This window comes from Silene latifolia, chromosome 1 (assembly GCF_048544455.1).
Source record: "Silene latifolia isolate original U9 population chromosome 1, ASM4854445v1, whole genome shotgun sequence".
In the NCBI taxonomy this organism is placed as follows: domain Eukaryota; kingdom Viridiplantae; phylum Streptophyta; class Magnoliopsida; order Caryophyllales; family Caryophyllaceae; genus Silene; species Silene latifolia.
Window position 1 is genome coordinate 59,163,814 of NC_133526.1, and position 72,089 is coordinate 59,235,902.

Here is a 72,089-nt window from a genome sequence, read left to right on the forward strand (position 1 = left end):
AGGATTTAATGGTACTAGTTCACCACCCTGTGACCTGCGCATAAGAGGAAACTACAAAAAGAATATAAGAAAAGTTTAAGGAACGGAAGTCCCTTAAACTAAAGAAAGACTAAATAAAAACAACTAAAAATTAGAACAATTGCCTCCCCGGCAACGGCGCCAAAATTTGATACCCGTCGTGAGGTGTCAAAAATAATATTTATAAACTCCAACTACAACTATAGCTAGCGGCAGTCGGGTCGAACCACAGAGAGGCAGACGTAATTTCTAGTTGTTTAAATTCGGTCTAAGGTAACAATAAGGTGGGGGTTTGATTGGATTTGGTCTACAACTAATGAGTAATAAAATAAAGTGAACTAAGCAAATGGATGAAATCAAGTATAAAAAGAGGTACTAGGATGGTCGGTTCGTAATAGTTTCGGCGGCAGCATACTAAACAGGTCCAAATCGAACACATGTGAGGCGGGAAACAAGAGGTCCTCTCGGTCCACTCTTAACAGATAGCATCTTTCGATCTCGCTATAGGTCCCTAATATCACTAATACTGACTCTCGTCCTGAAAAGTGACTAATAATCTAAACTTTACCTATCTTTCGATCTCAGCGCAGGTTAGTCATTTCAATTGGCGATCTAACAACTTTCCCTATCTTTCGATCTAATGGGTCAGTCATAAATTAAGCATCTAACTGGTCGCATGCATTCGATTCGTTAAATACAACATTAAAATCAATTAAAACGAAAGGTAACCTCACGTGGTCAGTCGATCGACCAGGTATGGCAGTCGATCGACTGACACGCGATTTCAGTCCAAATTAATACTACGCCGCCTACGCTATAATTCCCCTACATCCTAGCACAATTGATTTAGCTACTCATGGCTATGGTTAAAATAACAATAATATTGACGATAAAGACTACTGAATTCATGCTAAAAATAGTAGAACAAACAATTAACATAAACGATAATTGGCTTAGATTCTAACTAACAATTCTATATCTAACAACGCAATAAAGATGAACTGAAAGTAGAACAGAAGGAATACCGAAAATTGCAGAAGAATAGTAACGGAATGATTAGAAGTATGAATGAAAATCCGATGCAACCAATATTCCAAACCCTAACTATGATATTCTAAAGCTGAATGTGAAACTTAGATCAAAACTGGGATCAAAACTCGATGCCTTTATCTGATGTTCTAGGTTACGTTATATAGCAAACATACGTAACAACTTATTATCAAAACCTAAACATAATGGGCTTGCTTTCCTCGATCTTTTAATTCTCGTCTGAGTAGCGGGGTGGTCGATCGACTGCTATGCAGTGTACAATAGTTTCTGGAACCCGCATGTTGGTCGATCGACTGCTTTAGCTGCTACTTGACTTCTATAATCTCGTGGATTTGTCTTTTGGGCTTTGAAATGCGCACCAAGCTCATTCCTCGAGTCAATACTTCACGTCAATTGCAATGTAGGATAGTCGGGGACGGATTTAGCTCAATTTCCGTTGAATTCTTCACATTTCTGCAATAATGTACAAAAATACGGAAGTAGACGGAAATAGGGAGAAATGTAGCATAAACTACATGAATGAGCTCTGAAATGCGTGTAAAATGGGATGTAAAACATCATATAAAAGACACGCATCAGCTTGTTCACAAGCTTTTGATCTCTTGTTAAGAGCCTTGAGCTCTATGGACAAGAATTTCTACAAATTCAACTAGTTTGGTGGAGTCCTATCTCAAACCACCATTTGTATGATATTTCTTGGACTCTTTACTTTGTATAATATTGTACATTCTTGCATTTGCATTTGATTTCTTGCATGAGAGTAGTGAGAGAGAGAGTCATCTTACATTTTTATTGAGCAAATTTCAGAAAAAGATAAGGAGGAATAGCAAATCGATGAAAGGGCATGATTGTGAAAGGAAAAAGAAAGAAGAAGAAGAAGAAGAAGAAAATAAGCTGAAGACGGCCGTCCCGAGGCCTGGACGCCCGTCCAGGGCCCTCGACAAAAAACCTGGTTGGCACTGTCTCAGAATCCGGGCGGATTCAGAACAAGACGCCCGTCCTGAGAGAAGACGCTCGTATTCTCCACGGGACGCCCGTCCTGAATGTCATCTGAAATAAGATTTTGAGACTGCAAGGAAAACCGAGCGGATTCCTGAAAATCCGCCCGTCCCGAACAAGATGCCCGTCTCCAAGCAGAAGCCACCCATCTTCTCCTGGCTCCCAAAATTGTTGAACCCATGTCTTAGAATCCGCGCGGATTTGAATGAAGACGCTCGTCTTCTACAGGGACGAGACGCCCGTCCCGCATGAAAACCGCCCGTATTGTTGCCTTTTTCTCGAATAATCCGGCCGGGTCCCACCCTTATCCGCTCGGATTCCCCCTTCTTCTATAAAATCACCCCCTTTCTCCCTCATTTCTTCACCTTATCAAACCCTAAAACACTCATCTCCTTCCTCAAAAACACTCCCCTCACATCAAAAGCCAATAAAACCTCCACTTCCTCAACTTCAAGATGATGAACCTTAAGGGCAAGGCTAAGAAGTTGGTTGAATCCACCGGGAGGAGCGCAAGGGATCATCCTCATCAACTCCACGAGAGGTAGCACTACCAAGGGACTTTCGCCCCATAATGAGAGGAGGAATTGAACAACTTGAGTACTTCCAAGAGGTGCTTTTTGAATCCGATGACCACCGCAAGAACTTTGTCAAATTGCTAGGTAAGAACTATGAACCCACTCAATTCATAGATACTAGGGTGTTGGAAACCCTTAGGATAAGGTACCCTACCGAGATGTTCTTTGATGGCCTTGGGATTGGGAAACTTTTCCATGCCCTTGAGGAGACGTACCTTAGTCTCACCCTTGCGTTTTTTAGTAGCCTTCGCATTGTAACGAATACTCGAACAACTGTGGGCATGGAGTTTAGGTTGTGCAACCTAGACCATAGTATTTCACTTGATCAATTTGCCTACATTTTCGGTCTTGAAGTGCCCACCAACTATACCGATAAACCCGATAATTTCGATGTGGACCATCTTTGGAGGGCTATTTCCGGGAGAAATTTTACCGGTTTAAAGCAATGCTATACCTTCGCCATTCAACATCCGGTGATTCGAATCACCGAGCGCTTTGTGGCCGGTACCATCAATGGGAGGTACGAACAAGATAGGTGTACTCTTATCGATTTAACTTTTCTTGAGTCCTATTTGAATGTTCGGGGGACGAGGCGCTATAACTTCAACACACCCCTTGAGATACTTACTAGGTTTCATGATTTTGCTTAAGGGACCTCCAAACTCAAGACCTTCGTAATGGGAGGTCTAATTACTATTTTGGCCAACAACCATTGCCCCGGGTTCAACGCCTGTGGGATCTATACTCCTCTTGAGGGGAGGACTTTGATTGATGAGCGCACCGTCTTCACCCATCACCGGTGGTGTAACTACACTAAAGACGGGAGTGTCGAGTGGTACACCAAAGGATGAACCTCAATCATCCTTGAGGGTTGGAAGATACCGGGCATTTGACCCAATATTGAGCCCATATTCGCCTCCACCAAGCTACCTCCTTGACATCCAAATTCTCGACAATCCCCCTCAAACGGAAGAGCCACCCCGCCAACAACAAGTACCTCGTGGGGTACCAGGAAGGCCTATTCGCCCACCTTCCTATGTGCCTATCCCACCATACCCTATCCCTCATACCAAATTTGAACCCGAAATCCCCAATACCCCGGGCATTAATGATTTGATGTCACTCATGAATAGAGTGGACCTCGGGGTACATGAAGGGAGGGTCGACAACTACTTAGCCCTTTATCCCCAATACTATAACATGGCTCAACAAGGGTATGTTGACCCCAATGGCCCTTTGCCCAAATGGGCCCAACCACAACACTTGTTCCCTAATCAAGGGAACCATGCTTGGGATCGCGACGGCGGAGGGCATTCTAGCCAAGGTGGAGGGTACTCGGGTCAAGGAGGAGAATTTGACCAAGGAGGGTATTGGGGCCAAGCAAGAGGGTATGACCAAGCCGGGAGCTCTTACCAATATTGTTACCAAGATGAGGAGGATGACGAGTGAAAGAGGCCTACCTCACCACCTCCATTTGTATGATACCTCTCTCTCTCTCTCTCTCTCTCTTTTGTATATACATTGCATTTAGTGTAATTTTCGCATGCATTTGTATCATATTTCATTTGCATTAGTTAGTTCATATAGTATAGTTTTACATTGTAATATATCTCACATGATTCATGTTGATAGTTGCATATAGATTAGAATTCATGCATAGTTACTAATGGCCAAACCTATTCATTTCTACAATAGAAATAGTGTTTAAATCGGTTTGGGGAGGTTTGATCATAAGTAACCATAATATAAAACATGCATCATATAGTGTAGATTAGTTTGCATTCATTTGTTATATATGTCATATAGAATTGCATTTAGAGCATGCATTCATTCATATCATATCATTGCATTTGTACTTTATTTCAAAAAATCAAAAAATCAAAAACATGTATTTCCTTTTTATCCCTACTCCTACATGTACATTGAGGACAATGTCCATAATAAAGTGGGGGATGGGAATTTATATTCCAAAATGCATAAAAATTGAATATTTTCGAAAAATCACAAAAATATGTCTTTTAATTTCATAAAACAAAAATCCATAAAAATTTGAAAATTTCAAAAAACCAAAAACATGTTCTTTAATTTAGTAGTGTAGAATTGTATATACTTGTGCTTTTGTTCTCTTCTCACATAGATACAACACTACATTTGAGGCATTAGCAAGGGAAAATAAAGACCGCTTGGTATGATCGCTCTAATCTCTATTTCCCTTCCATTTCTTTTTCATTATTCATATGAGGAGGATGGGCTTACATGTCAAGGAGGATGTGGTGTATTTTATTGTTGCGGTTTATGTATCTATTTGTTGTTAGGAGTTGCATTTAGTATATATGGCATATAAGTTGGTAGAATCATATGCATTAGGATGTTTATATGCTAGTTGCATCATGGCATGTAGTTGCATGTTAGAAAATTTTGCGAAACCGTCTACTTGGGAAGCTTGACAAGTGTATATAGGCCCTAGTAGATGCTTTTTCTTCTTAAGACTTTGCTTGTTAGAATACTTGTAAAACATCCTAGGATGTGTCATGCTAGTATCCTTTGACCCATGGATTAAGGCCTAGTCAAGAGTACTTTGTGGTGTGATAACTCCTTGGCTACCGTTTATTCCAAGGTGACCCTTGAAACCATGCATCTATCCATCATCCATGTTCTACCACATTTTGTCAACAAAAAGGGAATGGGCACAAAAAGAAATCAATGTGAGTTCAATGAAATGAAAAGTGAAAGAAAGTTTGCAAAAATGCATCAAATGAAAAGAGGAGCAAAAATAGAACTCCTAAAGCTTCAAATATAAGCTACCCTCATTAAATATGGGGTGACTTTGAAAATGTTCAAAAGAAATGCAAAGAAAGTTGTCAAGTGTTGAAATGCCAAAAATCAAAAAGAAATGGCAAGAAAGTGTTCTCAAATGTTATGTGCCACAAGAAATTGGGGGGAAAAACAAAAATGAAAGCAAACTCCCAAAGTGAAACTCAAATATCTATTGATCCCTTTATCCATCGTATCCATTTTTGTGCATGGTAGAGAGGGGACGACCCTTCTTCTTGTCTAGGCAAGAGGGGGAATTCCGCGATCCTCCAGTGTTTCTAACACCATAGGGAGTCTATTCTTAACAAAAGCATTTAACGATTGAGGACAAAGGTACCCTAGCTTGACACAACTTGGAGGTGATTTATTGGTATCCTTCTAGGCTTAGTAGTTTGAAGAAATTGCATCTATAAAGGAGTGTGTACCCTTGAACTGTTTCCCTTGTAGATAATTTCCGCCACTTAGATGAGGAAAGTGGCTATTCTTTTGTAGATGCATCCATTACTTGATTTTGTGTGCTTAATGATTGGATGTGTCGCCATTTTGGCAAGACCCACCTTGCCTTGCAAGAAGGCATCCTACCTCATGGTTGTCTTGTTGTGAGTTGAAGGGGCGGAGTGAGACCCGCTAATTGTCTCATATCGGCTATGTTATTAGGATAGTTTAAATAAAGTTCTAGTTTTTGTCACCTCTGTACTCGGGACGAGTAAAGGTTCGGTTTGGGGATATTTGATGTGACCATTATTTGAGCATATTTAGTCCCCTAATTGAACCTATTTTGCATACTATTATAACATTCTATGGCCATTTTATCCATCAAAACCTTCCTATTTGCCTTTCTATCGCATTTCATATGATTTGTAGGAAAGAAGATAATAAGGCGGAAATTCCCGTCTTTCGTGCGTATTCGGAAGCTATTTGACGATGTTTGATGAACTAGTATGAAGAGGAAGCGAGAACTAAGGACCAATCCCACAAGAATAAAAAGGAAGTGAAGAAATAGGATGCTGCCACAGAAGACGAGCGGCTTACCCACAAGACGCCCGTCCTGAAGTGACAACCCGTGCGTCCCAGCCACAAAGACGCCCGGATTCCTCCGAAGAATCCGAGCGGATTTCCACGAAGACGGCCGTGCACCACCACAACAATCCGCCCGTCTTCCTCCTTGGACGCCCGGATTCTCTTACAGCAACTTTCGTCTTCTTCTTTCCCCATGAAAGATGCCCATCCTTCTAAAAAGACTAGCGTTTCCCTGCTCTAAACTAAAAAGTCTAATTACTAGTTTAGCCTTAGTTAACCTAATGAAATCCCTACTATAAATACCGCATTTGTAGTAATCAATTGGGGGGGATCTCTTAGCTAGAACAAATCTTTCTTCAGATTCAATTAGCAGTAGATTAGAATAGATTGCTCTTTAATCTATCCACAAATTACACATTAATCTCTCCTTAATTATTGTTCAAGTTCATCACTTTTGGGTAATTGAAGATTATTGGGTTATTATTGGAGGATTGACAACCCTTCATCAATCAATCAAGTTTCTTCTATTATTCTTTGCTTTATTATTTGGTTCATCTCAAGTTTGGTATAATTCCTTTACTCTTTACTCTTTATTGTTCACTTCTTCATTCTATAATCATGTTTATACTTGTTGTGATGATTGACACCATTAATAACATGTTTCCCATGATAATGAGTGAGTAGTTCTTTAGCTAGGATTAATGGTTAATTAGGGAAACCAACATGGGATTGATTCATGCTTAATCTAATATATTCACATGATTAAATTGCTTGCTTGTTGTGATGTCAACTTTATGCACATGTTATGTTTGATGAAATGCTAAGCCTATGAATCCTTGCATTTACAACCATCTCTTATCTACTCAACTTGACTTGTAAGATATAAACCAACTCGAGTCTTGTTAGACCATGCATAGAAGGTTAATAGGAGGAAAGTAAGTCGACTTGTAGGTGTTGTACAATCTAATCGATTCGGCTCCGGGACCCAACTCCTCCTATGAACCGTAAGACATAAACCAACTCGGTTCCTCCACAACATTAATTGCTTGCTTATAATAGTAAACATGTTTGTATGATCAACACCAGGAATCCCCTATGACTCCATGATATCCTAGCACTTTTAATAATTTGTTTACATCCTTCTTTTATTGCTTGGTTTACTATATTGCTTGCATTAGTCTTGACACAACTACAAACCCAAACAAATTGTGACACTAGCATAAATTGAGATAGATAGACTTAGAACCCAAAGCACACCGTCTCATGGATTGACCTCGACTTACCACTAACTAGTTGTTTGTTGAGTATTATAAATGTGTTTGATTGGATGAGTGACGACATCACCCCACATCACACCTCTTCAGGTGGAGACGTAGGCAGTCCCTCTTATGCCTGAGGGATACAACCACAAAACCCAATTCAAATTCACAAAACGTTTCGAACTACGATCATGGTTTGATTTCACCTCTTCGGGTGAATACGTAGGCAGTCCTTTCTTACACAAGAAGGATACAGTCATTCCCACAATCAAAAACAACCATCCCCACATACAAAAATCACTATCAAAAAAAGAGAAAAGGGAAAACCATTCCCTTTTCCACAAAAATACAAAAATGAGCCTTTCTCCCTTTCCACAAAATACCACTTTCCCAAGTGCAAACGTTTAGGACGATTCAAATTGAATTGCCTTCACCAAATGGAGGGAAGAAACAAGCGTTCACAATTTTTGACACAAGCAATCCTCTTATTTAATTAATAATGGGAGGGATTACAATTTCAACAACAAATAAAGCTCGACGAGTCTAAAACTTGTCAAAGCTAAGGTGTCAACTAACACACCTCAAATAATAAAACTAGCACAAAACACACAAAACATAGCTAGTACAACATAAAAACTCACAACAATAATACAACATAATAATAAAGTGGGTAATGGAGGTCTTCACTCTTCCATTCTACCCTTGCCTTTTCCCTCGGGGTACATCTTCCCCTTATTCTCCTTGTTGGCCCGCCTAGCATGGATTTCCTCCTCAGAATGGATCCTCAACGGATCTAAGACGGCGACGGCCTCCGGTCTAGCACAAGACCCCATATTCGACCCAAGACTAGCCAATGCACGGCCCACCATATTCTTGGGGCTGGAACTCCTCCTCTTCGGTGGTCTTATCACGTCGGGGGTAGCTCCATCAACATACTCCTCAAAGAAGGCGCGGTTGGCCTTGCCAGCCTCTCGGTACTTCAAGTCGACAACCTCGTCCTTACGGAATTTGGACCACTCTTCCAAGGACGAAGCACGTGACCACTTGACATAAGCGGGAGTCACCCATGTCGTGGCAACGGGGTTTGGTACCTCCCAAAGCGGCCGAGTGGCCCACCACCTTTCGAAGAACTCCACAAGCTTGGAGTTCCGGAAAACATTCTCTTGGACAAGAGTATCTTGAGCGGGCACCTTTTGTTGACGCCCCATTTGCCTCATGAGCCTTTCGGGATATATGAAGGAAACAACCTTCAAGCCCGCCACCATCAAAGAACGAGGACTAGCCCCCAAAGCGGGCAACCCCGTGAAGGACCCCAAGTCCCACCACGGCACCACCCAACGGATATGAGGACCACCCTCCTCCGCCAATCTTGCGGCCCAATAGGCCTCGGTGGAAGCGAAACTATCCGGGTACAACTTCTTCCTCATAGTAAGGTGACGGAAGGAGTAAGAAGAAGGATTAACCGGAGGCTCTACATACCTTAGCCTCTCCAATAGCCACACTTGAAGGATCCTAGGGGATCCGAAAGAGGGAGCTTCTCCACAAGAGCCTTCCTTGTCCAAAGCTTGGATATTCTCCCCAAGCACCAACCATGATGAATCTCTACCATGCTCCATTTGCTCAATCACATGGATAAGGGTCATGCTACCATGGAATCTTGGCCCCTCCTTCTTCAAGACATCAACAAAGAGGTACACATGGACAAGGCAAAATGCAAGAGCTCTTCTCCTAGCCACCTCCGAGACATTTAACATCTAATCGGTTTGAAAAGATGTTGATAAGAGCCAACATATCCACACCATGTGGCGCAAGAAGAAAGTTGATTTGGCTTGTTGATAAGCCCAACATGGAACGGAATTTCTCCTTGTAGCACAACCGAGTCGGAGGAAGCACCGGAGCACAACCCGGCCACCCACCAATGGCTCCAACTTCTTCGGCAAGAGGACAAAGCTCGCCTTTCGGGAAAAAGAAAACATGGTGTTTCGAATCCCAAAACCGAGAACATGCTACAAGAAACGAAGGTTGCACCTTGACTTGATGAAGCACCAACAATTGACCAACTCCCATGCAAGCGAGTTGATACTTTTCGGGAGGCGACAAATCCCGGCACCATTGTCGCAATGCGTTCTCAAAAGCATCCATGAAATATTTTTGTGGAAGAAGAAGAGGTTTTGGAGAGATGATTTTGTGTTTCGGATGATGAAACAATGAAGCGCAAACGTCCCTATTTATACAAATGATCAGCGCATTTTTTTTTTAGAAAAAGAGGAGAGCCGGCTTCCATCGCCGGGCTGCTCGCGCCTCTTTGAGGCTTCTCCAGGATTCCCGCTGTTGACTTGTCTCTTTCAACATGTGTTTTCTCCTGACACCTCAAACCTCCCGCCAGGAAGCTCGCGCCTCTTCGGGATGATCCAGGACATTTAGTGTTTCCTCACACTCACATTTCCTCGTTTTCGCGTTTTACGAAATCCGACACGGTTTCCATGACGCAGCTTTAAACATACGGATTTTTCTTTCTTTTTTTAAGGGGGGAAGGGCTAGTCGCCGCGATCCGCGATGGATCGTTTCCATGTCAGTCGAAATTCCGAAAATTTTTCGCTTTTTCGCAATTTGCCGGCAAAAATCAAAATCGAAGATTGATAACACAACATCAATTTTCCTCAAAAATTCAAGCACTCACAAATTCGAGTCTTGACCTCAAAAATCAAATATACTCGCAAAAGTCCTTTTCTAAAATTCTTTCCTGACGGTTTGAGTTTGAATTTTTCGAGTCAATTTCAATAATTTCGATGCAATTTAATTAACGACACGAGTTAATTGCTCAAATTTTCAAATCAATTCCTTTTGAATTCCGAACGGGAAGATTTGTCGAGGAATTTTCAAAATTTCAATTTTAACTTCAAGACATCTTGGTTAATTTTGGTTTTCAATCAAATGCTTCTACGTGTTTGCGTTTATGTATATATGCTATATGTTGCCTGTTTTCTACACTAACGATGCAGGAACTAGTGCAAAGCAAAAGGAGAATCAAACAGCCGACAGCGCTCCTCCGAAACACAACACAAAAAAGCCAAAATCACAAAATAAACCACAATCCAAAAAACACATATATACAAACCGCCTTACGCAAAATACATCGACACACGTTCGATACAAACAACTGACCGTACAAACAGGGTTCAGTACGAACCGTCCATCATACAGACACTGGCCTAAAACAATCGTCTATCATACAGACGCTGGCCTAAAACAACCGTCTATCATACAGACACTGGCCTAAAACAACCATCTATCATACAGACACTGGCCTAAAACAACCGTCTATCATACAGACACTGGCCTAAAACAAACGTCTATCATACAGACACTGGCCTAAAATAAACGTCTATCATACAGACACTGGCCTAAGAAAACGAACTGGGGGCTATCCGCCACCTACCGAACTAAGCACTCCCTACCCTTCCGATCAGAAAAGAAAGGGAGCAACATAGGGAACAAGGGAGCAACAACGGAAGCAGAGGTGATAACCATTATGGTAATACCCCGTTCTTGCTCCACGACAAAAAAGAAGACAGTGCCTTGCAGACTTTGGATGATGAGGGGGCCAAAACCATGATGCGATGCACCACTCCGATACTGAACCCCACTCATCAGCCACCCTGTCTATGAGCCACAACGAAAAGGACAAGTCGGCCATATTAGCCGCCTCTCCTCTTCTATGGAAGCATCCTCCACCACCGCCTCGAATACGGCAGCCTCCTCGGCCGCTACTGCCCCTCCAGGATCGACTTCCTCCTCCAAAGCCTCAATGATGGACCCCATAGGTCCCAGACGATACCCTCCGGTCAAAAAGCAACAACAAACAAAAAAACGTCAGCCGAAATTTCGGCATTACGACGGCATGAAATGGATAAATCCAAAAAAAACAACCTGCAATACAAAAACAAGGGCAATCCCGCCTGAAATCCAACCAAACCATTCACAAAAAAAACACAAAAACGACTCGCCCCTCTTTTCAAGCAAAAGACAAGTCAAAATCACAAAAACGACATTTCAAGACCCATACAAGGTCCGCCTACAAACCAAAATACATTCCCGACAAAATTGGGTATTTTTCTACGGCTCAAGAAGGCAATTCATACGCTAATTTGACCCCAAACCGGTCAAAATTTCAAAACGACCGCAAAAAGGCAAACGTGATTTTATCACGCCTCAAGGTGACCTAAATTACCAATAAGGTCCATATCAAGGCAAACTGACTCAATTCAAGCCCAAACAGGCGCTTATTTTGTCAGACGTAATACCGTCGCAAAGGGCAAAAATCCAATTTTGCCCACAAATATCCAACGAAGGTCCTTAAATGGCAAATACGGGTTTTCCCAACTACAATGCAACCTAGTGGGACCCATTACCCAAGCAAATAAACTTGGCATTGCAAAATGAGACGGTTTCTCGCCTCACTCACGTTTTTCGAGCATAGGGAGCGGGAACGGGGACCAAAATGCAAACTAAAAGCACCCCTATACTCCTAAACAGGTTTCTAACCTAATGCAAGCATCAATTTCACTCGAAATTGGCTCAATCAAAAACGCCCAATTCGATTTTTAGGGTAAAATTCGCCCTAATTCAATCAAGCTAAAGATCAACAAATTTGAACGGATTCAAGAGGAAATACTTACCTTGAGATGACATTGTTGATAGTGGCACGAGTAGAAGCTAGCAAAGGTCATTCAAATGGCGATTTTTGCGGGTTTTTGTGTCGAAAGGAAGAAGATGAAGTGAGGTTGATATGCGGACCAACCTTGCATCTTTTACAGAAAAATAGGGAAGCCCCTTTGGTTCGCCAGGTGGCTCGCGCCTAAACCAGGCCTCCCCTTTGCTCTTTCAGCGGATTTTGGGCTTTAGCCCAATTTCCCGTGATAAACTTCAAGATTTCATTCGACGATATATAAGGTCGTCATTTTTCTTGAAAACAAATAGTGAAAACTTAAATTCACTATTTTCGAAAGCTTTAAACGACGGCACATAAATCGTCCCTCCAATCGAATAGTGAAAATTTAAATTCGCTATTTTCGAAAAATTTCAAGCAAACGGCGATCAAAACCGCAAATTTCAAGAATAATGGTGAAATCAAATATCACCATTGCCCTTCAAAATTTCAAAAAATAATAATGGCGAAAATTCAAAAACCGCTATTTCTCCAAATTTTAAGCGACGACAATTAAAACCGTCATTTTCAAGATAATAGTTGGGAATTGAATTCCACTATTTCCATCAAATGTCAACGACGGCACATAAACCATCACTTCAATTAATAGTGAAGATTCCAAATTCACTATTTCCATCAAATGTCAACGGCGGCATATAAACCGTCACTTCAAAACGCAATAGCAAACTCAAATTTTCTATTTTCCTTCAAAATTAAAACAAACGGCGATCAAAACCGCCACTTCAAGTTCAAAGAAGAACGACGAATGGTGAAGATGTCAAATTCACTATTCTTTCAAATACTAGCAGGGGGCTTCCTCGCGGGACCCGCTCATTCCAAAAACAGTGATAGTGAAAATCCATAATCACTATTTCCCCAGCGACATCACGAGTTCGCTACTTTTAAGACAAGCCCATTTGACGCGGCTATTCTCATTCAAGTTCAATGGCGGCATCACGAGTTTGCTATGTTCAAAACAAGCCCATTTGACGCGGCTATTCCCATGGTCCATTAACCGACCGTATAATGGCTGGCGAGCCTTTGTCCGCAAGCATTCAAGGACACATCCCGAAGATGCCTCGGGTACATTTCCTTGTCATGGCTGGCGAGCCTTTGTCCGCAAGCTTTCAAGGACAGATCCCGAAGATGCCTCGGGTACATTTCCTTACCATTGGCTAGCGAGCCTTTGTCCGCAACCACTCAAGGACAGATCCCGAAGATGCCTCGGGTACATTTCCTTACCATTGGCTGGCGAGCCTTTATCCGCAAACCTTTCAAGGACAGATCCCGAAGATGTCTCAGGTACATTTCCTTATCACAGCTGGCGAGCCTTTGTCCGCAAATGTGCGAAGACATATCTGAAGATGCCTCAGGTATGACTCCTTATTATGGCTGGCGAGCCTTTGTACGTAGTCTAACGGACTTTAAACGACCCGCACGGACAGTCGACAGACTCTAAACTGTTCCCGACGACAGAACCTTGGCTCGTACCCTCGGGTCGCCTTGGCGTCGCCCTTCCCGACGGCTGGTCCTTGTCCCGAATCCTTTCGAGCCGCCTCGACCTCGCTTGGGTCTCCAGGTTGTAATCTTCGATTGACTTGGGGGCTCTACTGACTTTCGCCCGTCCAAGCCTCGGTCAAAGTGGGGGCTCAGAGATATCCGATCTCTGCCGAGACTCCAACAAACACCCGATGATTATCGGACTACAACATGTTTTGGAATCGCGGCGTTTGATCGACAGTTTGTGTACAACTTTACGTCGGAAAACTTAAAACGATTTCGAAAATAAAACATTTCAAAACATTTCAAAAATACCTGGAGTGTTTAATGCACAGCGACGGGGTCGCAATGACACTAGCTAGAGTCAAAACCGGCACCGGACAAAAAACCGACTCAAAAATTCAAATCCCGACTCCAACAACGAGTCAAACCGAGTCAACCACAAAAAACAAACATTTCAAACCTTATACCTTAAGTTTCCCGGATTCATGAATGGTCAAGTACAAAACATGTGACTACAAAACCTAGGATAGAACAAATCATGATTGCGTTTGTTGTGAAAGTGACAACACAACTCGAAGAACCGCGACGTGGCTCGCGCCTCTTTGAGCAGCCCAGATGGCCACGTCGCTCAAAACTCACACAACCACTCATTCTCTTATAAATACCCCTCAAATGCCACCCATTTGAGATTTACGCGAGTGTCCGCCCCCTCTTTTCTCCCTTAAAATTCTCGACTCGACTTCTTAAGTCACAATCCGACGCGTATTTACGACCTACCGATCGTAAACACGAGCCTTACACATTGTTTGGTACCGTCATCGTGCATTAAACCACTTGACCGACCATTCGACCACTACATCATCACTAAACTTTTAAAACACTCTTTTTACTCACCAAAACGGTTTTAAACCGAGTTTTTTCCGATCAAACGGGTTATTACACTTACGTCGGTCACTCGCCATAACCAAACATGTAAGTATGAGGGTGTAAAAATCCTCTTTTATTATGTTTTCATTTGTTTCATGACTCTAACATGCTAAAACATGGATAACATGAACCAAACCATGGAATAAACGGGCCAAAACTGATTTTTGGTCTGAGGCAGAAGCCCCTTAGGTCGCCAACTAGCTCGCGTCTAAATGGGGTATTCAGACCAGAAGTCAACCGTGTTTGTTCTCGTCATTTCCCTTAATCCATTTTTCATATTTGTAATCGGTTTTCACCATTTCAAGTATTTTCGAACCATTGTTATTTTATTTCACATGTTTTAACCATAAAACATTTTTCACCCTTGGTTCCTCATACCATGACGGTTAAATCCGTGTTTCGGTGATAATATTTGGTTAATGACATTTAGAAGGTATTTTAAAGCCTTTTATTTCATTTCTTTACATTTTCAAACAACCATATTAGTCACCAACACAAAGTCATCCTTGGTTCTACATACCACGCCGGATTTTAACCCGGGTACGATGACGAGTATCGACTAATAACATTGAAATGGACTTAAAACAATTAGTCCATAATCATTTTCAAAACTATTCATTTCAAGTTTGTCAAACCGAACCCGACACCGAATATTATCAAAACAATGATGATTATTCGAGTCTAGTTCTTCAAATCAACAAATGCGGTCTAAACGACCCCTTCAAATCAAACCGGGTTCAAATACCCATTTTCAACACGTTTTATAACGTTTTCTAAAAGGTCAGAACACGTCACATAAACTGTGGGCTAACCCGCGCCTAAACAGGCTCCCCATTTCTCATTTTCAAAACCAGAGGGAGGCCCCTTACACCGCCGGCTGGCTCGCGCCTCATATAGCCGTCTGGTACAGGGCCTGTTCCCTTCCAGCATTAGTCTAGGACGATCCCGACTCCGGTTAACCCGGATATAGGACGGATCAGATGACTATTCGATTATCCAAAACCATATTTGCAAAATGCCTTACTAAGACAAATGGATCATGTTATGCACCCCAAACCTAATACGGTAAATGGATGTTTAATTTCCGTCTTGCATGCAAATCAACCATTAATCCAACTCGACATCTTATACTTGATACTTGGATTAAATCAACCAACATAGAAAGCTCTCACATGTTAGGTTTAAATTATTGGATGCGCATTCATGCATTTAAACCGTTTTATCAACTTTTGCATTCAACCAACCAAGATCGATCAGTAGTGGCCGCTAACTGCGGGCGGGATTGGGTGTCTGATTAAAGGGCTTCCCAATACGTACCTTCACCTCTTACTCAGAAACTTTGGATAGTGAACGACCTTATCCAGGGCGTACGAGAGTCATTCTAGAGATAGGATGCTAAAGAGGGACGATTTCCTTATCTTTAGTACCTATGTCAAACGCTGCTTTGTGCTTCGATTTGACCGAGGTATAAAGTGGAATTCGAACGGGTTCCAGGCATCCCACAAATTCTTGGTGGCGACTCCGAACATCTCTAATCGTTTAGAGACCCTTACCGAGACGAAACCGACCGATCTAAAACGATCCAGTCGAAGGCATTTTTACGCTGCCGAGCGTGGTTTTCAAAAAGACCGATATACGTCCACAGATTGGCCTGACGTGTAGGTGGCTATGTCCACAGTCATTGATAAAGATTACATCGATGATGTGGTAGAAGTATCGAGAAAGAGTGATAGGATTATAAGCATTAGGCTTGTAGTCGGGGATGAGGTGGTGACTTTTATAAGTGCTTACGCACCTCAAGTAGGTTTAGATGCTTCTTTTCGACGAGCCTGCTGGGAAGATTTGGAAGAGGTTGTAGAACGAGTCCATATTGGAGAGAAATTGATCATTGGTGGTGACCTCAATGGGCATGTGGGTACTAGTCGAGTTGGTTTTGAGAAAATTCATGGGGGTTTTGGGTTCGGGGAGAGAAATGAAGCTGGAAGTGACATATTAGATTTTGCTTTTGGTAAGGAATGTGTGGGGGAAAGAGTACACAGATTGCAAGGTCATACCCGGGGAATGTGCCGCAACACAACATAGACTAGTGGTGCTTGATTTTCGGGGTAAGAGAGACTTGAAGAAGAGAAAGATAATCGGTAAGGCACGGATCAAGTGGTGGAAGCTACAAGGGGGAAGCCAACAAGCGTTTTTGGATAAGGTTGGAAGTAGCGATATTTGGTCGGATTGCGAGGAGAAAGATATTGATGCAACGTGGGATAAATTGGAGCATGTTGTAAAGGATTTGGCGAGGGAGGTGTTAGGGGAATCTAAAAGGAATAGACCATCAAGTAAGGACACATCTTGGTGGAACGATGTGGTGAGACAAGCGATAAAGACTAAACGTGAATGCTATAAAGTTTCGGGGAAATGCATGAGTGATGAGAACTTTGAAAAGTAAAAGGAGGCTAGACGAGCCGCTAAAAAGGTCGTACGGGATGCGAGGGCAAATGTTAACCAAGAAGTGTATGCCAGGTTGGACACGAGAGAAGGAGAGAAGGATATCTATAATCTGGCTCGCATAAGAGACCGAAAGACGAGAGATATTGGGAGAGTTAGGTGTGTGAAAGATATGGAGGACAAGGTTCTGGTTCAGGATAACGAAATAAAGGCTAGATGGAGTTCTTACTTTGATACTTTATTCAATGGACATCAGGAGCAAGGTTTTGGGAATGTAGAGGTAACACCAAGCATGGTTAATCGGGAATTTGTGCGTAGAATACAAAAGAGTGAAGTTAGAAAGACGTTAAGGAAGATGGGGTCAAAGAAAGCAGAGGGACCGGATGGTATACCCATAGAAGTTTGTAGGTGCTTCGGGGAGAAAGGGATCGAATGGGTAACCATGCTCTTCAACAAGATTTGGAGTAGCAACAAGATGCCATCGGCTTGGAGGAGAAGCACTCTTGTCCCTTTGTACAAGAACAAAGGTGATGTTCAAGAGTGTTCCAATTATCGGGGAATTAAACTTATGAGTCATACGATGAAGTTATGGGAGCGGGTAATTGAGCAAAGGCTTAGGAGATGTGTAGACATCTCGGATAACCAATTTGGATTTATGCCAGGGAGATCGACTATGGATGCGATTTTTATCATAAGACAGTTGATGGAACACCATCGGGACAAGAAGAAGGACTTGCATATGGTTTTTATTGACTTGGAAAAGGCATATGATAGGGTACCAAGAGAAGTACTTTGGTGGGCTTTGGCGAGAAAGGTTGTGTCGCGATAATATATTGACCTCATAAAGGACATGTATGAGGGGGCTAGTGTAAGTGTTCGCACTAATGTTGGGAGAACGGAAGAATTTCTCTTTACCATCGGGGTGCATCAAGGTTCCGCACTTAGTCCTTTTCTCTTTGCTATAGTTATGGATGAGTTGACAAGGGATATTCAGGACGACATCCCTTGGTGTATGATGTTTGCTGATGATATTGTGTTGATTGATGAGATAACAAAGGGGGTGGACAGAAAGTTGGAATTGTGGAGGCAGACTTTAGAGACTCGTGGGTTTAGGCTGAGCAGGAGTAAGACTAAGTATTTGAGGTGTCAGTTCACTAAGGTGGCGGGGTTGAGATCGACAGAGGCGGAGAGTATTATTTTCGATGGGAATGTGGTTGAGGGGTCTGATTTCTTCAGATATCTAGGAGCTATTATTCAAAAAGATGGGGAGTTAGACGGAGATGTGGCTCACAGAATTAAAGCGGGATGGTTAAAATGGAAGAGTGCTTCAGGGTTTCTATGTGATAAAGATATGCCCCAAAGATTAAAGGGAAAATTTTATCGCACGACAATTAGGCCTGCCTTACTTTACGGTTCCGAGTGTTGGGCCGTGAAACATTGTCACATTCAAAAGATGAGTGTGGCGGAGATGCGCATGTTGAGGTGGATGTGTGGACATACAAGGAAAGATCGGTTAAGGAATGAGGTGATTAGGGAAAAGGTAAAAGTGGCGCCAATAGAAGACAAGATGATGGAAAACCGACTTAGATGGTTTGGCCATGTGAGAAGGAGACCTATGGACGCACCAGTTAGGGGGCTGGAGACTTGGAGAACAGAAAAGGTCCCTAGAGGTAGAGGAAGACCGAGACAGACATGGTTGAGAGTGATAGAGCACGATATGAGATTTTTGGGGCTTGAGGAGAGTATGGTGACGGAGAGGGCACAATGGAGGGAAAGGATACATGTGGATTTTTAGTATTTGATGTTTTTTGACATATTTAGTGTTTTTTTTATTTAATTTAAAGAAATTAAATTATTTATTCTTCTCTCCTTAATTACACTTTTTTACCAACCACTTTCTTATAGATTTTACTTGGTTCATTCCGGATCCTTAATTCTATTTCGGTTTTTAAAAATCGTTTTAATCTTTTCTCTCGATTTAAATTTTAAGTTTTTATAAAAGAAATCCGGAATTCGATTTTAAAATCCCTAAGTTTACCTTAACTTTCCATTATATTTTCATTCTTCCTTTTTGTTTTTCATTTTCCCTTTTTTTATTTGCATTTTGAGGCGTGCGTTCACCCATGGACGGTTCAAAAGAATGATTCATGTCAGCCGACCCCAAATCATCTTAGGATTAAGGCTCTGTTGTTGTTGTTGTTGTTAAGGATTCGAAGTATCAAAATTTAATCGTTAAAGACCTGAGAACAAACTTAGATCAATTCAATACCCTTGTTTTAAACCATTAAATTAAAAAATAAAAACAAAAAAAACAAAATAATTTCAAATACAAAATCAAGATAAAACCGATATTTGAGTAATATTCCAACATGTATGTTTCTTCATCGCTAGTTTCATCAATAGTTAAAAGAATCACTAGTATCTCCAGATCAAAACTCTTTTTGCATCAATAAGTTTCTTCGTCTTGTTTGTCCCATATTTTCTTTATCCTCTCTAGTTTTACTTCAACCTTCTGATGTGCCCCAAAACTTTCAGTAATTCTTACATTAAATGGTCTATTTATATAAAAATCACTCATTTAAATTAATAATAAACTATTATGTCAAGTCCAGACCTTTTTATTCTAAAATTTGTAGTGAGAGCATCGTTAAATTTGTATTTTTATTGGAAATTGGAGTAAAACTTTTGTTTAGACGTACAGTAATCATGATATACCAAAAACATAAACAAATATACAAAGTAATTAATAATGAGATTCTAATCTTTGAGAAGAATATCATCAACAATAGTTAACAATGGTTGTACACAATTAGTCGCAAACTTCCTTGCAAACAAGAACGGGTCCCACCTCTGGGTCCCATTACCTCCTGCATTACCATACCTAGGTCGACCTTCTCTCAACCATCGGATCAACCCGGGCTCTACCTCCGACCCGTTATACATTCGCGGGTGACCCGCATGTCCTCCACGCCAGTTCACGTGCGTTAACGTTGCGGGGACCACACCATGCGAGTCCACCATAGACAACAACGTAGGAAAGTAATTTTCCTCAGGAAAACACGTGCCAGGTGTGACACATGGCAACCTAAATTTCCTCCACAACTTGACATCCTCAACAACCACGCGCGCATGTCTGCGAGTAAGGGACCAGAATTGCGACCCTATACGGAAGTCCTCGAGAGGGATCTCGGGTAGCATGACGTCCTCTCCGCGCGCTGCCCATCGCCCGTACGCTGTCGTTTCATTGCTTAAAATCTCGATAAAACTGTTGTTGGAGGAGAGTAAAGTGTGGTAAGTGAAGTTGAAGGAGTGTAAGGGAATGCACGCAGCAGATAGGATCGTGAAGATGGAGTTGTTAGGGTCGTCTAAGAGCGCATGGGCTAATAACCGTCTTGCCGCGGCGATAAGTGTCGGGGTGTTGCGACGTGTGGGCTTTGAAGAGGGTATGACACGACCTTGGAATACGCCCGTAAATACGGGAGTGTTATTCTGTTTGGCTAGTTTAGGGTGTGTGTGTATGTATATGTTGTAATTTTTGTTTTGGAAAGGTTGGTTGAAGAACTTTTGCCATATTGGTGCAAATGGTAAAGGTGTTGTAGTAAGGAATAAGAAGGCTATCTTTTTTGGGTTTCCTTCTGGGTTTGGGTTGACCCGGGAGGCCCGTTTGAGAAGGTCCACATCATCTTCGTCGTCTTCTGGGTAAGGTGGCGGTGGTGAAGGTGGTGGTTGTGATCTAGGGAGAGCTTTGCTGGTGAGTGTAGTTTTATTTAATTGATCATGTTTTGAGTTATCTGGTAAGGTTAAAAGCGGTGCTGGTGGTGGAGGTAGTGGTAATGACGGTGGCGATGTAGGAGGTGGAGGTAGAGGTGGCGGTGGCGATAGTAGTAGCGGTGGCGGAGGTGGTAATGTAGGAGGTGGAGGTAGATGGGGTGGTGGTGGGGATAGTAGTAGCGGTGGCGGAGGTGGAGGGGGAGGAGGAGGGAAGCGAAGGGGGAGGATGAGGTGGGGGTGGGTGAGTATTTGGGTGGTGAGGAGAATGGAAGGATGAAAAGAAATAAGGGTGAAAACAAGTGCAAGAGGTAAACAAACAAGGATGGTACAAAATAGGGAGAAAGGATTTGGTAAAAGCATCTCCCCCTCTCAATTCTCAATCTTCACTCATTTCATACAAGTAATAACAGATTAACAGGTAATACAATAAAATGAGAGCAATTGGCTAAAGTGGAAGATTATGGAAGATATGAATCTGATAAATCATCTTCATCTCTTATATATATTAGTAGTAATATAAAATCAGTATGGTATAGTATATTTCTTGAACCGTGGAACAGGGGGTTATTTATATTTATATTAAGGAAAGCTCGTTAGTTAAATTGTTGCTGCAATTGGAAGATAGTGTACTACTCAAGTCTTATATGTTTGATGAAAATAAACGTTGCTTCGTGTTGTTATAAAGTATTCCCATCCGTCCCGTTCTAGTGAGAAGCTAGCAGGGGCGCTCATCCCTGTCGGCGGTCCAAATTTTCAAAGATTTTTAGTTAAAAATTTTCAACGTTTTTCAAATATTTATTAAATTATTAACCGTTTGCTTCTGTTCCTATTGAGATTTTTTTACCCTGTTTTAGTTAATTCTGGCTCCACTACTGAGTGAGAACTTATCTACTTCTGTTTTAGTTGTATTATTTACTCATCTATTTCTATATTTGATAAGTTCTTATGTATTTTTTCATGTGTAAGTGAGAAATTTGCTTTTTATGTAGTCACTTATTTTCTTAATCTTAATACCAAAAAAAATAGATAATTATTAATGGAGACTAAGTGAGTACTAATTAATGTATTATACATCTGGTTGTATATATAACTTATTCAGCGTAATTAAGCTTTGTTATAAAGTTATTGAATTCTACTAACAAAATTATCGAGCTATAATACAAAGTTATTGAGCTTAACAGAATAATTTTGAAGCTCAATAACTTTGTAAAATAGTTCAATAACTTATAAAATAGCTCAATAATTATGTGTAAGAGCTCAATAATTTTGAGGCGGATGTACAATGCTACTATACAACTGGTTGTAGGATAATATTTGTGACTGAGTACCGAATAGGATGGATGCATCTTTTCCGTGGGGTGGGATTATGGGGAAGGGTAGGACACGTGGCCTGCATGCAAGTGGCGGATGTTGATCATGTGAGTTCTCACGTTTGTTCTACGTTAATGTATGAGTGATAAATCTCATAACTCTACCTTCAAAATGTGGTAAAGATAGTGTGAGTAATTTGATAAGCCCTCCTCGTTCATTTGTGTACTCATTGCGCTTTCATAACTCGCTAATACAAGTAGCTTACTTTAATAATGTTCCAATTAAAATACGTGTTAATTGATAAACAATATCAATAATATCAATGTAAAGATTCTTTTTCATAATCAGTAACAACATAATCAATAATTAGTAATCAGTACTAACGTATTAACTTTTATTTATGATAGGTACCAAGTCACTTTCTTACTCTATTTTTTCTTACGTGTGCTTTTATTTAAGAGAGAGATTTTGGAAGTAGGCGAGTTGATATTTGTACTTGAATGAAGGTTTTTTGTCTTTTTCGAGTAGGTTAAATGAGATTTTCAGGTGACTTATTACCTATCGTAGATAAGAATTAATATTTTGGTACTGATTACTAATTATTGATTAGGTTCATATTGATTATATATGAAAAAGAGGACTAAAGTTAGTAGTATTTATCAATTTACCTTAAAAATAAAATGACATTTCCTATTTACTAAAAGAATACGAAAATTCTAAAGTTTTCCCGCATAATTCACCATTTTTATAATTGGACTTTTTCTTTTGTTATCCTACTTCAGCACACTAGGTGTGAGCCAAAGGTCTAAACTAAAACCAACAATCTAACTTGGGTAAAAATGTTGAAAAACGTTATCTTTTCTACCTCTTATTACGAAACAATATAAATGTATAATAGATTTTACCATTAAATATATACCAGTCGTATAAATGTTAATTTTTCTTACAGCCAATCTAAAAAACTGTGCAGTAACACAGGACTCACACTAGTTCTTCTTAATTGTTTTAATGAAAAACTGAAATAAATATACATAACAACAGCCGCAATAATAATAATAATAATAAATATAGTAATATTAATAATGTATAATTATTATTAATATTATCAGATTATTTGGAATTTTAATATAATGTTGAACGGATCTTAACTAAAGCGTACTGGTGTGAACTTCTATAAATTGGGATAAAATCCAAAAGAACAGAGTCTTAATGAAGTAGCTAGATTTATAATAATTTAGTACTCACTCTGTTTACAATTATTTTTCTAGTATTCTGTTTTTAGACGTTTAATATTATTTGTCAATATTACCTAAGTAGGTAGCATCCCGCGCTTCACGCGGCCTGTTTTAAAATTTTGTTATTATAATTGAAGAAAATCCGTCTTAATTCATATATGACATTTAACAATTTTACTTATATAAAAAATTAATCTTTCTCAAATCTTATTTTTTTAGGTTTAATATAATGACGTGAAATATGAAAAATTAATGAGGCATTAATTTATAATGATTAAGTAATACAAAAAAAATGAACTCTATAAATACCGCACATTCATTGCGCGGGATCTAAACTAGTTAGGAGGTGAGATCCGGTGAGAACGACCATTCGGTGAGAACGAACTATCCAGCCCATTATTGATAACAAACGACACTATCAGCCCACCCCATTATTAACAACACACTACCCCAAAGCCCAGACCCAACTCTCATCCATCCCAATCTACCATCACCATCAGAATCCGGCGACCTCTACACTAATCGCCGACAACAAGCTCCGTCACAGACCACCATTGACAAGACGCAAGACGATGGCGGTGAGACTACCACCGTCGTCGCCCCTACCGCGAATCCCAACTCGCCCTTATTTGCATCCCAATCGCAGCTACTCAGCCTCTGTTTACCACAAACTGACGCTGACGTCAAAGCTTCGGTACCACCTCAAACTTCGATTAATCAAGAGAATGAATGAAAAAGCCATGTTCGATTGAAGAAGAGAAAGTGCGAGGAGTTGCAACCAAGGCTTAAAAAGTCAAAATGCCTCCAATTGGGTTTGAAAGAGGTGATTAACAGCTAGATTGATAATATACTCGTTTCTTTTAAACATTCGAATATTCCGACGAGTCTAGTTGTGGTGTTATTCAACTCAAGTTAGTGTATCTGATTTCTATCTTAATGCATCTCAATGCAATTTTAATGTACATAGTAATTAATTTTGTGTATCTATGTTAGATACATCAAAATAATGGTTAGATACATAAAATTTTTTATGTAGATGCATTGAAATAGAAAGGAAATCAACGAATGGGAGAAGGTGAGGTAAGTGTTGCCGGTACGGTTGTTTTTGAGTTGGCCTCCGGTTGGTGTTATGGTGGCCTGTCCTTATGAGATACTCCGGCAATTCCAGATCTAAAGAGGATGCACGAAGTCACCGACGTTGCCGTCGGAGGGGGCAGACCACTGGTAGTTGTTGGGTGGCCGAAAAGTGAGATCAGTGACGGTGATCGTTAATCAAGATGAGGGAAAATTATACAATGATAAGGATGAGGGTAGAGAGTGTAAGTTTCGGTTTTGATTATGGGGCAGTATAACCCGTGAGTGCTCAATATATATATATATATATATATATATATATATATATATATATATATATATATATATATATATATATATATATATATATATATATATATAGAAGGGTTCTCATAAGTCCCTTATATCATATAAGGCCCTAAGTCTTCATAAGAGCCCTTGGATGAGTGAATTCAATGGATGAGATAAAGAGAGAGGGGGCTGTTTTTAGAGCAAAAAAGAAAAAGGAAATGCTGATTGTATGAGAGAGGGTAGTCAATGTCACTGTTTGTGTACTTATTGCAGTACAATCCCGTGGACAAAAGGAATAAACAAAGCCTCATAATTCATTCTGCATGCTTCCCTCCTATTTTCACCATACAAAACCTCTGAACAATGCAAAACCCACAAAAATCATCCAAAAAACCTCAAAAAAATCTGTAAATCCATTATAAATCATCAAAAAAAGAAGAGAAATTTCATTCCCACTATTTAACAACATAATCTTTCTGGATAAATTTCATTCGCTTTGTTGAAGATAACTAATTTGTCATTGTTCAACAAAGAAAGACGATCAAAATGACGGTCAGTGTTCGTGAAAGCGATCATATGCAGATTGAAGTTGTCGTCGATGATGAGTTCCTAATGTTGGTAACTTTTTTTGCTTTCTTATTTTGTGTTGTGGTTATTGTTGTAGGTTATTGTTCATAAATATCATTTGTGTTGGTTCATCGTGTTAATCAAAGCAATCTGTGATTTGGTGTCATTGTTATTTCATGGTGTTCTTTAAATTTTATCTTTCATTTGGTATCATTGTTCTTTCATCGTGTTCATCAAAGAAATCTTTCTTATTTGTAACTTGCTTATTGTTGTAGCTTGTTGTTCATGGTAAAAATGATGGAAATTTTAATGATTGATGAAGAACGAATTATAACTTCAGTGGGTTTAAGTAAAACTCTAACCCATATATGTATAACTTCAATATTACAGTATGTGTATAGAACCTCAATTATCAGAACATTTTATATAGTTCGTGTTATAACTCCAGCGGTATTTTTTATAACTCTTACACAATTTCCTAAATTTGATATAGTTATTCATGTTATATCTGAACTTATACATTCATTAATTAAAGTTCTACATTATATACTTGGATTTAAACATTGTATACCTAGAGTTATACGATATATGCTTAGAGTTATACATTCTATGCTTAGAGTTATACAGTATATGCTTAGAGTTATACATTCTATGCTTAGAGTTATACATTATATGGTTGGAGTTATATATTCTATGGTTGGAGTTATACATTATGTGCAGTGAGTTAAACAGTATATACTAGGAGTTTTACATTGTATGCCTAGAGTTATACGATATATGCTTAGAGTTATACATTGTATGCCTAGAGTTATACAATATATGCTTAGAGTTATACAATATATGCTTAGAGTTATTCATTCTATGCTTAGAGTTATACATTTTATGGTTGGAGTTATGCAGGATATGGTTGGAGTTATACATTCTATGATTGGAGTTATACATTGTATGCCTAGAGTTATACATTCTATGATTGGAGTTATACATTCTATGATTGGAGTTATACATTGTATGCCTAGAGTTATACAGTATATGCTTAGAGTTATACAGTATATGTTTAGAGTTATACATTCTACGCTTGGAGTTATACATTATATGGTTGGAGTTATACATTATGTGCAGTGAGTTATACAGTATATGATTAGAAGTTACACTGACAGTTAGTTATACATTCCTTAATCATCTCATGGATGTATGGTTCTACTCAGATGGTCGTAAGGGTTTGGAAAAGGAAGCGGAAACTGAGTATTGTAAGCATTTGGCAAGGGAGTTTACACCTTGTGTAGGACAACAATTTCTTGAAATAGACGAGGCAGTGACATTTTATAAAATTTATGCACTGGCCTCCGGGTTTGATGTTCGGAAGTATACGACGAAAAAATGGCGCGACGGTGGAATCAAGTCAAAGTTATTGGTTTGCAACAGAGAGGGATTCACATATGTCCCAAAAGGCAAGGCAGTAATAAAAAACAATGAGACCGGGATTAGGGAAGAAGAAATGCAATGGGGATTAACAACTGCGAAACAGAGGAAATATACAGTCAAGAGGGTAGGGTGTAAAGCACATGTCGGGCTATTTATGAAGGATGGCGTATTAGTAATTGACCGATTCCACATGGGGCATAATCACGAGCTTGTATCTAGTGAGGATCGTCAGTTTCAAAAGATGTCGCGGAACATAGAAGATTTTCACAAGTACTTGATAATGTACAACTCAAGGGTTAGTTTACTATTAATCAAAACTCCAGTAATTGAATGGCAAACAAGACTCGTTGATGTTATACATAAATGTGGAAGTGTTATACGTAGTGTACTCTAAAGTTATACACCGAGATCTTAGAGTTATAACTCTTACTCTGTATAACTCTTAGACACTTATGTATATGCTTAGAGTTATACATTCTGTGATTAGAGTTATATATTCTGTGATTAGAGTTATACATTATATGCCTAGAGTTATACAGTATATGCTTAGGGTTATACATGTTATGCTTAGAGTTATACATGCTATGCTTAGAGTTATACATGCTATGCTTAGAGTTGTACATGCTATGCTTAGAGTTATACATGCTATGCTTAGAGTTATACATTCTATACTTGGAGTTATACATTATATGCCTAGCGTTATACAGTATATGTTTAGAGTTATACATGCTATGCTTAGAGTTATTGATTGTGAAACTTCTAATTATTATGTAAAAATCTAGAAATATTTATAACAACCTTAGAGTTACACAAAAATAATTACTGTAGTTGTACATATTATTGGCTGAAGTTATACTTACTGGTTTAAGAGTTATATAGAAAGTTGTTAGAGTTATACATAATCGCAGTCAAGGTTATACTTTCAGATGTAAGAGTTATAAATATTAAGAAGTTGCACAATCCATGAATGGAGTTATAAATATTAAGAACTTTTGATTATTAGTCAGTACTGATCAAGATATATTTTCCATTGCAGTTGAGGATAGGAGCAACTAGGACGTACAACATGTGTAAGGAACTCGTAAACGGGTTCGAGAACATTGGTGCATCGTTAACTGATTTTAAGAACTTCCACAGAGATGTGAAATGCTTCATCCATAAACGGGGTGGTCAATTGTTCATAGACCGGTTCAAGAATATGGCAGAAAATAGGCAGGGGTTTTATTTTGATTATGAAGTTGACAAGGATAATAGCCTTATGCGGGCAATCTGGGCTGACAGAACGGCTAGAAGGAACTACTCCGTTTTTGGAGATGCAGTGTCGTATGACCCAACATACTCGACAAACAAGTATGATATGATTTTCACGCCATTTACTGGTATAGATCACCATAAGCGATCAGTAACATTCTGTGGGGCGTTGATTGCCCATGAAGACCATGAATCCTTCCAGTGGGTTTTCAACAGATTTTTAAATGCTATGGGTGGAAAGGAACCCGAGTACATTGTCACAGACCAGGATGCAGGGATTATTAAGGTCGTACCCCTTGCCTTCAAGACTGCACGCCACCGATTTTGCATGTGGCATATAATGAACAAGGTGCCAACGAAGTTCGGGGTGACAAGGGAGGATTATAAGGAGTTCCTTGAGAAATTGAACAACATTATATGGGACGACAACTTAGAAGCAGACGACTTTGACGTTAGGTGGGAAGAAATAATGGTAGCGCATGGTCTTGTGAACGAAGAGTGGTTTACAGAAGCGTACGATAAAAGGAGCCAATGGGTGATGGCGCATTCCAGGGACTTGAACATGGGTGGTGTAATGAGGACAACCCGGATCGAGAGCATTAACAGTTTTTTTAAGAAGTTTGAGCAGAAGTCAGGTACGTTAGTGGAGTTTTGGATGCGTTTTGAAAGCGCTATGGACCATCAACGGCATACACAGAAGAGACTTGACCATGAAAACCGACACTCAACACCAGCAAGGGGGACGCATGTAGCCATAGAGGAATACGCGTCAAATGTTTATACCCGTGAGGTTTTCAAGGAGTTCCAACTAGAGGTCATTTGTTCAATCGATACATGTAAGATCGGGGGTTATGCTGAAGTCGATGGAGTTGAGGTGACTGTCGTTAAGGATTCATGCAGAGAGAAAAGTTTCAACGTAGAATACAACCCAGGTAACAACATTTTGGCATAATCTTTATCTATGTAGTAGTTCACTGAAGTTGCTAGATATCGTGCCAAAGTTACATTGTCTGAACATAGAAGTTATACAATTGTCATCTAATTTAATTATGTAGTCAATCTTTATCTATGCAGTAGTTCCATGAACTGCAGTCATTTGTTTTATGACTGTTAGACCCAGATTAGCCTGGCCTGACCATAACCTGGCCTGACCTGACCTTACAAGGCTGATTGGAGGAGACGAAGACCGGACAATTCTAGCTGTTGAAGAAAATTAAAGCAATCAGGCTGCCTTATCCTGGAAGAGAAGCCTGATGGTAAGTACAGCATAGCCTGGCAGAGTATTAAAGCAGGCTAGATTAAGCTGAAGAACAAGCAAAACGGTTATATAAAGATATATATTCGTGTCCTATCCTCAAGGAAGACTAAGTCTAATTATGAAACCATATTGCCCATGAACCTGGACGTGCAAAGGGAGAGAAAGTTGAGGATCAATCAAATAGGAACGAGTCAACCGGATTAATAGGAAATATGCCCTATTAATCCGGCAACAGCTCCGACAAAAGGGAAGGGCGTTGAAGACCAATACAACGTTCATTTTTATGATTATAAATATTGTAATTCTAGCATTTGTAAATTCATTCATTATTCATTAGTGTTGAACTACTTTATTACTTATCTTTTTATCATTTTATGAGCATCCAATTACTTAAGCAAAATTCGTATTCAGCTTATCTAAATAATATAAACACTATTCTTTTTTCCTAGTCTTTCCTCGTTATTCATTTACAATATTCCAAACTTATAGAACTAGATACCCAAATTATTCTTTAATAAAGCCGGACCCATTCAGGGAAAATCCTGCTAAAACAATTGGCGCCCACCGTGGGGCATCTAGTTCTTTAATCAAAAAATTCCTTTTACCATCTTCCACTAAATATTCACGTACAAAAATGGTGGAACTCACCTCAGAACAACAATTAGCGGCTGCCCTGGCCAAGATCAAAGAATTGGAGACAATCCAAGAGAAGGCAGCCCAAGCAGAAGCAGAAATCAATAGGCTGAAAGAGTCTGAGTTTAGTCTGAGGAAAAAATTGGAAAATCAGGCTTCGGGCTCCAAGACCGTTCGAACCAGAACCCCATTCTCATCCATTATCAAAAACATTGACTTCTCCAATTTTGGAACCCCGGAGAAGGATACATTATCCGACCCGACCATTCCCAATGACGAAACAAACAAGACTGAAGCAAAGAATAATGATGGCCATGCTTCGAGAAATTCAAAAACTCCACAACAAAATAGAAAACATACCCGGAGTGCCGGACCACTGTGGCTGAAGTAGAAGTTGTCGACTTTGCATTCACCCTTTGCGGATGAAATTGCAAAAATTGATCTCCCAAGAAATTTACTTGTTCCATCCATGAGAACTTATGATGGAACCTCTGATTCACAAAATCACGTTGCCATATTCAAACAGAAAATGTTGGTCGCCTCAATACCCAGTGAACTCGGGCAGTCCGCATGTGTAAGGGCTTTGGTACAACCCTGACCGGAGCAAAGATTACAATGGTTCATTAATCTCCCAAATGGAGGTATCAAGAATTTTGCGAAATTGATCAATGCCTTCAATCAACAATTCGCAAGCGCAGAGATATGGCCAAGAGACCCGAAGAACTGTTCAGATAAAGCGACTTCCCGAAGAATCTCTCAAAGAATTCCTGGCCGATTTGTCAAAGAGAAGGTGGCCATTCCCAGTGTGATGAAGAAACAACGGTAGAAGCCTTGAGCAAGGAGTCCCGCTTGACAAAGACATCTATGCAGGACGACTAAGAAAGCATACCCGACCTTTGCCACTGTTCAATCCATCGCTTTAGAGCATGTCGATTGGAAGAAGACCTCAACTTCGTGACGAACTCATCCGGAGGAAAGCAAGGCTATGGACACACTAACAGAAAAGCTCCTACCGAGAAAGGAGGCAACCCCGATCGACCCTATTCCAGGCCTGAACGATCCGAAGTCAACATGGCACAAGAACATAAAGGTAACCTTTCTAGCCTTCCAACTATTCCTGAATATAACTTCTCTATTAATACTGCAGGATTAATCAAACGCCTAGAAAGCCTGGGAGATACGGTCGGATGGCCAAAGAAATCGACAACCCCAGAAAGATCCAACAAGATGGTGTGACTTCCACCGGGACATCGGGCACACCACAGAAGAATGCATCCAACTCAGGAAACAGGTGGCATATCTTCTAAATAAAGGCTACTTGAAAGACTTAATCCAAAGACCAAAGAACAAAGATGAAGGACAAAACAAGAGAGATTCAGAGAACGGCAGAGATCCTCCTCCTCCTCCCCCCATCTATGAAGTCAAGTTCATAAATGGAGGATCGAAATCGTGGTCCGACCACTCACCGCCAAAAGAATATCCAGGGAATCCAGACTTCAACCTCCTTCCAGGCCCAAGTCATTGCCTGCTATTACCTTTGATGACTCGGACCGCATGGAATATCGATCTACACCATGACAAACTTGGTAATCACCATGCAAATTGGCACAAAGAAAGGTATCAAGAATCCCGATGAGACGGAGGCGCTTCAATCAACCTGGTGATGCTTGACGTCCTCAAAGCTATGAAGATAGATGAAGGAAAGATCATCAAGAAATCCAGCGTCCTGGTTGGATTCAAATGGAGAAACAAAAAACACCCTGGGAGAAATCAGCCTGCCAACCTATGTGGAAGGCGTGGCTTCATATGAAAGATTTGAAGTAATGGATTGCCTATCCTCATATAATGTAATCCTAGGCAGACCATGGATCCACAATGTCAAAGCAATCCCATCAACATACCATCAATGTGTGAAAATTCCAACAGATTGGGGATAACCACCATCGGGGAGAACAGAGGACGGCTCGGAATGTTACACTCGGGCTTTGAAACCCTCAAAGTCAGGTAAGTCCCTTGCATAGCAATTAAAGTCACCTGTTAGGGAGGAATATGTAGCACAATCACGGATGGAAACGGAGAGGTCATATTGGACCCGAATTCCCGACAGAAAGTACTTGTAGGGTCGATGCACCCGACTCAATCGGACCCAATCTGGTCGACTTTCTCAAAACTAAAATGTCTTGTTTCGCTTGGTCACATTTTGATATGACTGGTATAGATGCTGATGTTATTACTCATAAGTTGAATATTGACAAATCCTTTAAGCCTGTACAGCAAAAGAGAAGAAAATTCGCTGCAGAGAGGCATGAAATCATCAACCAAGAAGTTGACAAGCTACTGGACATGGGAATGATCAGAGAAGTAATTTACCCTGACTGGCTTGCAAACGTAGTAGTCGTGCAAAAGAAAAATGGCAAATGGAGAGTCTGTGTAGACTACACCGACTTAAACAAAGCCTGCCCAAAAGATCCATTTCCCCTGCCACACATCGATGCAATGGTAGATGCCACTGCAGGCCACGAAATGTTAACATTCATGGATGCCTCCAGTGATTCAATCGATAAAGATGCACCTGCAGATCGGAGCACGACTTTCATTATTCTTGAAAGAGGTATATATTGTTATACTGCTATGCCCTTTGGATTAAAAAATGCAGGTGCAACCTACCAAAGGCTAGTCAACATGATGTTCAAAGACCAGATAGGAGACACCATGGAAGTCTATATAGATGACATGGTAGTCAAGTCAAAAAAGGTAGAAGACCACGTCAAAGACCTGGAAGTAGCCTTTCAAATACTGGAGAAATTCAATATGAAGCTCAACCCACAAAAATGCCACATCGGAGTCTCAGCAGGCAAATTCCTGGGCTACATGGTGACAAAAAGAGGAATAGAAGCCAACCCTGAACAGATCAAAGCTATTCTGGAGCTAGAACCACCAAAGAAAGTCAAAGACATACAAAAGCTAACTGGAAGAATAGCGGCCCTGAACAGGTTCATTTCAAGATCATCAGAGAGGTGCAAATCATTCTATAACCTGCTAAGGAAGAACAAGGACTTTCAATGGACCCCTGATCATCAGACCGCCTTTGAAGACCTAAAGATATATCTATCCTCTCCTCCCTTGCTGGCAAAACCAGTCAAAGATGAACCCCGACAAGTATACCCATCGATCCACAGAAAATCTTGCTATCGGTGCGTCTTGGTCAAAGAAGCAGACGGACAACAACACCCTGTCTATTATGTAAGTAAGAGTCTACTGGATGCAGAGATCAGGTATGGCCTGCTTGAAAAATATGTTTTAGCTTTAATTATGAGTTGCACAAAATTAAGACCATACTTTGAAAGCCACCCTATAATAGTCAGAACCAATCTTCCTATCAAATCTGTACTTAGGAAGCCGAATTGTCCTGGACGAATGTGCAAATGGTCGATCTGACTAAGCACATACAACATAACATTTGAACCAAGGACAAAAATTAAGTCACAAGCACTAGCAGACTTTGTGGGTGATTTTAGTCCGACCCTAGAACCCGACCCGATAAAAGAAGTAAATAAACCGACCAAATGACCAGCAGACTTAGAATGGACCCTATTTGTCGACGGTGCGGCCAACATGAGGGGCACAGGCCTGGGGGTAGTACTAAAATCGCCATAGGGGGATAAGATAGTACAGGCTATAAGCTGTGCATTTGAAGCCACCAACAATGAAGCAGAATACGAAGCCTTAATAGCTGGATTAAAGGTAGTATTCACCTTGGTGTACAAAACCTAAAGGTATGTACTGATTCCCTCCTTATTTCAAACCAAGTAAATGGGATATATACAGCTAAAGACTCAAAAATGATGCTCTATTTGGATGTTGTTCAAATCTTAAAATCAAAATTCCGCAATTTTAATATTGACCAAATTCCCAGGGACTTGAATACCCAGGCCGACGCTCTAGCCGGCCTAGGATCCAACTTCAGTCCCCTAGACTTCGACAAAATACCCATCGTACATTTACTAGAACCTGCAATAAATAAACAAAATGAAAGTTTCCCAATTTATATTGCCAATTCTTGGACAAAACCCTACTATGACTGGCTACAACAGGGAATCCTTCCCCTAAATAAGCAAGATGCCAGAGCACTAAAAATAAAAGCTGCTTCATATACTATCATTGACAACGTGCTTTTTAAGAAATCGCAGGCCGGGCCGTACCTCAGATGCCTGGAACCACAAGAAGGCGAGCGATATTATCGAAATCCATGAAGGATACTGTGGAAATCATAAAGGTGGAAGAAGCCTGGCAAGCAAAGTACTCAGAACAGGTTATTATTGGCCCACCTTGAGAGCCGATTGCCTGGATTTTAGCTCTAAATGCAAAACTTGTCAGATTCACGGACCATATATCCATCGGCCATCTGAGGAACTACATTCCATATCCGCACCCTGGCCATTTATGAAGTGGGGCATGGATATAGTAGGAAAACTACCTCAAGCACCCGGACAGAAAGTTTTCATGCTAGCAATGACTGATTACTTCTCCAAGTGGATAGAAGTCAATCATACAGCAAGTCAAGGAGAAGGATGTCATAGCATTCATCAAACACAACATCATATGTAGATATGGCATCCCCTCTGAAATAGTATGCGACAATGACACGCAATTTGTGGGAAAAAAACAAGCAACCTTCTTTCCGTGCTCAATGGAACATCAATCTGGTAACATCCACACCAGGATATCCAAAAGCTAACGGTCAGGGCGAGAATCCAAGAAATAAGGTGGTAATCACCGCATAAAGAAGAAGCTGGAAAGAAGAAAAGGCAGATGGGCTGAAGAGCTCCCCCTGGTCCTCTGGGCTGACAGAACCACGCCTAAAACATCCACAGGCCAAACCCCCTACTCCTTGGTCTATGGATGTGAAGCAGTAATCCCGGAGGTGGACATTCCATCGACCCAGATGCGGCTGAACACAATAACAAGCAATATACCTCTAATGGAGGACAGCTGGACTTAACGAAGAGCTAAGAGATGCAGCCAAGATCGATTAGCAAAGATATCGCAAAGAGTTGCGAAAAGCTACAACAAGACTCAAAAGCCAGGGTATTCAGGGTAGGAGACCTTGTCCTCAGGAAAGTCTTCCAAAACACAAAAGAAAAGAATGCTGGCAAATTGGCCCCAACCTGGGAAGGTCCCTATCTGATTGATTCAATAGTCGGCCATGGAGCTTATAGATTACAAACCCTGGACGGTGAAATGATCCCAAGAGCTTGGAATATTGCACATTTAAAACTATTTCACATATAAAATATATCTCTCAATCCAGGTATAATTTTTCACCTTGACATTTCTTGCCTGGAAACTACATGTATGATACTTGCAATTATATGAATAAATGCCGTATATGATTTCTTCAAATTATGTGCCCAAGTACTTATCTATGTTCTCATATTTACTTTTACCAAGTAGAATCTTCAATACTTGTTTTACATATTGCATTTTATTTAAAACAAATCTTAAAGATTGAGGGCCACCCCTACCAAATATCCAACTGATATCCAAATTTCAGTTGTAAAATAGGCCTTTAAATATTGAGCTCCACTTAAACATACAAATCTGGAAAACTCCTTCCTGACTTGTATAACATAGATGGGTCATAAGCCCTCCAGACAGGCAGGGGACGTAAGCCCTCCAGACAGGCAACAACCCCACCCATAACAAACAAAAAAAAAAATAAACTGGCCAGATCCAGCACAAAAACTGGCCCGATCCAGTCAAAAAACTGGTCAGATCCAGTACACATCCAACATTACAAAAGAAACAAACAAAGACCAAATATTTATTCATCCAAAATAATTGGCCTTACCACACACCTAATAATCATCCATTCCAGGGACATCCCCCCTGGATGGGCCAAAAAATTCTTAAATATTCATTCCAGGGACATTCCCCCTGGATAGACCAAAGCCTAAAAGAAAAACACAAATCTAAGTTATTTTTGAGCCAGTGACCGACTCACAACCATCCGCCATTTCCTGGTCATCAGATTTTGCCTTGGAAGGAGGAGAATCCACTTCTTCTTCTTGACCCATATTGGCCAAATCAGAATACTGAGCGTCCAAAGCTATCTCATCCCGGTCCGGATTCCAATTAGCCGGGTCAGATTCCGGATCCCTCATAGCATCAACCCGGCCTTTCCCGAAGAAGTACTGAGCAGCATCAGCCAGCCGCGCCTCCACTAATTCTTTTTCAGCACCAAGTTCCTCATTTTTTCTCAACTGATCCTGCATTGCCTGCTTCTCAGCCTCCAACTCTTGCCTGACAACCTTCTCAGCATTTTTTGCGGCCACCTCACAAACTATAGCAGCCCTAGTTGCCTCTCTAGCTGTCCCCAACTGAGATTGAAGTACTACTTCATTACCCCTGGATGTGTGCAGGTCACGGTTAAGGTTATCCAGTTTTTCCTCCAAGTTAGAAACCCTGGCCTGGGCATCCCTGAGCTGACAAGCAGTAGCCAACCCGACATCCAATCCCTACAAAAGAATAAAATCAATCAGCCAAGTACAAAACAAAACAAAAAGCACATGAACAATTAAAAATATCCCTTTACAACTAACCTCCTTAGCCTGAGAAGCGAGTTCAAGGCGACCTTTGTTACAAGAGAAGTCGAATAGAAACCACTCGGTAGACGACTCAAGAGTATTAGCAGACAAGAGCTGGCCGCCCATTTTTGCAGAAAATTCATTTATCCGTGCCCGGGCAACATCCATGTCATCAATCCTAGCAGGCACTTGCCTTATACTCCTGAGTGGCTGAGCTTGGATAGGCTCTTTCTCTCCCTCCTCCTCTTCAAGGATAACATCTTCTCTCTTCCTTTTTGGAGCCTGGACAACCTCCGGTGACACTAGCCTGGGTGGATCTTGAGGAGGCTGGACATCAGAAACCAGAATATCAAGCGTCTTGTCACTCCCACTAGCCTCTTGACTCTTGGACTTCAAGAAATCCTAGCCACCCCACCTTTAAATCTTTCGCGAAAAAGCTGGCCAACCTAGCGAAGACCTGAATACTGAATACATAAAGAACATACATAAATATTGGATGAGAAGCGATAAGAAGACAGCAAATAACATAAAGACATATAGAAGACATACAGGAAAGAGCAGTAGAGCTAGGCTTGCATTTGGGTACTTTGACCCCAGTCAACTTGGTCTTCATATACCGGGGCAATAATTCCCTGCCCAAACTAGCTGGCCAGGCCCTCTCTTCCTCAGGAATAGCGAGAAAAGCCTCTATCCTGGAAATAGCTTCCTCGTCAAGAGGATCAAAGTTCCAATCAGGAGCTGCAAAAACCGCCAAAAGTACACAGGTGAAAATCAAAACCTATTAATTTCATATAATGCAAACTAAGAGTACAGGAAACCTACCACTCTCCAAGGGAGGATATCTCAGATAATCAAAGCCTGATCCCAGAGTCTCAGTCCGGATAAACAGGAAAGTCTTTGCCCAACTTTTATCATCTCCAGAGTCCAGGTTAGTAATTAATGGAGACATTTTTGTCTTGATTCTCAAATTAAAACGACCATCAACAGGATTTTTCATATGATATACTGCCTTGATATCATTAATAGTAATTACGAGATTGTGTTTAGCACATAAATTTTCAATAGAATGGACAAGTTTCCAAACCATTGGCATAATCTGAAAAGGTGATACTTCCATAGCATGAATTGTGTCAATCATTAAGGGAGTAAAAGGTAACTTACAGCCTGCTTTGAACGCCCATTCAAAAATACAGAACCAACCAGGTGACACCCGCTAGCCCCGATGGACAAGACTCGGGAATCCATACCTCAGTCGACTCAGGAATTATTTTCTTCTCCCTTAGAATCTTGTCATAGTTTGTTTTCAATAAGTTTTCCTCAGGAAAAGAAGAATCCAGAGATTGAAGGGCAGTGAAAACAGAATCCTGGTACTTAAAAGCCACGGCACGAGCAAGAGGATCAATTTCCATCACCTCTTCCTCCTGAACATCTGTGGGTTCAGGCTCAGCAGCAGCCTTCTGAGGTGTAGCAGTTTTCTGGGGTACAGGACGTTTTTTGGCTCCCATATCCTTTATTATTTGATCTATTGTGATGAATGTTAATTATTGAATAATTATAAGTTGACAAGAGTAGAACTCAGGAGAAATAGGGAAGAATTCTAGAGAGAAATTTAGCAAAGAAAGTGGAAGAAAATTGGTGGAAAACAAATTCGTCACAAACACCGTATTTATAGAAGGTGTATAACGGTATGAAAACCCTAGAAATTGCAAAACTCTCAGCATGACATCACCTAGCCGTTACAGTATTCAACGGTAATTAGGAGTCTAAGAGTCATTGATTAAGTATGATTCTCTTTATTATTCATCCCGGTAAAGTTGACATCTCACCCCTGGCCTGATCCAGCACGGGTAAAATGTCAAGGGGCAATTGTTAGGCCCAGATTAGCCTGGCCTGACCTTACAAGGCTGATTGGAGGAGACGAAGACCGGACAATTCTAGCTGTTGAAGAAAATTATAGCAATCAGGCTGCCTTATCCTGGAAGAGAAGCCTGATGGTAAGTACAGAATAGCCTGGCAGAGTATTAAAGCAGGCTAGATTAAGCCGAAGAACAAGCAAAACGGTTATATAAAGATATATATTCGTGTCCTATCCTCAAGGAAGACTAAGTCTAATTATGAAACCATATTGCCCATGAACCTGGACGTGCAAAGGGAGAGAAAGTTGAGGATCAATCAAATAGGAACGAGTCAACCGGATTAATAGGAAATATGCCCTATTAATCCGGCAACAGCTCCGACAAAAGGGAAGGGCGTTGAAGACCAATACAACGTTCATTTTTATGATTATAAATATTGTAATTCTAGCATTTGTAAATTCATTCATTATTCATTAGTGTTGAACTACTTTATTACTTATCTTTTTATCATTTTATGAGCATCCAATTACTTAAGCAAAATTTGTATTCAGCTTAATTAAATAATATAAACACTATTCTTTTTTCCTAGTCTTTCCTCGTTATTCATTTACAATATTCCAAACTTATAGAACTAGATACCCAAATTATTCTTTAATAAAGCCGGACCCATTCAGGGAAAATCCTGCTAAAACAATGACTCTGTTTACATTTTAAATAACTTTAGTATTCAGAATGTATAACTCTACGTTCACAATGTATAACTTTAGTATTCAGAATGTATAACTCTTGTTATTATTCAGAATGTATAACTCTTGTTATTATTCAGAATGTATAACTCTTATAATTATATGTAGAACTTTAGTATTCAGAATGTATAACTCTAAGCATAGAATGTATAACTCTACGTTCACAATGTATAACTCTACTTTTATTCAGTGTAACTCTTCTGATTCTCTGACTAACTCTACTTTCATAATGTATAACTCTTGTTATTATATGTAACTCTTCTTTCAGAATGTATAACTTTTATTCAGTGTAACTTCATAATTTAATTTGATGACAGGGACACTGGCTGCCCGGTGCAGCTGTAGAATGTTTGAAAGGATGGGAATTCTATGCCGACATATAGTATGGATTTTGTCGGCTAACGGCAAGAAGACAATTCCATATGATTACGTTGCTATAAGATGGAGAAAAGATGCATTGCAATTCAGATTATCAGACTGTGATGGTGAACAAACGGATTCAAATAGTAGCGATGATGGAAAAGACTGTGATGGTGAACACGCCTTTATAAGATGATTACGTTGCTACAAGATGGAGAAAAGATGCATTGCAATTCAGATTATCAGACTGTGATGGTGAACACGCCTTTATAAGCATGAACAATGCATAACACGATTCAAATTTAGGTTAGACGAGCCAAAACCGAGTTTTGGGCTGAGACAAAAGCTCCTTGCTATGCATGGATGCTCGCGCCTCTTGTAGGTGTCCAGGTCAGACTCATCCGTGTTTGTTATCGTCTTTCCTTCAACACTTTCTTTTATTTTTACTTCTTTCCTTTTACGGTTTTTACCATTTCAAACATTTTAATTCATTTTTATGATAAACATATTTTGACCATTACAAAAATCATCGTTGGTTCTTTATACCATGACGGCTTATTCCGTGACTCGATGATATTATTGGTTAATTACATTTTATTGGGTATTTTAACACCCTTTTCTTTTATTTACCATTTTTCTCATTTGTTTACATTTGTAAATATATTAGTCATAATTCATAATCATCCTTGGTTCTTTATACCATGTCGGTTTAATCCGAGTACGATGACAAACTTAACTAATTACAAATAATTGAACTTAACATAATTAGTTCAAATCAAACATTTTCCTTTTACACATTTTATTATGCTTTTCAAACTTGCAAATACAACAAAGAATATTACTAACATAATAGTAATTATTCCGAGTCGTGCAAATCATACTTGAAAATCATTAATCACAAAAAACGGTTTTAAAGAACCTTTTTAACAACCAGGAGACGCCCCTTGGGTCGGCTCATGGCTCGCGCCCCAAGGCAGCTCCTGTTTTCATATTTTAAAACTAGGGCAGAGCCCTTTCCCTCGCCAATAGGCTCGCGCCCCAATGGGGCTGCCTGACACTGTTCTGTCTCATTTTGATACTTGTCTAGGACGATCCCGATTACGGTTAATCCGAATACATGACGGATCAGATTGACAAGCTTACGTTTTTACACTTTGTCATTTGACACCCTTTTTCAAATAATGGATCGTGTTAAGCATCATAACCCGAATTTGGTAAATGGATGTTTAATTTCCGTTCTCACATGCAAATCAATCTAAATCCAACTTGACATCTTATACTTGATACTTGGATTAAATCAACCGACATAGAAAGCTCTCACATGTTAGGTTAAACTTTTGGGTGTGCATTCATGCATTTACCGTTTTATCAACTTTTGCACTTAAACAACCACGATCGATCAGTAGAGGTCGCTAAACGCGGGTGGGATTGCGTGTCCGATTAAAGGGCTTCCCAATACGTACCCTCACCCCTTACTCAGAACCTTTGGATAGTGGATGGCCTTATCCAGGGCGTACGAGAGTCATTTTAGGCATAGAATGCTAAAAGGGGGACGAGTCCTTATCTTTAGTACCTATGTAAAACACCGCTTTTTGCCTTGATTGACCTAGGTATAAAGTGGATTCGAACGGATTCCAAGCATCCCACAAATGTTTGGTGGTGACTCCGAACATCTCTAATCGTTTCGAGACCTTTACCGAGACGAAACCGACCGATCTAAAGCGATCCGGTCGAAAGTATTTCAATGCCACCGAGCGTGGCTTTCAAAAGACCGCTGTACGTCCACAGATTGGCTTGGCGTGCAGGTGGCCCGCGACTGCATATCGGTAGGTGTCCCAAATCCACAGACCGGCCTGTGGCCCATGTCCACAGTTATACATATAATAACAAGAGTTATACAAAAAAGACATTCTGAAAACTAAAGTTATATAATGTATAACTCTAGGCATATAATGTATAACTCCAAGTATATAATGTATATCTCTAGACATATTGTATAATTCCAAGTATATAATGTATAAATCTAAACATATAATGTATAACTCTAGGCATATAATGTATAACTCTAAGTATATAATGTATAACTCTAGACATATATTGTATAACTCTAAGTATATAATGTATAACTCTAGACATATATTGTATAACTCTAGGGATACATTTTATAACTCTAAGCATAGAATGTATAACTTTAGTTTTCAAAATGTATAACTTTAGTTATACAAAAACTAATAGAAGAGTTACACGGAATAAAAGTAGAGTTATACATCTAATAACAAGAGTTATACATTCTAAAAACAAAAGTTATTTAAAATGTAATCAGAGTTATACAACGACTGACTGCAATTATAAAAAGACAAACTTTTAACCTTGGTATCCAGTCCCTTGTCAATAGTTTCTTGGTAATTTTCTTGGCAATAACCATTGAACAAATCAAATGAACTCGTATTTCATCTGCAAAACCATAATTAACAATTGAACAAATCAACAACAGCAAAACCATAATTGAAAATTGAAAAATTCAAATGAACTCGTTGTATGATAGTTTAACAAGACAATAATTAACAAACAACAAGTAGAAATCATTAAATAATAAATGGAAAAATACCTTATCAAAGAATGGCGGTTTGCAGGCGAGTTGGAATTAATTGGTCGAGATGAAAATGGCGAGTGGAGTTAATTGCGAGTTGGAATTAATTGGTGGAGATGAAAATGGCAAGTGGAATTATCAGGACTGTGAAGAAAATAAACGGAAGATGAAGTGACAGGAAATTGAGAGAAAAAAGACGCAAGTTGTTTTGAATTCTATGGGAAATGAGGAGGGAAATGATGAAAAACTGATGGTCTGATGGACATAACAGTAGCATGCATGGGGTAGTGGGCAATAGGAGAGAGGTAATTATGAAAACATATGTTGAGGGGTTTTAGTGCGCTTTTTGTGTGCAATCTTGGCCATTGATTTGCTTCATCCAACAGCCCACATTAAGACTTATGCACTTAATATGATATAAGGGACTTAGTTGATCTCTTCTATATATATATATATATATATATATATATATATATATATATATATATATATATATATATATATATATATATATATATATATATATAGGAATAAGATCATGTGAGGATACACTATCTTTTTGAGGATTGAGGATTGTGTTACAATATCAGAAGTTCTTCAATACAATATCACATGTTATTCGATAAAATATCACACACAAAAAACACCTGTGCAAAAAAAAAAAAAATTTCAAAAAAAAAATTTTTTTTTTGACAAAGGTCTGATTTTTCGTGATATTTTATTGAAGAACTTGTGATATTGTATTCACAAATCCTCAATCCTCAAATATATAGGAGTTCTCACCGGATCTTGACTCTCTCTCTCTCTCTCTCTCTCTCTCTCTATATATATATATATATATATATATATATATATATATATATAATCAGGATCCCGTACGAACTAAGTTACGGTACGAACTATACGAACCATTAGATTAATTAAATGAAGGGCTGAGATTACGTGAAAAAAAGAAACCCACGCATAGCAATAAGTACCATTTCTCATCCTCTATCATACGCAACACCATTACCCTCAATCCCCGTGACCGTTGTAATACTCCGATGACATCACCACCACACGCCGGCAGGCAACCTACCTACTCACATCTTAGGCGACTTCGTCGACGATGCCTTGTTGTTGTGCTGCCTTAATCCCTCCTCGAGCCTCCTTTTCCTTATTCTTCTATGTCTTTATCCCGACCACCGTGTGTGGCCTCCCTCAGCGCATCACTCTGTCTACCAACGCACATGCTCTCCTCCGTCTCCTTCCATTCGCCTCGATCTCCAGGAACAACTCTTTTCTCCTGTCATTGTTCCCTTACGCCGGCGACCAACACCTTGGGATTCATGGTGAAGTCAACAACGACCAGATTCCATCTCTAATTTCGCTGACAGCGCTGCTGCAACTGTTTTTTTTTTTAGATTTCGCTTCAATTTTACTAGATCTGGCATTTAGACCTAAAATTTGGAAATAATAATGAGAAGGCGGTGTTGGTGCTCAGCTATGATAGCCCGACGGAGTGAGGAAAGGCTATGCTCGGCTATGGTACTATATATAATAATGAGAAGGCGGCATTTAAATCAGATTTATGCTGTGATGTGAAGGTGGCGGTGGTGGTGGCCGTGAGTTGGTTGATGGTGTGGTGGTAATGAGGGAACACGATAGAGTGAGTGGTGGTGGCCATGGGTTTAGTTCGTCGGAGTAAGTTGATGTGGGGTCAGTGTTGGGGTTGGTGTCCTTAACAGTTAGTGCAAGGACTTATAAACCTCTAAAAGGATCAAAGGGCATACTGTTGGTATTATTATCAGTTGATCCACGTTTATCAATAACGGTTGGCTTGCTAGATAAGTTTGACGTTATTGTCATACAGATGGCGGTGATCAACTGGTCCCTAAAAGTCACACCTATAGGATACGTTTGAGAGACGTGACAGTATGAAAATACAGTCATGTAGATGCCGATTTTGACTAACCAGTTAGTCTGAGTTATTTGACTAATATTTAGTCAAAACGTGATGTTGAGATATTATATTTAATACGGATTAAATATCATGGGCTAAGGCGAATTAACCAGTTAATTCGTAAAATTAAATATAAGCGTTTTATATTTGATTAATGTATATTGAATATAATTATACAATACTGTTTTGTCGGACACGTATTAATAATTCAGCTAACCCGTATTATTAGTTGATGCCTTGATTTCCGATAACCGATAACAGTTTATAATTGGACCGCGTCGTATACATCTTAGCAGATTTTATCAGACCACGAGTTTAATAAGGAGGAAGTGGACAAGCCCACTCCTCCCTATCAAACCCACGGCCGAATGAGAGGGAATAAGAGGGAGAGTTTCTCCTCCCTTCTAACCTAATCATCATTTGCTAAAAATTATTAGGGTTTTGGGAATTGTGCCTCCCGAAATTCGGATCTCACATCCAACACAAATCACAAAAACTATCCTCTCAATATTGCAAAGGCAATTAGAGGATTTGATCTAGCACAAGGGCATATCTCGGACTATCTTGGGTGCATCGTTTAGGAGGAGGTCTAATTTGATCTCTCATTGCCTTATTGCACTAGGACCGAAGGTTATTTCTAATCTTTATCGTTTCATTGTTATTTTCGTTTTATGACTATAAACTACATATGAATTTTGCGTTATAATCCTACAATTAAAGGGTAGTATACGGATATTAACCCACAAGTGGTATCAGAGCGAGGCCACGTAAAATTTTATATGTGTTTTTCATCAAACGATTGTTGAAACGATGAATTTTGGTTTAAAAATTTGTCTCGGCTGTTTTTTGTCTCAGCACAAAATTTTTTCGGCAATAATTTTTTTTTGCTGCGTTTTGTTGTTGATTTGTGCCTTGGGATCCGTGTCTAGTTTACACGGTGATGATTGTTTTGTTTTAATTTTGATCTTTGCATATTGTCTATGTAATCGATATTCATCGCTATATGTTAAAGATCGGTCAAAATTATTGCATAAAATTTCGTGTGGCATTTTTTTTATTTCGGCAAATCTGTTTTTTTATTTAAAACCGAGTGGCCTTCAAGTACTCGGCCTGTTTTCTGATTTTTATTGCATTGATTTGCGTGCCACAAGTTTTGTTAGATCGTTCGATCTCTTGTTTTCTATCGTTCTTCGCATATTGTAATTTTAACGATAATGATTGCAATATGTTGAAGATATAACAATTGTATTTTGATTTCTATACGGATTAGATTAAAATTACAATTGTGTTTTATCAAACCGTTTTGTTTTGATCATTAGTTGCTCATAAATGAGCCGTGTAAATTTTTTTTTTAGACTTTTAATGCTCTCGTTTTTTTTACAGCATTTAAAAAAAAAAAAAAAAAAAAAAAAAAAAAAAATTTGGCCCCTGGTACTGTTCACGTACAGCAGTACAGAAGAAAAAAAAAAAAAATTTTTTTTTGTTTTTTTCGGCCCCTTTTATTGCATAAAGTGTTTTTATGCTCTCGCTTGATTAGTGAAACGGTTCACCCACGTAAAATAAAGTTACTTTAAAACGATTTATTGTAACGGATTATCTCGGATTAAAATTAACTTGACTAAAGCGGTTTTGTCATGTAATTTTAATTATCTTTGGTGGTTTGGATAAATTTAACATAATTACGGAATTATGTCACGAATAAATTTTAATTTAGTTGATGCATTTTATTCATCGTTAATTTTGAATGTTTTGAATGCCTTTTAATTACGTATTTAATTATTTTGCAAACGATTGTAACTTAGTGTGGCCTTAGTAGAACGTGTTACCGTAATGATGGAACACGGTCTTGGTTGTATTTTGAGATCTCGTATCTCCATTTTTATTTCTTTTAATTACAGTTTTTATTTAGAATGTAAATAGGTTTATATTTGTAAATTTTAATTGTAAATTTTGAGAAGACCAAAGATGGAGACCGGATGCTCACTCCCGCTACATGGATCAAGATGGAACATCAAGACAAGCTTCTCGGGTCCAACGGTGGATTCCAAAGTTGTTTTATATTTTTTTTACTGGGATAGGCCACACTAGGAATTTTTTATTTACGTATCGCATTCATTTATTTATTTTTCGTAACGATAATATGCATCATATTCCGCCTAAAAACCAAACCACCTAATTATTGCATGAAAACTGACACATATAGAGGTCACGAGTTAGTTTTCATTGACATTCTCATGTCACATGTTTTTTTTAAGCCATCACCTAAATTGATTCATTCACGCAGACGCTAGTTATTCGTTCACTTAAAATGAATTACAATTAAGTTGATGGGATCTTCCTCTTATAAACAAAAATTGAGAACGGTCTTTATAGGTCAAACTCCAATGAGTCCCTTCTTCGTCGGTAGGCATACTATGACCCCTTCTACGTCGGGTAAGTTGGAACCGATTGACCTATTTTATCTCAACACTATGGTCACTCGTACGATCCTGTGATCATGGTGGACTATAGATAGGATTTACGGAAATCTGTCGACCAAGAGTTCTTCCGGAAGAATTAGCTAAACAGTTGGCTTATCAATTTACAGAAATTGAGTCTTGGGATCACTTGTATCATTCTTGAGGGAGATCAATTATGCAAGTGCAAGAGTCTACATGTTTAAAATGAATTTTAAAATAAACTTAAATCACCTCGATGAGTTGCTTATTTCGTTTTGTTTTTCCTTTCTTTTTCAGTGTAGATCACGATTTTTAACTGCTAAACAACTAATGGCTGGTTCAAGTGATAACCCAATGCCAAGTGCCACATTGGACCGTGAGTCCTGGCGTCGGATCTTCATGAATCAGATGAATCGCTACTCGATCAAGAATGATGGATCAAACTTCGCGGACTGGGAGGCGGCATTACGGAATGCTGCCGCTGCTGACGGGAAGCTCAAATATCTCTTGGAGCCCATCCCGGCAAACCCAGGTCCCACGGCTAGAGCTGCTGAAATCGCCAAGTTTAACGATTTCTGTATGGAAGCGGGTGCGATTAAAAACGTACTCATTTTTGCAATGGAACCCAATTTGCAGAAACGCTTCATAGCCCATGGTGCAAACAAGATTTTCACCACGCTCACCAAGGAATTCTCAAAAGCACCGAGAATCGTGACTTATGAGCATACCACTCGCTTCTTTGATGCGAGACTCCGAGAAAGGCCAACCGGTTAGCCCACACATTCTCAAAGATGATTGAGAATGTCGAGAAACGGAGACCTTTAATTGTAACATCAGCGAGAACATTGTTATCGACCGCATACTTCACTCACTCCACGATGGTTATTCGCAATTTAGAGCGAATTACTATATGAATGATTTGAAGAAGACTCCCCATGAACTGCACTCCTCCTCGTACGCACCGAGAAGGACATGAAGTTCAGTGGGAGCATGAAACAAGATGTTCTCGTTGTGTCAAATAAAGGAAAGGGTAAGGGCAAAACTCAGGCAAACCTAGCAGTAGGTAAGGCGAAGTTCAAGAAGTCAGGCTCAGGTAAGAGTGGTCCTGGTGAGTCGAGTAACTCATCAGGCGTGACAAAGAGCAAGAAAGATAACATGGAATGCCATCACCGCCACATGACCGGGCATTGGAGACGCACATGTCCTGTTTATCATGAGGACTTAAAGGCAGGTCGTGTTAAACCTGTTGGTATGTCTTCTTCTTCTACTTTTATTCATATGATTGAGATTAACCATGCAAGTTACGGAACTTGGGTACTAGATACTGGTTGTGGTTCTCATCTGTGTAATCATGTGCAGGGGCTCCGAAACATCGAACCCCTCGTAAAGGGTGAGGTGGACCTGCGTGTTGGGAATGGAGCAAGAGTAGCTGCCATCTCAAAGGGGACATATGTGATCCAGCTTCCTAGCGGATTTGAGTTATCATTATATGATTGCTATTATGTTCCTAGTCTTTCGAAAAACATTATTTCGGTTTACGCACTTGACAAACTTGGTTTTTCATTTGTAATAGAAAATAATACTTGCATTTTCTCATTACACGATATGATTTACTGACAAGGCGAGTCTCCATGAACGGAATTTATGTTTTAGATCCGACCACGGAAATATTACACGTAATGAATAAAAAGTTAAAGGTTGGTGACAAAGATCAAACGTATCTATGGCACTGCCGTATGGGACACATTAATGAGAAACGCGTAAAACAGCTCATCAAAAATGGAGCTATCTCGGCCTTTGATTTTCAATCATTTGGCACGTGTGAATCATGTCTCATCGGTAAAATGACTCGTATTTCCTTCAAAGGTGTTCGAATGCGCGCTGCTGACCTATTAGGACTCATACACACGGATGTATGTGGACCTATGTCAATCACCGCACGAGAAGGCTATAGGTATTTCATCACTTTCACGGACGATTTAAGTAGATATGGCTATGTCTACTTAATGAAGCACAAAAGTGAATCCTTTGAGAAATTCAAAGAATACCAAAATAGGGTACAGAACCTATTGGGTAGAAAGATTAAAACACTACGTTCAGATCGTGGTGGCGAGTATCTTTCTCACGAGTTTGATCAACACCTAAAGGACTCGTGGGATTGCCCTACGCTTAACTCCACCGAACACCTCAATTGAATGGAGTGTCCGAACGGAGAAATCGAACCTTACTTGATATGGTTCGATCCATGATGAGTCACACGGTTTTACCTGATTCATTATGGGGTTATGCTCTTATGTCAGCCGCTCTAATACTTAACCGAAGTCCGTCTAAAGCTGTTGACAAGACTCCATATGAACTACGGAAGGGAACGGTCCCTAACTTGTCCTTTATACGGGTTTGGGGCTGCGAGGCTTATGTCAAGTGGAGACACGAGGATAAGCTCGGCCCGCGATCGGTCAAGACATTCTTTATAGGTTATCCTAAAGGAACCCTTGGTCATTACTTCTATTCGCCAACCGAACAACGTGTTTTTGTTGCGGCTAGTGCGACATTCTTAGAGAAGGAATTTCTCGAGAATGCAAAGAGTGATAGAACCTTCGACCTGTCGGAGATTCCAGAGCCAAATACCGAGCAACTATTGGAGGAACCCATTCCTTTAATCCCGGCTGCGGTTAACATTCCTGAGGAACCTAGGAGGTCGGGAAGAGTCTCTATTCCTCCGGACAGATACATTGGTCTGGTCGAGGAACATGACATAGATGACATTCTACTCTTAACGAGTAGTGAACCCGCAACCTATAAAGGTGCCATGACTAGTTTCGACTCAAAGCTATGGCTTGAGGCCATGCAATCCGAGATGGACTCCATGTATGAGAACAACGTGTGGGATCTTGATGACTTACCTGCTAAGGTTCGTCCCCTTCAATGCAAATGGCTTTACAAGATAAAGCATTCTGTGGAAGGTCACCAAGATATCTACAAAGCACGACTAGTTGCTAAAGGTTTCACCCAAGTGCCAGGTTTGCACTACGATGAAATTTTCGCACCCGTAGTTATCTTTGCGTTCCATTCGGATTATCTTAGCGATTGCCGCTTTTCATGACTATGAAATTTGGCAAATGGACGTGAAAACCGCCTTCTTAAACGGCTTTTTGGAGGAAGAGTTGTACATGGTACAACCCGAAGGTTTCATCGATCCAGTACATCCTAAGAAAGTGTGCAAGCTTAAGCGTTCCATTTATGGACTTAAGCAAGCATCAAGGAGTTGGAATCATCGCTTCGACCAAGTGATAAAAGAAAATGGATTTACTCGATCGGTCGAGGAACCATGTCTATATATCAAGTCGAGTGGGAGCAAGATTGTCTTCCTAATATTGTATGTTGACGACATACTCCCGATTGGGAATGACATACCTCTCTTAACTTCGGTGAAAGTATGGTTGAAAAACCATTTCCGGATGAAAGATCTGGGAGAGGCACAAAGAATTCTTGGCATCCGTATCTATCGAGATAGATCACGACGGATGTTATCTCTCGATCGAGAGTCTTACATAGACAAAGTCCTAGAGAGATTCAAAGATGACTAACTCCAAGAAGGGGTTTCTTCCTATGGCTCCAGGGGTGCATTTGAGCAAGTCTCGGGCACCCGAGACACCGGAAGAGAAAGAGCGCATGACACGGATTCCTTATGCTTCGGCTATAGGATCAATCATGTATGCCATGATATGCACACGTCCGGGCGTGGCATATGCATTGAGTATGACAAGTCGATTCCAACAGCAACCAGGTGAACCACATTGGTTGGCTGTCAAGAACATTCTTAAGTACCTCCGGAGGACTAAAGATTGGGCATTGACTTATGGAGGCTCACAAAAGCTATGCGCAACCGGTTCTGCAGATGCTAGCTTCCAAACGGATCGAGATGACTCGAAATCTCGGTCCTGATTCGTTTTTACTCTTAATGGCGCTTTGATCACCGGAAGAGTTCGAAACAAACTTACAAGATTCTACGACGAGTCCGAGTACTATGCCGCGTCTGAAGCTACAAAGGAAGCGATATGGATGCGTCAATTCTTACATGGGCTATCTGTAGTGCCTAGTTCGAATGACCCGATCACCATCTATTGCGACAATAGTGGTGCCATCTTCCAAGCTAAGGAGCCAAAGTCTAGCAACAAGTCTAGACATGTACAACGGAAAGCTCATCTAATCCGGGATTACGTGGAGCAAAAGGAAGTAGTGATAGAAAAGATTGCTACGGATAATAACATAGCAGATCCTCTCACTAAAGCATTACGACAAGATAAGCATGAAGGGCACGTAAATTCCATGGGAATCAAACGTGTTCCTGAGTTGTAGTATTTTTTTTTATGGATCAGATTCATTCTCCTTTGTACTCTATACGACATCATCGTTTTGATATTTTATATATATATTTTGTTTTTCATGTGGAATTGTACGACAATTTTGAACACCACAAAGTGAACTGGAACAAACATTTTATTTTTCATCCTTAATTGCCCTCATGAGTGATAACTCGCAATTATTTTGTGACGTTGGTTGATGGTGGGTTCAACGAGCCATAAGTCAACCGGTTGACTGACCAATCACAGAGGCGATTTATACGGATATTTCGTAGGACACAATTGTGACATCGACGTGGAGTCCTAAATGTTTTATAACATTCGTTGCCCGGTCGTGGATAGGACTTCCATGGTGATCCTAAGAGTCGATTCTTTTAACTATCGACTGTCTCTTGAGACTAAGGCATTTTGGGTGACTTTGGTTTCTTTCTCACGGTCATCCGTAACAGGGGGCCAAGTAGATTTTTTCTGGTCATTTCATGCGTGCTTAGATCGGAAGGAGTCGAGTTGAAGGAAATATTCAGCCTTTATCGGTACTCGATATTTCTCGGGGCCACTCGAGGAGTCAGAATCGAAATGCATGGCCATGCTCGGATACGGATTCGTTTTATCGGTTAAGTTACTCTCTAGTCGGGGAAACCACTCTTGATACGGATCGATTGTAAAATACGACCTTTGTGGATCCGGATCCGCAAATTGTTTTACATTGAGTGGGAGAAATTTTAAATGAATATGAGAATCGGTTATCGCACATACACTTGTACGGACAAGTGGGAGTTTGTTGGAGCTTGTGTCCTCCAGTTAGTGCGGATAACGTCATTGCACATACACTTGTACGGACAAGTGGGAGCTTGTTGGGGTTGGTGTCCTTAACAGTTAGTGCAAGGACTTATAAACCTCTAAAAGGATCAAAGGGCATACTTTTGGTATTATTATCAGTTGATCCACGTTTATCAATAACGGTTGGCTTGCTAGATAAGTTTGACGTTATTGTCATACAGATGGCGGTGATCAACTGGTCCCTAAAAGTCACACCTATAGGATACGTTTGAGAGACGTGACAGTATGAAAATACAGTCATGTAGATGCCGATTTTGACTAACCAGTTAGTCTGAGTTATTTGACTAATATTTAGTCAAAACGTGATGTTGAGATATTATATTTAATACGGATTAAATATCATGGGCTAAGGCGAATTAACCAGTTAATTCGTAAAATTAAATATAAGCGTTTTATATTTGATTAATGTATATTGAATATAATTATACAATACTGTTTTGTCGGACACGTATTAATAATTCAGCTAACCCGTATTATTAGTTGATGCCTTGATTTCCGATAACCGATAACAGTTTATAATTGGACCGCGTCGTATACATCTTAGCAGATTTTATCAGACCACGAGTTTAATAAGGAGGAAGTGGACAAGCCCACTCCTCCCTATCAAACCCACGACCGAATGAGAGGGAATAAGAGGGAGAGTTTCTCCTCCCTTCTAACCTAATCATCATTTGCTAAAAATTATTAGGGTTTTGGGAATTGTGCCTCCCGAAATTCGGATCTCACATCCAACACAAATCACAAAAACTATCCTCTCAATATTGCAAAGGCAATTAGAGGATTTGATCTAGCACAAGGGCATATCTCGGACTATCTTGGGTGCATCGTTTAGGAGGAGGTCTAATTTGATCTCTCATTGCCTTATTGCACTAGGACCGAAGGTTATTTCTAATCTTTATCGTTTCATTGTTATTTTCGTTTTATGACTATAAACTACATATGAATTTTGCGTTATAATCCTACAATTAAAGGGTAGTATACGGATATTAACCCACAGTCAGTGGTGGTCTTGGTGATTGGCTGTGATGTGGGGACAATGGTGGTAGTGGTGGCAACGGGGATGGGAGCAGTGTTGATGGCGGTAGGGGCGGTGGAAGCAGTGGTGATGGTCAGGGGTTTGTGTTGGTGCTGGCGGTGGGTTGTGGTATTATGGTAGGAGGGTGGATACACAAAATACCAGGCCGGATACGTATGGTATTACTACCGGATACGCATGGTAATGGTGGCGGCATTGGATACACAAAATACCAACCTAGATACACACGGTATTACTACCGGATACATGCGTATCCGGTAGTAATACCGTGTGTATCCGGTAGTAATACAATGTGTATCCGGAAGTATGAACTTGTGTATCTAAAAGTATTATACTGTGTATCTGAGAAGTATTATACTGTGTATCTGAGAAGTATTATACTGTATATCTGAGAAGTATTATACTGTGTATTTGAGTAGTTCGTACGATTCACACCGTAACTCAGTTCGTACCTGAACCCGCCCATATATATATATATATATATATATATATATATATATATATATATATATATATATATATATATATATATTTATATATATATATATATATATATATATATATATATAAATGTATATATATATATACTTATATATATATATATACATATATATATATATATATATATATATATATATATATATATATATATATAGAATCGGGATCCCGTGCATTTAACTATATTACGGTGCGAACCGTAACTGCACTTAACTCTATAAATACCCTTAGATTAAAAAAACGGATGGTCAAAATTAAACCCCAATCTCTCTCATTTATTACTCCCTCACTCTTACTCTTCCTATTTCCCCACCCGTCACTCTATCTTCTTTAACCCCATCAACCGTCGCCGATACCGGAGCTCCGGTGACCACCATTCTTAGCCATAAACTCCACGCCGGTCTTGAGATCCTTCTCCTCTTCTCGTCGTTGTCACCCTCCATTACTCTTCGCCGGCGTTCGTCGAGTCTTGCATAATCTCTATGCCGTTAACCACCACAAAACTTGTCGGATATCCTACCATCTTTGAAACATCTCGTCGCCATCACTGCTATGAGATCACAAGGCCGACGGACATCAGATCGGAGTTATTGTAGTTGTGAGAACTCCGGCCATGGTCACCACTTAAACTTGTCGGATATCCTACCATTTCCGACGCATTCCTCGAGCCATCGTTTTTCATCTCCTCGAACAGATCCGGTCTCCCTCGGTCCCTTCATCTCTTTTCGAGCAGATCTGGTCTCCCTCGGTCGGCTTTGAGTTTTGAATAGGAATTTCATGTCTTTAGAATGAAATGAAGTACCGGAAAGTTGATTATTTTGCATTATTGATTATGTCGGATGTTGCTAGTAATAGAGTCCGGTCAAGTTTTGGATAGGAATTTCAGTCGTTGGAATGAAATGGAAGTCTTAGGAAAGTTGTGGGGGTTAGCAGGTTGGAGTGTCAGACACGCGAAACAAAGTTTTAGTTAAGTTTAGTTTCCTGTTGAAGTAACATAGGCTAATATTACTCTATGTATTTGTCAAATTGAACCTTTTATATGCTTTAGTTTCTGGCAATTGGTCCTTGAATATTTCAATAGACGTTAATGGACATGCTTTGTCTTTAGTTTGAAGTTCGGCTATGGACTATTTTTATGAGTTCTTTCTCGTCATTTGATTACTCTATGAGATAGAGTCGAAGTGGCCACAGCGGTGGCGTGTCAGAGTTGGGGTGGCGTGACGAGTTGGGGTGGCCAACGGTGGCATGTCGATTCTGGTTAGTGTTGGTGTGTGGGGAGGGGGCAATAATTACCATGGCGGTGGGGGTGGTGGGGCAGTGCTGATGGCGGTGGGGGTGGTGGCGGTAGGTGGTGGTGGGCTGTGGTAGTATGGTAGGAAGGTGGATACACAAAATACCACCCCAGATACACACCGTATTAATACGGGATACATGTGTATCCGACAGTATAACCATGTGTATCTGGTATTAATATGATGCGTATCCTAAGTATAAACTTGTGTATCCAGAAATATTATAATGTGTATCGGCTTTAATGTCATGTGTATCCGCAAAAATATAAAATGTATCCGCAAAAAAAAATTAGTTTAAAAAAGTGTAAAATCGCATCTATAATTTTAGTGGTGAAAAAATGTAGCTAGTTATGTTCTAAAATGCATCTAATAAGAAGTGTTTCTCATAAGGTAGTAGAATGTATCTGGAAAAAAAAAAAAAAAAAAAAAAAAAAAAAAAAAAAAAAAAAAAAAAACTGGTTTGTAGTGAGTTCGTACGGTTCGTATGTTAAGGTAGTTCGTACACAACCCGCCCCTATATATATATATATATATATATATATATATATATATATATATATATATATATATATATATATATATATATATATATATAGATTCGTGAGAACGATCACTGGGTGAGAACGGTTAGAACGAAGTAGATACATTGAAATATATGTTAGATACAGTGTTTTTTCTTTTTTACAAAATCTCAGATACAATTTAACCTATCGTAGATACACTTTTTTTTCATAATTCTGGATACATTTTTGGACAATGTAGATACACTTTTTTCCATAAAATCTCATATACACTAAAGACCATCCTAGATACATTTTTTTTTTTTACATAAATTCTAGATACATTTTTTAACAATGTATACACAATTTCTTCCATGCTAGATACACTTTCCCCAAATTATAAACCCTAATTTTCAAAAGTCAATTCATTACCCTAACTACCACTTCATCACCACCACCCCTTGAACAACAATCATGACTGTCGCCCATGACGGCCAACCGCTCCACCACCACTTCCACTATCGATTTACGGCGACGACGCCGGAGTGCATATTGACGATTGTGACACACCCATACTCCAAGTGCCTTACCAGGACCACTTAGGTATAAGGACGTCACCATCTCGGTTTCCCGAGGCAATGATAATCATAAGACAATATCGAAACATACTTAAAAGTAAATAATGTTTAACGTGATTACATGCCAATACCAAAACTGTTAAAAAGAAATACAAGTTCTCAAAACGTCTCTTTGAAAATACTACAAAGTGTCGACACAAATGAAGACTTCTAAACTGCAACGTGGTGACTCATCCCAGCTATCCCATACGCATCGTCTCATACCTGCTCAATAACTGCTCACCACCCCCGAATGGATCACCACAGTTTTTAAAACATTTAAACGGGGTAAGTACTATTTACATAAAAGCAAGCCACAACAAATCAAATGCCAAAACAACTCAACACACAACAAACCCCAGTCTCCATAATCAATCTCCACGCAACTGACTACACACTAGAGTGTGTAGTCCTGCCAGAGTACCCATCGCAACAGGTACTCCACACTGCCAGTGGGGGACCGCACCCGTTCCCACCTAAGCCCCGCTCATCTCCATCGAGCGATAAACCCATGTTCATTAATGTGCACATCCCCTCCTGTGGCGGGTTCCATAGAGGGCAAATTAAGGGCGTGAAGCCACTCCCACAAGTGACTCAACTCAGCCAGGGACGCACCCTGAAGACCACAGAAAGATACAACAACAATCAACGATATTATACAACCAACAATACAACCAACAATCGTCACAACCACCAACAATATACTTTAACAATAATCACAATGAAACCACCAAACACATCATGTAATTAATACTGAGTAGGGAAACCCTACCTGGAATGCAATCATAGAATCAGACGATCTAGCAGCTGTCTCAAAATCTCTCCTCTACGAATCCTCCTCTTATACATACATGCATACAATTACTACCTTAACCACATAATCATAAAAACCCCCAAATCCTCAAATTAGGGTTTAACCAATATTAACAAAATAATATAAAAGTTATATGTAAAGCTTACCCTCGACGCAAGGATCACTAAAGTATAAAGAATGACGAAATCCGACACTTCTAGCTCCGGGAATTGCTAATAATGCGGCGAGGATGATTCAACGTAACTCCAATTCTTCTCTTGAAAGTTTTTAGGTTGTAAAAGTGTTTTGAGAAAAGTGACGAAAGCCTTTTATACCATTCCCGCATTATTAACAAAACCCGTCAAATATCACCCGTAAAACCACTTACTCGATCGAGTGCCCCTTACTCGATCGAGTGCCAAGCCTACTCGATAGAGTACCCTACAGGCAGACTACTATTTCGTACACAAAACATACTTACTCGACAGAGTAAGCCCCACTCGATAGAGTACCCAAAGACTCATAAAACCGTAGTATTACAACGACCAACTCTGATGACCACATACATACGACATTTACGCCGGCAATTATCCTCGACCATTCAACCACCACTACCCACAAAAGTTCACCACAATCCACACTAACCACCGCTAAGTAACCAAATATGGATGTACAACACCACCACCACACACTAATTTCCAAAAATCCAAAAAATTAAAATACCAATTAACCACCATAACTCCGGTAGACGTCAGTCGGAATTAGGCACCTTACTCATTTAACTTACCACCAACGTCGTGCACCACTAACATCGCCGACGACCTCGTCAATTATCCAACGGAAGTCCTTGACCTTGACACGGAGGAAAAAAAAAAGTAGATCTGGAATTTAATTGCACCGCGATTGCCGTCGAGGAGGGCGAATGAGCGCCATTTCGGTGGTTATTAGGTGGCCGAAAGTTGAGATCAGTGGTGGTGGTCGTGGATTATGGTGAGGGAGTGAGAAATTATAAAGGATACGGACGAGGTGAGTGAAAATGTAAAGTGCTGGGTTTGATGTTGGGCATTTCCACGTGAGTTGTTTTATATGGTTAGTGTGTTCTCACCGTTCTCACCGAGTGTTTGTTCTCACCAGATCTTGGCTATATATATATATATGGGATGAACTGCCTAGAGGGACGATCTTCAGGATTAGGTCTTTTAGTAGACACACATACCAATAGGGATCTCTCTACTGATGGGATGCGGGGAGATTAGGTTATTGTGTGCTACCAGGGACCATAACCCAGGTGACTTATATATAGTTTCCTTAATCTAATGCGTCCATCATGCATTAATAACCTAATGGGTATCTACACAATTAAGATATCTTGCCCATACTTTATACACCGTAGTGGATCACTTTATATTTGGGCTAACCTTAAACGATAGCAAACAAATACAATTTGTATTGCATTTTGGCAAAAAATGTGGGATGAATAGTTCAACTTTTTTTGTCTTCTTGTGACTTGGGCTAGGTAATTGGGCCTTGCGTTTTGGCTTTGCATTTTGTGATCTGGCCTTATCAGCAAAGGCCTTCCTGCCTTTCAATCTTCGCCCTCTATTCGTCCCACTACTCTCAGACGCTCTCATCATTCCTCTGCTCTCAATCCCTTCGTTGCTCTTTCCTCAACCACACACACCTCTACCTTTTCCCTTCACTTTTACTCTCACAAACACTGAATTTGATGATCGCGATAACCTTGATTTTGGTTTTCTTATTTGATCTTTGGTCTTATTAATGGGTTTGTTGTTTGTTTGATCTTTATTTATTGGCAGATGTTTTTGGCAGATGTTCATGACTGCTCTAAGTCTTGACTTTAAGATACCCTTTTCCTTTTTTTTCCAAATTAGGGTTGATTTTAGTCGATTTAATGCTTGATTTAAGTCGATTTAGTACATATTAGAGAATCTTACTATTTGTAACTAAATTAGGGTTTTATACATGTTTAGCTCATTCATTTGATGATGTCCTGATGATTGTATTTGGGGTTTGGTTATATGTTGTTGCCTGTTGCCTGTTGCCTGTTGGTGTACTTGTACAGGAATACAGGATGTAGGGTTTGGCTAATGTTTATTGTCCCGATTGATTATGAACCCCGATTGTGTTTTTTTTGGATTTAATGCTTGATTTAAGTCGATTTAGTGCATATTAGAGAATCTTACTATTTGTAACTAAATTAGGGTTTTATACAGTTTTAGCTCATTCATTTGATGATGTCCTAACGATTGTATTTGGGGTTTGGTTATATGTTGTTGTGTGTTGCCAGTTTGTGTACTTGTACAGGAATACAGGATATCGGGTTTGGTTAATGCTTATTGTCCCGATTGATTATGAACCCCAATTGTGTTTTTTTAGCTTGAGTAATCATCTTTTGATTAAGTTTTGTTAATTTTTTTGATGTATTGTTCAGTTGTATGATTTTGCTATTGAGTAATCGAATTTTTTTCTGGTTGTATTAACCGTGTTGTTGTTTGTATTTGGGAGTGTGGTCCATGGTTGTGTTGGGGTTGTTTCGTAAGTTGTAGTGGGGTAGAACTGTAGAAGAGTAGTTTTAGTGGTCTGTGTGAACCTTAAGAGTTTTATATTAGTATTTTCGTCTAAATTTCGGAGGTATTCTTCTTTAAGCCTAGAGGAGAGGTCTAATTATTGCTATATAGGGGATTGTTGAAGGACTGAAACCATACCTTTTTGAGTTAGTATATTTGTGTGGAATAATTTTCGATGTGAGAAGTACTTGGTTTTATGAGACGATGCTTTGTGTGAGACCAACCCAAGTTATTTTATATTTTTGGTTTAGTAATACGGTTGGTAGTTTAGCTCACATTTGAGACTATCTCATGTAAGTTTATGATTTGGTTCATGTGTTTCTTGCTGAGAAGAATAAATCTTCAAAGAGTATCCATAATTATAACCTTTCCTAATGGAAAAGATAATAGTAGGTTGCGGCATGCAGTAAGTTGGCAGTGTAGTCAATTTCCGATTATCTTATGCAAAATTTGATGGCTATATGTAGGCCATATAGCTATTCGAGGATAGAACTATGACTCTTAACAAAGTTGAGGGTATATGAAACAAGGCACATGTAGATACAACTAGCAGGCAAGCAAGAGCCAAAAAATGGGGAGGACAAGATCAAAACACTGGACGAAAGCTCAGAAGGTACGAAATTTTCTTAGCATTGAAATTGACCAAACTTACCTAACCGATTTGACCTCACTTGAACACGGGAAGTCCTTCCCAAATTCACCTGACAATACTCGAAACCATTCTTGTTGATTGCTTTGAACAAAACCTTTTATACTCACAAGTCACAACCCAAAACAATCCGGGCACAGACTGACCTGAACCCAAAATAACTACTCCTCCCGCATTTTACAACGAACTACTCCCGTATTTATTTCATTGCTCATTGATGTGTCAATTTCAGGCGCACCCAAGTCAGTCGACATGGAGGAGATCCATGAGGAAAACAAAGAAAACATGGTAAGAGCATTGGATTCATTCCTAACTTCTACATTTTCCCCATTCAGTTTGTACTCCCTTTGTCCGAGTTAGACCTTATAGCCGAGTCAATCTTGATATGTTAGTTTGAGTACGAGTCATGTTCAGTGCAAGTTTCTCTAAATCATTTGTCCAAAATTTTGCAGGATGATCCATTAATTAGGGAAATAAGTGTGATAGAAGGGAATTAAGCAGTACAATCAGCTTTACTTAAGTTTTATATATGGTCTACAGTCTACAGAAGGCGTCTTATGGTATTAGTTAGTAGGAGGTTATCTTCCTTGTCTTTAGTAGAGATGGATTTCCTGTGTGCAGAAAGATCATCCTAATCTCCTTTTATTTTTTCTTTTTTTTAATGTGCAATAGCACATACTACTAACTGGGAAACTGATGTGGAGTCTATATTAGTTTTACCCGTCTTTACTTATTTCAAAATTCTAGTTTTTTTCTTACACTCCCCTCACATGCCACATATGGGAAAAATACTTAGAAATTAGAGTTACTGAGTTCCTTTTTCATTGAACACCTATGTTATCTGCCATCTAATCTATTTGATTTGTAGAATATTTCCTGGGAGTATCTTTGTTTTGCCAGTTGCGTATCATGGGTCGTCCAAAAACAGCTTCTCTATGTTGTATACACATGGGTCAGGTTACAAACATCGGTCATTATTTTATCATTGACAGGAGCCTTTGCGGCCTTACAATGATGCTCTTTTTGTGGTATTGATAGCCGTGTACTGGAGAAGTGGCTATGGCTTAGAGATTGTTTCAGTGTCTACTCTGAATCGTATTCTTATGGTACATTCATCGGAACATGTACATTAACTAATCTTCGGCATTTCCTGCACATGTTTAGGCAGTCTGGTTTTCAGAGTGGCAGCTTGATTTTTTCATATTATGGGCCTTAGCGAGTAACGATCACCTTTCTACAGCCCAACAGTTACTTGACAATTTGAGGGTCAGGTAAGAATTTGGTGGCTTTTCTTTTCACATTATTTTTCTAATGTTGTCCTCCATTCATTACCACATTTGCTGAATTTTCTCACTCTGTAGAGTGTCCAATATGAACGAGAAGAAACAGAAGCTGATGCAAAAGGGACTCACTGTATGTCGTTTTCCTGTTCCTTTTTCCCTTATATTATCCGTCTGTTTATCCACTGACTTAGCTTTGGTGCTTGAATAATATCCGACTAATTAAGAAGTAATTGTTTGTTCGGCTAGCTGAAGCGTTATACGAGTATGGTAAGGGTAACGACAAGCAAGCACTACAATTATTTGGCGCTGATTTTGACGCTAATAATTACAAGGTATTTCCGGAATCCATTGTTTCAGCATAATAGTCTATGACTAAGAACAATCCTCTAACGTTAGGAGCGCTTAAAAGTACTAAAAATATGTCTTATTTTACTTCTTACCATAGTAAACTACTATGATGTTTTTCGTGTTCTATGATAGGCAATAGAAGCATCTGAGAAACAACTCGTTGTGTTCAATGAAGTATGGTACACTTTGCTCCTGAACACCGGACAAGCTGAAAAAGGTTCAACTTTCATTCTTACTAACAATTAATTATTCTATGATCAAGTAATCACTACTTTTTTTAAACTTAAACCCTGCATTGTCAAGTTAATGTAGCAGCAAGTGAGGCTTGAGATTACTTTCTAAATTTAGAGATTCAATGGCTCATTAATCCCTCCGTCCACGTCTTCCATCCATCCATCCTCAACCAATCATTCAATTTTCCTCCCTACTCCACAAGCAGTCTACTCATAGATCCTCACCCACAATCACACCATCATCAAAGATCACCCTACCACTCTTATGAAACCAACGCATGACCACCTCACAAATATGTTTTTGCTGCTCTTTTGGTTCCAGGTATGCAATTACAATCACCGCTTTACAATGATTTCGCTGCTTGTATGGTAAGTTTCTGTTTTTGTGTTTTCTTTTTAGTGTGTTAATTTAATTTGCTCTGCCAGTTTATCATCTATTTATTGAATTGGTGGTACTGACTAACTGACTGGGTATTGGAGGTCGAAGTTCCAGATGACGGCGCCAATGATGGTTGAAAGTGGTGAGTGACAGTGATGATGGAGAGTTGGTGATTGTGTCTCTGGTTTTTACTGTACTTTCATATACTTTGGCTTGATGAAATAGGGTGTGGTAATTGATTTAGGCACTCAGCCTGGTTCAAATCGGTAGATTCATTCGGTTAATCGGTACTCGGGCATGGTAAATGTTTTACTTTCACTGTACTTTCATTTTCCTTTCACCTATATTCAGATGTAAGATTCGTTCTCTATCTCTATCAATCTATTATATCTAATGAACAACGCTACGTACTGACTACTATTTCTGACTTCGTTCCAGGTGCCCTTTTTTTTGGTCGTGTATGGATATCATCCTCATGTTGTATCCAGGATCTATATAACACCTCAGGTTTGATTCTGCCTTCATCTTATAATTGTTTTTTTCCCCACTGCCTAATTGATTATTTTATATTGCCCGTGTTGTCTTATCTCTTAACAATGCTTCTGTTACACTGAGAACCTTTTAGATTTGGTTGCTCTGGTCAACATGATTCCATTTTTGCACATTTCGGAGGGAGTTTTTTAGGTGTGCCCACTGTGTATTATTTGCTTGCTTATTAGTGCCCATTGGAGGTTTTAAAAGCTTTATTAGTACTATTACGGTGTGCCTATTGCTAATTATTTACTTGCTTGAGCTTAAGGTGCGTGTAAGTAAAGATCGCTACTTTATGCTAATTGTAGATATAAAGGGCGGCCTTTAGGTTAAGAAATTTGAATAGTTGAAACATGTATTAGTCTAGCTTAAACATCTAGCCTACATTTTAGTTTGTGTTATATTATGACCGAGGGGTTAGGTATGTGGACATGTGTTTGTCACGAATCCACCTTGATTTACAGCTACTAGACAACCAAGGCTATATAAATTCGATCCCCTTACCTTACTAAGAGCAGGCCTTTGAGGTATTAGATAATTTTGTCGATAAAGCCTGAATGCTTTCAGCTACCGACCATTTAGATGTGTAAAGCAATGAATAGATTGGAGGCCGCTCAAAAAAATTTTTGGGGTATGAAATCAGTATAATTTTGAATCACTATGTTTGGAGGTCGGTTACTTGGGTATCTTTGGTTAGGCTGTATTTAGTTATCGTTTAGAGAAATCATGATATTCGAGTTCAGTTTGAACAAACCTGAACATACAATGATTATTGAACAAACCTGAACATGTATCCGTTACTTTAATCCCCTAATCAAAACGACTTTGAAAGTTTCTGATCAATATTTATTAGATAATCCTGGAATTATTTATTGCTGCCTTCTTACTTCCTCATCTTGGCAGGTGTTGGAGTTTTTCCATTTTCCTTGCACATATGAGGATATAGATAATTTCGCTCATGCATTAATGCTCAAAGAAGCATTGAACAAAGTTCTATTTTCTGTCATGGATGAGGTTATTGGAGCAATGTGAACTATGACAAAGGATTATGCACATATTCCGATGCTTTCCCAAACTCACGGACAAGTACTACGCACAGTAAACTTCTAAACTTTTTTATCAATGACAATTTTATGGAAAGTTATTGGTTGTTGGTTGCATGGTCATAAGTTGAATGTCCTGTTATTATAGCTTTAATGAGGAGTGGATAACAGATAACCATATTCACCGTTCCTCCTATGAGAATAGGTTGGGGCTATGTTACTCTGGCATGTCTAATAAGTATTATGTCCAACGCGTATCAGAGTGTTATATACATTTATTTTCCGTGACATTTTTATTTTTTTTGTCTAAAATAAAGCGTCATGTCGTGTCGAGCGGACACTCGACACATGACTTGACGAAAGTGAAGTGTCGGTCTGGCATAAGTTGATTGGGGGTAGATCATTTCTCGCAGTGAACTTTATTAACCTTTATGCATGAACCGTGATGTATATGCGTGTAACACCCCATTCTTACCCGGCCAAGGTAATTGGGGGATGTTACCATCTTAGTTTCCCGAGGCAGTGAAATCGGAACTACAATTAAGAAACTTTATTAAATAAATAACAACTCTAGTTATTACAAATATAAACTAATGAATAAATGAAATACAACTCATCTATTACTATGTCATCCATGCTACACTACTCGACTTCGAATCCAAGGCGCGGCCCAAATTCCGATCACGTCAACATGCAAAACCTGTACTCAACCTGCTCCCCATATGATCGGAAATATCATATGGATCGACACAGGCCACCCCGGAAATAGGTGACAATTACACAGACACAAAAACGTCAGTTTCAATAAATAAAGTGTGACACAACTCAATGTGTGTGAGTATGCAACATGACTATAATATGAATGACATGCTAACAAACAACCACCACCACGGTACCGAGACACGCCCAGACATACCGACAACCACACTGGTACTGGAACACGACCAGACATACCGACAAGCACAAACAGGTACCGGGACACGCCCAGACGTACCAGGTTCGGAAGCCAACCGGATCCCCTGCCAGACGTCGTGTCTCAACCACATGAGTCCCTCCGTAACTCAACCCATTAATGTGCACATCCCTCTTGGAGTGGGAAGCTCCAAGAGGCGACTCAAGCGGAAGACGGTCTCCCAACCGCCTTCCATCTCCATACAATAAGTAACCAATCAAACCTCCATGTCGTCCGACAAACAAGACAACACAATAAATGCAATATACAATATAACATGCCAATTACCGACTCATTCAATGCAATTGATAACAAATGACTCATTTAGCAAATAAACACAATAATGAAACTGAGTAGGATAAACCTACCTTTTAGCAAATCTCCATAAGCAATCCGGCTAATAATAATCTTCCACAAAAACTGTCACCTAAATATAATAATTAAATACATTTAATTACTAACTAATCTAAATAAATTATAATTATATAATTAAATTCACATCCCGACTCATACCCATTATTTAATAAATAAATCCTGACTCACTCACACCCGTTAATACACTAATTAAAAACCCATCTTAACATCCTACCCATAACCCGCAAACGCACACCCAAATCACACGAGTAAACTCGTGTGGACAACTCCTCTTTACCGCCCAAAACAGCCCCCAAAACACCCTCGTCACTCACGACCAACACCACTAACACCACCACCGTGCACCACCCTCACCATAGCCTACCACCACCCTCGAAAACCACCTCACATAGCCCTCAAAACCACCCCCAAAGCAGCCTTAAATCAATAGCAAACAACAACAACACAAACCGCTTGAAACCGTTTTAAACCGCCCAAAACACCACTCAAACCACCACTAAACCGCAGCACCACTGCCCCTACCTGTCCCCGGTGGTCACGGCCAGCACCTAGCACCCACACGCCACCCAACACGACCATAACAACCATAACAAACAACAATAACCGCAGGAAAAAACAAGAACAACAACCCGTATGCCCCTCTTTCAACCCATTTTAAACACCCAAAACGCCACCCATTCCACCACCCACGACCACCACTACACTCCCCACTCAACCCCCAACAATAACCACCCAAGGTCACCCAAAGTTAGGCCATATACGGTGGCTAAAAACCCGTCCAAAGACTGTATAAAAACAACAACATTAAACCATGTATAGTCACGGTCAAACTCGATTTTTGACGGTCAATGGTGATGAAAGGGCGGTCAACGACGGTCCTAAGGTGGGTCAAGGTTGAGGCGGGTCAACGGTATAAATTAAATAATATATAAATAAGTTTAAGATGGTTTTATCTTACGATGTCGAGACGGAGGGACAAAATCTCCATTTTCTCTCTTCTCTCTTCTCTCATGATTTTGGTAGATTTTGGATTATGAAAGAATAAGGTTGGTGGGTGGATAAGGGTTGAGTATATATAAGGTAGGTGGAAGTATGTAAGGTGAGTATAGTATACATATATTATACATGTATCGTATTACATATTATTATTATTATCATTACAACTTATTATTATTATTATTATTATTATTATTATTATTATTATTATTATTATTATTATTATTATTATTATTATTATTATTATTATTATTATTATTATTATTATTATTATTATTATTATTATTATTATTATTATTATTATTATTATTATTATTATTATTATTATTATTATTATTATTATTATTATTATTATTATCATTACCATCTCATAATAATAATAATAATTATTATTTTATTATTCCGTCTCAAACATAACTCGTATAAATAGAATAAAATATTATTATTATATAATTATTAAATACGGAGTATTACAATCTTCTCCCCTTAAAATAAACATCGTCCCCGAAGTTTCACCTCACTCTTTCCTTTTCGACTATTTCCTCAAATCTCATGTGTACTCTCTTCCCAAAGTTCGGTGTTCAACTCTCACTATTTCCTCACATTCCGTACTTCCTTTTTCCTAAACTTCCGAATTGTTACATTCACTCCCCCTAAAAGAAAACTATGTCCCGAAGTTCAAATATCAACCTTAAAATACGGCCTGATACTTTTATTACTAAATTTCACAAATGACCACGTTCCAGGTTCAACACTCTCTCCTACTTATTGCAAATCCATAATAAATCAAATATGGTCCTAATGCCATTGATATAACCCTACTCTACGAGCCTCCCAAAGGTCAAGTGTCAGGTCAAACCCACGGTACCGATCTATAATCCCATAATTAACTCCCAACTTATGCTGGTTATGTATACTTATCTATCGCGGGGTATAACTCGATTATTATTATGTATCTACATCACATCAAATCTCATACACTAATGACAAGCTAATCGTATACTTACCAAAAATAACCAACTGGTCTCTAACTAATATAGCCAGGGAAGTCGGGATCGTATCCACAGGGAGGCAAGATATCTGCTAAAGTTCCGTCTATTGGGTCACAAAATGGGGGTTTGATTTTGGTTTCTAAACTAATAAGAGATTAAGGGAAAGAGAAATTAAACAAGAGTAATAAAAGTAGAGAAATGTGATAAAGATGATCAAATAGAGAAAACATGCCAGGATTTCGGTTAACCCTGGTAGTCTATCGACTCAGCTGCAAATAGCCTAGACAATCTACTGTGACAAAGATACAGGAAAGGTCCTTCCGGTCCACTTTCTATCCTAGAAGCGTGCACTCAACTATGTTGATATTACAGTTAAATTGCTATGGGACAGATTCTCACAAATAAATTGTCTAGTCTATTCGCTACATCGTCACAATCCTACCAAGGATTCCCTAATCCCGACATTAAAGGAATTAGCTACTCATAATATTAATGGTGTCAACAATAACAATAACGAGTGTACTAATCAAAGGCATGATGAAATAATGATAATTAATTAAGCATAAACTAAATTAGGGTAGAAATAAATAAGAAGAAACAAGGATTAAATTAAACAAAGTAAATACGATTAAGATTAAGGGAGGAAGAAGGATTATAATCAATAGCAATCCGGCGTAAAGAACAATCCACAAGCCAAGTACGAGATTAAGAGATTAAGCAGTAGGTTTAGAAGCAAAAGTAGAGGAAGAGTATGTGAAAGATATCTAATGACCTAATTAACGATTTCTTAAATAGGAAAACAAAGCTTAAACAAAATTATCGTAACACGGGTCACTAAAGCCCGCGTGGAATAGCAAACCACTCGATCGAGTGAATTCAGACCACTCGATCGAGGTCTTCTCCAGCTTTTCCTCTCGATCGAGGAACTCCAGCAATCAGCATTTCGATCGAGTAAACAAAAGTACTCGATCGACCTCTCGTGTCCTCCAAACCACTCGATCGAGTGCTTATCTTCATATCAGCCTCTTAAGTTGTCTTTGACCGCTTCCTTGACCATTCTTCACGCACTCCAAGGCATATCACCTGCTCTAACATTCCCGTCTCCTCATTATGCATGCTAAATAGGACGAATAAAGTACGGTTCCACCACTTTCAGGTTCATTTCTGCAAATCAGATAAAACAAACCAAAGTAGCCAATTCGGGGCATTTTGCAATACATAACATTACAGAAATGCATAGAAAGACGTGCAATATAAGACTAAAAAGGCTATATAAAATCCACGTATCAACTAACATGTAAGCACATCAATCACTAATATGCGGACGCCATGAAACAACCAATTAATGCAAAAATTACTCGTAATGTGACCCAAGCATGATCAACGTTTCCATTTCTGGACATCATACTACGCATATACCGCGTCAAATCCACCACATGATCACACATGTGTTTCCATATCCGTTCCCATCCATCATCAACACTTCCGCTCATACGGACGACCATAATACACAATCATGCAAATGACCACTACATGACACATACCTTGCATATTTCATCTTACTTTTACACAACCAAATAGATCATATCGATTAACACACATCGAACAAGGTTATCACATCATTTATGTCATTAATCCACTCATATCGAATCAACCATTTCCATTTACTTACAAAATGCCACACCATATAATAAAACGTAAACAATTCAAAAAATATCATCTATGTAGGGTCAATCGAGGTCATCTAACACAAATCAACTAATATAAACCGCGCAATAAGGGTACATATTCAATATTTGGTCAAATATCAACAAAACAAGGGTCAAAGCAGTCCACTCGGTCGAGTGTATGAGGCCACTCGGCCGAGTAGGCGACCACTCGGTCGGGTGCATGGTGCACTCGGTCGAGTGTCACCTGAGGCAGAATGTTTTCATTCTCAACTCGATTCCAAACTTCCCTATTTCATCACATAAATGCTAATAGACTCCAATGGTAACTAACACACCATTAAATAACCGAATTTAAGCATGACTCTTGGCCTTATGGCTATCATCATTACACAATTAAGATAAAACATCCCAGACACACTACCGACACAAAATACTCTTATATAGTTCTTTTCGCAACCGTTCTATTTTCTCCTCATACCCGGCGACGGTATCACCATACTGTCATCAGCAACCACAATAGTCACGTCAGTAGCCACAACACTTATACTATCTCATGAACACGACCCTAACCACTCATTACTCTCAAGGAATAACTGTTGGAGTAGTGTCCTCCACAATAAGTGCGTTTACATATTAAATCTCGTAAAAGGAATATCAGGGATTTATATTATTTATTTGTCAGCTGGTCATCGTTAATCGGTAATGATTGGCTAACTAGAGTTTGACATTAATGTCGTGTGATGGCGGTGATCAGCTGATCCCTTTAGGTCACACCTATAGGATGACGCCCAAAAAGAATGAGTTAATTATTTGTATGAGATACGAGATAATTAATTCCTTGTATTATTTGACTTTTAATTAGTCGCGTGTATGTATTATTTGATGACGGGTTATGAACTCGGGCCGAGGAGATTTATTGTTTAATTATGTGATAATTAATTAATAAATAAATATTAGAATTTGTTAATTAATTGTTAGTTAATTAATTTTATACGATATGTGTATATGTTTTGAAGTGGAATTGATTAGCTATTTAAATTTTTACAAGAGGTTGTAAAATTAGCTAAATGGGGTAATATTGACACATTCTATGTTGATAACAATGGTCTTATGATTACTTAATAGTTAAGTGGTCATTAGTAGTTAATTTGTATTATTTAAGTGTTCAATAATTAAATTAATATTTAATTATGTAAGATAATTAAATATAAGACTTATAAGCATTTGTGGGGCAAATGTCGAAAACCGAAATGGATAAAAAATTTGTCCACTTGCATTGGTTTTTAGAGAGGATTACATGTGTCCTATAAGTGGCTTTTTCCACTCATTTTTGTCTCCTCATTTTGCCTATAAATACCCAACTATTCACACCATTTATTATGTTGGAAAAATTTTGAAGAAAAATTTGGTCTTTGTAGCTTGTAGTAGCCACTTTAAGACCATATTTTTCTTCTTATTTTTGTTCATCTTTTACATCAAAAAAACACATATAAAAATAAACTAATAATATTATCAAAGTAATAATATTAATTAATACATCAAATTAACTTAATACAAGGTTACTTCTACTATTATCTAGTTAGTAATTTTAGTAGCCTTTTGGGTTAGTCTTGGGTGCCACCATAGGAGGTACTCTTCTTTGAGTACTAGAAGACTAAGGAGGATCATCCTTTTGTAATAGCTCAAGAACTACAAAGGTAGGAGACCTTTGTAGTGCCCAAATTTGCCTTATTCCAATGTAAGGAAATTTTCTCTTAAGATGCTCTGATACCACTCGTTTTACCGAGAAAATTGAGATTAGCCTTACCAAATAATAGCACCTATGAATCCCTTCTTTATTAGAGGTAGGTTCGGATCACCGAGGTACACTCTTTTTACGTTGGGTAAGTAGGGTAATAAAGTTATTACGCGTGAAAATTGGTTGGACTCAACAGGATAATTATGGGTTGAATCGGTCCACCGTGCCCATAATTATTTCTGGGGCTAAAAGATAGATTTTAAGAAAATCCGTCGACCAAGAGTTCTAGTAGTAGAATCAGTCAAAGCTGTTGACTCACCAGATTTATATAAATATGGGTTGAATCGGTCCACCGTGCCCGTATTTATATAAAATTGGATCTTAGAATCATTTATATAATTCAGGCCTCGTTTGGTTGCCATACGGGAATTAATTTCCCATGATTTTACAAAACACGTGAATTGATCAATTCACTTGAATTACCAAAAACTTGTTTGGTTGACATCCGGGAGTTGGATTCATGCGGAAGTTCTCAATTACCTAGGAGGGGCTAGGTAATTAAACTCCTCCATAATGGAGGAATTGAGAACTCCTAGGAAAATGCAATTCACGTGATTTTGGGCAAACAAACAACCTTCATTTTTCCAATTCACGTGAATTTCCAATTCACCCACTTTTAATGGGGTAACCAAACAACACCTCAGTGGGAGATCATTATATAAATGGGAACTTGTTAAAATAGTTTCACAAGTTAAAATATTTAGACGATATATGTTCATCTTTTCTTTCATTTCCTTTGTAGTAATCACGATGGCTTCTACTAGTCAAACCGTCACTATAGCTAGAGATTCATAGCTTCGTTCTTTTATGGACAAATATGTATTAAAAGCTGACGGTAGTAATTTTAAAGATTGGGAGGAACAACTTCGATTAGCTGCCGCAGGTGATGGCAAATTACGCTACCTTGTCGATCCCTCTCCCCCTTCGCCTAGTACTAGGGCCACTGCCGATTTAAGGGAGGCTTTTAATGATTATCAAAAGGAATCTGCTGCAATAAAAATGTTTTGATTTTTTCAATGGATCCTGCTTTACAAAGGCAATGTGTCAAGTTCCGCAATGCACATGAAGTATTCTCGAGGCTTTCTACTATGTTTTCTCAAGCCCCGAGGATAATTCAGTATGACACCGCAGCTAGTTTCTTTGAGGCTAACCTCAAAGATGATCAACCTGTGAGTTCACACGTACTTAAAATGATTGAGTACATGAAACTCTAGAGGGGTTAGGATGTAAGATTCCCGACGAGCTTGTGGTGGACCGAGTGCTCCACTCTCTCTCTCTCTCACGTCAAAGGATTTACCCAATTTAGGGTAAATTATAATATGACGAACATGAGAAAAAATTTTACATGAGCTCCATTCTTTGCTTGTGCAAGCAGAGAAGGACATGGGATTGAGTGGGAGTACGAAGAGGGATGTACTTGCGATTAACGTGAAGGGGAAGAAGCAGTTTAAGAGGAACGCAGGTAAGAAGCCCGTACAGGTGGAGAGCAAAGGTAAAGCAATTGCGAGTTGCTCTACCAAGCCTAAGCCTAAGAAGGGTAATCCTCTTAAAGATACTTGTAATTATTGTAATAACAAGGGACATTGAAGGCGTAATTGCACAAAATACTTGGATGACATTAAAGCTAGCACTGTGAAGCCAACATGTAATTTCTCAACCGAATCTTTT

At 39.3% G+C, this 72,089-nt stretch overlaps 1 protein-coding gene across 1 annotated transcript; it reads right to left on the reverse strand.

Moving 5' to 3' along the window:
* Positions 1–19,959: 19,959 nt before the first annotated feature.
* On the reverse strand, positions 19,960–21,600 carry LOC141590480 (glycosyltransferase BC10-like). The gene has a single exon (XM_074411086.1). The coding sequence runs from the start codon at positions 21,441–21,443 to the stop codon at positions 20,070–20,072; it is 1,374 nt and encodes a 457-aa protein (XP_074267187.1). The 5' UTR covers positions 21,444–21,600; the 3' UTR covers positions 19,960–20,069.
* Positions 21,601–72,089: the final 50,489 nt, after the last annotated feature.

What these genes read in the sequence shown, in the direction of transcription:
- LOC141590480 (XM_074411086.1), bottom strand. Translation starts at nt 21,443, where the DNA reads ATGCTTTTACCAAATCCTTTCTCCCTATTTTGTACCATCCTTGTTTGT.